The sequence below is a fragment of the Falco cherrug genome, assembly GCF_023634085.1.
Source record: "Falco cherrug isolate bFalChe1 chromosome W unlocalized genomic scaffold, bFalChe1.pri SUPER_W_unloc_1, whole genome shotgun sequence".
Lineage (NCBI taxonomy): Eukaryota > Metazoa > Chordata > Aves > Falconiformes > Falconidae > Falco > Falco cherrug.
Genome location: NW_026599288.1, coordinates 5,767,825 through 5,839,913, shown reverse-complemented (window position 1 = coordinate 5,839,913; position 72,089 = coordinate 5,767,825). Strand labels below are relative to the sequence as shown.

Below are 72,089 nucleotides of genomic sequence, written 5' to 3'. Positions count from 1 at the left end.
GTGGGCACTGGAAGCGAGATTGCCCTAAGCTAAAGAATCAGCAAGGAGTTCTGGTGAACTAGGGACTAGGAAAAATGAGGTGGAATTTTTAGTAAATACAAAACCAACTTATTTGGTGTTAAACTTCAGTGAAAAGGATTTGTTACAGTTGTGGGAGCTGCTGGCCACCAGGAAAACATCCTGAAACCTTTAAAATACAAACTAAGAAAACAAATAAGAATGCCAAATTCACCAAAATTTTTAAGTGGAAAAGAGGACCTCCCTGAAGTAAAAGAAATCTTTAACCAGGTATATCTGGAATGCTTTACCTGTTACAGTAAAAAAGATAGAAAATTAGCCAGGGCAACAGTGGCAAGTTGATTTTTCCAAACTCCCAAGAAAAGGGGGGTACCGATATTTATTAAATGAATGGACACCCCAACGTATCATACAGTATTATGGACCTGCAACTTGGAATCCTAATGAACTCATTAGCGGTGCTCGAGAACCTATCTACAATCTGAATCATATAATTCGTATACAGGCTGTCTTGGAAATTATTACTAACCAAACAGCTAAAGCTCTTGACTTACTGGCAGACCAAGCAACTCAAATGTGAAATGCAATTTATCAACACAGGATGGCTCTCGATTACCTGCTAGCCGAAGAAGGAGGTGTTTGTGGTAAATTAAATGTTTCCAGTTGTTGTTTGAAAATTGATGGCAATGGTGAGGTAGTTAAACAAATCACATCAGAGATAGGGAAGTTAGCCCATGTTCCCATCCGAACTTGGAAAGACTGGAATATTGACCTGTTTTCCTGGCTTCTCGGGAGCCCCTGGGTAAAACGAATCCTATTTTATTTGTTATGTGGATTAGCCACCTTATTGTTTTTGCCATGTGCTGTTCCATGTTTTATAAGATTAATTCAACACGTTATAACTAACATGCAATTTGCTACTAGGATTTCACCCAATGGCGTTAAACAAATTCGAGTAGTACGCCGAAATGTACAGTCGACAATACAGATTATATAGTTAACACAATAACAATTTAATAGCAAACAAGAATCTGGGAATAATTAACTATTAACAATTCATATAACAATGTAGGCTGATTAAGAATACAAATAGAATAGCAAAGAAAACAACCGTCAGGAACGCACAGGCGAGGATGTGGTAACGTCTTTTATACTTTTCCACCTCCGCCATAAGTTCTTGACGTGTGACAGTTGAAAAACGCACCCTCTGCCTAAACAACGAAAAAAAAAAAAAAAAAGGTTTTGATTCCCCTTTATAATGAACCATACAGGTTAGACGTCTAAAAACCACTCACCTTACGGGATGTTCAGAGGGGGAAATGCGCACTCCAGACCCTTCCTCCCTGGCAGGTGACATGGCGGTCTGATGGTGAGAAAACATTGCATTGCAAGCAAGGACCTGTCATTTGGCCATAGTGCCATAAATGTTACCATTAACAAACTTACCGGAGTGGTAAGCTCGGGAAACGGGTCCAGGACTTCATCTGGACACTCAGCAGACATTTTTTAACGTGTATGCCTTTGAACATGCGCATGCACAATTTTAAACCCCACAGAATGTATTGGAAAAATCTGGAAAGACCGCGCATGTGAAATCCCTATAGTCTAGCCATGATAGTGATGCATATAATAAAAAAAAAAAAAAAAAAAGGAATGTTTAACGAAACTATAGTATTTATAGTTCATTTATTACTTAAGTGGAATGTATAGTTATAAGTGTTGGTTTTAGCTTTTGTTTTTGTAGGTTATTATTATATGTATTACCCAACCCTTTGGATTTATTTTGGAAACCATGTGTTTGACGCAAAGTAACTTCGATGAACCATTTGACAACCAGTAAACAACAAAAAACCATTTATTAACAAACATGAACTAGAAGTTGAATAACAGAATAACAGTCCAGCAAAGTCTCATGTGACGTGGAAAACAGGCTTCTTCACTCGTGAGTCCAGCACAGTCCTGAATAATGTCGGGGTGGTAACTCCATCTGTTCCCTCCACGATAGTCTGTCTCTGGTCCTTGGTATTTTTCTTCACGAGGTAACAAAGATGAACAGAAACCAATGACAAGTCACATGGTAACTTTGCTGGAGATCAACAGGTTTCTTTTGTTTATATAACAGTCTCTCGCACTCTGCTTTGGTATCCCATGGGTTCCACTACTTGGGGCGGACTGCGAGGAAGAGATCGCACTCTTCTGTACCGGCGTGACCAAAAACACTCACAAAAGCACATACTGATGGTTACTGTAGTCACGATGAGACAAAGGCTGAACAGCAAAACCATACAGAGTGTGTCGTCTCCTGCTCCCATCTTTTCCAAAATGATAAGGATTGTTTGTGGCGAGACAAACAAATTGGTCCGTGACCCTCCTGGTCAAGATTCAGGCTAATGCCCTGACCAAAACTGCACAATGAAAACACATGCGCGGCCTAACCTTAAAGGGGCATGAAAATTTACCCTTTTAAATGCCCACCTCTTGGCTCTTGATTCTTAACCCCCACAAACAAACCTTATATATGCTAAGAAATGTTTTATTTTGTTTTGTTATGTAATCCTGTTATGATAATGTTTTGAAATTAGTTTATGACATGTTTGAGTTTTGAATTGTTAGCTAACGTTTGTTAGGGATTTATAGTTATTGTTAGTCATTTGTAGTTATTGCCTGTTATTGTTTATTGATAATGGTAAATGGGTTTAATGCTTAGATAAAGATTGTTAACCTCGTTTGTATAGTTGGCAGAATCTTTTCTCTATCTCTATCTATGCCACCCACGGAGCAGCAATGTTGAGCCACGGGGCGGTGTGAAGGACGTTATTGGGACATCGCTATCTGTCTCACCATTGCTGGCTGACCGCAAAACAACACAGAGACGGAGATACCCGAATCACCCAGAAGAGGAGATCTCCGGGGAATACCCAACTTAAAACACCCTACTTCCGGACATTTATGTTAGGTTGTTTGCCGATGTCTAAATTGTAATAGAGATTGGTCCTGTGTTTCATTTAAGAGACAACCTTACTGTATGAAATGTCACAATGATTTGATACGTACCAGGGGACCAGAGGATCAAGTGGAAATTCGTAAATTATTTTGTGGATGGGAACTGTCAGTACCTGAACTTTGGGAAGTATATGAAACAGACTGGTATAGAGTTTTAAGACAGCGTACTATAAGATTCGCCTGGAAACGGGCACAACAAGCAAACAGGTGGAAATATATTTAAGAGATAACTAACTCTTTAGACCTTGGAAATTATTGACAGGATAACAGTAAAATTCCCCTGAAGACTACCTGCTGCTGCCGAGAAGATATTGATATCCCGTTGTTCTCTGCAAAAGAGTAGACGAGGAAAGGCAGAGAGGTACTGAACAGTGGGGAAATGAAAGCTACTATCCTATTAATGGTATTGATTACCATGACTTTAAAAAAAAATGAACATCAACCCTTCAATTGGACCTTAGGTTGATGGGAATATTCAATAGAAGTTCGGTATAACGTGACAGCCGGATCCCCAAAATTCCAAGTTAAATTGGAAGATTTAGTCTTTTCTGAACTAGACCCACCCGGTCGACGAGAAAGAGCAATAAAACCATTTTATCTCTGCCCCAGTTCGAATCCAGGGAAAAGCTATTGCAATTTCCTTAATCACTATTACTGTGCATATTGGGGATGTGAAACCATAGCTTCAAACTGGGACGTAGCCATTAAAAATAGATTCTTAAATATAACATGGGGACCCAGAGGATGCAATCCGCCAGCTCCTAGCTGGGATAGACACGTAGAGGGCCCCCATCTTGGCAACTGTAAGCATGTTATACTAGAAATCCTGCAGCCTAATGACCACGGATGGCTATTAGGACGAACCTGGGGAATAAGATATTGGGAACCTGGAGCTGATAGAAGGGTCTTAATATTTATTCAGAAACATGAACTATAAACGCCACAAGCAGTGGGACCCAACAGAGTTATTAAAGAACAAAAAGGTAAAAAGAAAAAGCTAAAGGTAAAGAATTTTACAACCACAGTCACCCTGGCTGACTACTTTAATTTCTACTTTGGCGGGACCCCTCATAATGTTGTTATTGGTTCTGACTTTCGGACCCTGTATCATTAATAAATTTGTAACTTTTGTGAAAAGCAGGTTGGAAGAAGTGCAGCTAATGGTGATGAAGCAATTGGAACTAGAGATGAAAATCATACCAAATGAAAATCCTGAATTAGATGCAGCTTGTGAGGTATTGTCTAGGTTTGATCAGCAAATTATTTATAAATAAAAGAAGGGGGGAATTGTAATAAGTAACTAAAGGTAATTTGCTGATCAACCAAGTTAAGCAGGAGGAACGAACCCATTGTGGTGGTCTTAAGAACTTCCTGTTTAACAAGAAGAGACATGTCCACAATGTTATCTTGCTGCACCAAACATGGGAACGTCCTGTCTGACAAGAAGCCAGGATAACAGAAGCAGCAGAGGGGCGTACTGAAGATGTCAGAAGCGACCTCGGGGAAGATAAAAAAGAGCTGCTCAGCTTGCTTGAATTTGCGTGCCGTTGGTGGAGCAGGAGACTCCCCGGCCGCCCAGCGCTGTTCTGCTTACTTGTCGCTTGCTTTAATAAATCAAATTTTCTAATCGGCCAGTCTCTGTCATTTAATTGGACAGGTAAACTATAACACCTTCAGTCCCTTCTGGCCACCCTGTCCAGACTGCGCGGCCGGGCTGAGGAGGGGGGCGGCGGCATCAGCGAGGGGGGCGGCTCCCCCATCTCTCCCTCCCTCCCTCCAGCTCCCAGGCAGGACAAGCAAGCCAGCACCAGTGGGAAGCGCGCGCACCATCATGTCAAAAAAAAGAACAATTGACTCCGAGTGCGGGGTGTTCCAAGAAAAGTGGACTTCTGATTATTTTTTCACGGAGTACAAAGAGCGAGCTGTTTGTCTGATATGCCAGAATTCAGTGTCTGTGTCAAAGGAATACAATTTGCGTCGACACTACGAAACTCAACATAAAGGTAAATATGATTCTTTGGTCGGACAAGTGAGAAAAGATAAAATATTAAGACTGAAACATGGATTGACAACTCAGCAAAATACGTTTGTGAAGCAAAAGCAGCTCAATATATCATCACTTTGAGCAAGCTATCAAGTTGCCAAGCTCATAGCGCGCACTGGCAGAGCATTCACAGAGGGAGAATTTGTTAAAGAATGCCTTCTTTCTGTGGCCAAAGAGGTGTGTCCAGAGAGGGCGGATTTATTTAGTACAGTGAGTCTTTCAGGACCTACAATTACATGAAGGACTGAAGAAATGGGGGAAAATTTGAATCTGCAGTTGCAAAACTCCTCAAAAAAACTTTGCTATTTCTCACTGGCACTCGACGAAAGCAATGATGTTCGTGATTCTGCACAACTTCTAATTTTCATTCGTGGGACAAATGATTCTTTCGAAGTCACAGAGGAGCTTGCTGCACTGAAAAGCACCAAAGGAACAACTACAGGAGAGGATATCCATGAGAAAGTTTGCCAAACTATGAACGATTTGGAGCTGGACTGGGGTAAACTATTCAGTGTGACAACTGATGGTGCTCCTAGCGTGGTGGGGTCCGTGAAAGGAGTGGTTGCACACATTAACAAAGAGATGGACAAACACAGCCATTCACATCCAATAGCCATACGCCGCATCATCCACCAGCAAGCCCTGTGTTGTAAATCACTGAAGCTGGACTCTGTCATGAAAATTGTGCTTTCTTGTGTTAACTTCATTAGAGCTCACGCACTAAACCACAGACAGTGTCAGGAATTTCTGTCTGAGCTAGATGTTGCCTATGAAGATATTCTGTACCACACAGAAGTCCGTTGGCTGAGTCGAGGGAGAGTTTTGAAACGATTTTATGACTTGCTTCCACAGGTTTATGATTTTGTGCTTTCTAAAAACAAAGAAGTACCAGAGCTCAAAGGTGCAGAATGGAAATGGCACCTTGCGTTTCTGACAGATGTAACAGAGCTACTCAACAATTTCAATGTCCAACTTCAAGGAAAGGGGAAGCTCATCTGTGATATGTATTCACATGTGAAAGCATTTCAAGTCAAATTAGACCTGCTCATTAACCAAGTAAAGGAGGAAAACTTCTGCCATCTCCCCACAACTCAAAACCTGTCTGCAGAAAAAACAGCAGTTGCATTCCCAAACAAAACATGTATGGATGTACTAGAAACGTTGCAAAAGGAGTTTCAAATTAGATTTAAGGAGCTTCATCTCCACAAACAGGACAGACGGCTTTTCTGGAACCCATTTTCTGTTGACATTGAAACTGTTGATCCGATTTACCAAATGGAATTGGCTGAACTACAGACTTGTGACTCGCTGAAAGATGCATTCCAATCAAGAAGCCTTACTAATTCCTATGCCTCTCTCCCCTCAGAGACATATCATAATCTCAGGAACCATGGACTCAAAATTGCAACCATCTTTGGCAGCACCTATGTCTGTGAGCAGACTTTTTCCCGAATGAAACATCTGAAATTTCCAATCAGATCCAGACTAACTGATGAACACTTGCATCACTTGCTACGACTGGCAGTGACAAATATGGAACCTTGCAGGAGCAGGCTGGAAACTAGGACCATGCGTGGCAATCAGTTAGCTGAGGGGAATGTGCTCGGGCTTGTCTAGACAACAATCAACATGATGAGCTTGTCTAGACAGCAATTAACATGATAAGGCCTGTTTGCAGAGCACAGGGGAGCGGGAAACGGATGGCGCCAAAGTTGGCGCCAAGGAAAGGCAACATCTTGCTGTTAATTAGCCGCCAATCAGGGATTGCCTAGTATGCAAGGCTTAGCCTCAGGAACCAATTGGTTTAAGACGCGCAGCCTTTGAAAGTGTATATAAAGTTGTGCTCCTGTACAATAAACCGACATTTGCTTGCATCAAGCTGCGTCCCGTCTCCTCATTCGCCGCAAATTGGTGACCCCGACGTGATACGTTTAAGGATCTAACGTGAAGGGCTCTCGAATCGCCTATCTGAGCGACACGCAGCGAATCCCACAGAACTTTGAATGATCTGCTGAAAGGAAGCAGGAGCCGGCCAGAAATCCCTCCGGAGGTGAGAGGTGAGCTGTGGGGAATCCGTAATGGGGAATCAGGCTTCGTCCCCAGCAGGAGACGTTTATGAGCTTATGAAAGGTCTTCTTAATAAACATAAGAAAAATATCTCTGGACAAGACCTTAAAGCAATGCTCAGGTGGGTGCAAGTAAATATGCCCGCAGTGACTGCATCTACAATTTTTACGCGTGAACTTTGGGACGACACAGGGGTGAAATTATGGGATTCTGCGACAAAGGGCAATACTGAGTCCCACCGTCTGCTCTCTTCGTGGAGAGCTATTTTTGAGACTATGAAAGCAGAGGAAGGAGAGGAGGAGGAATCGCAAGCTCCTACAGCTCTTTCCTCATCAGCCTCTAAGTCACAGTGCTCTAGACCCCTGGGTGTCAATGCAGTGGGGTATCCGCCAGAAGAAGATCCTTTTGACCCAGGACCGATAGACCGTGAAAAAGAACCTGATTTATACCCTCCTGATCTACGTGATGTGTGGACAAAAATAAAGAAACAAGCCTTAAAGGAGGGGGATTTGGACATGGCTAAAACTATAGTTGCTCCGGTCTTGTATTCTCAGGGTCGGGCAGGGGGAGCACGATGGGAGGCTCTTTCTTTTTCGGTTGTTAAAGAACTGCGCCGCACGGTTACAGAACATGGTATTTCTTCTCCCTATTTTATAAGCCTGTTATCTTCTGTGTTTGATACTTATATCATGACTCCTCATGATTTGAAATCTTTAGCACGATTGTTACTAACCCCGACTCAGTATACGTTGTGGGAGTCGCATTGGAGAGGAGGACTGCAAGCACTCCTGCTCACGTATGTTAATCATAATGATCCTGTATTAGCTGCATTAACAATAGAACATCTTACGGGCACCGGGGCACATGCTGATCCGGTAACACGGGCTCAACACTGCCCCCGTGCGGCTCTCGAGGCAATTAGAGAAGAGGCAAAAAAGGCTTTTTTCCAGGTTCCTGGTGTACAAAAGCCACAAAAAGCTTTTACTAACATCACTCAGGAGTCTCGAGAACCTTATATGCAGTTTATTGATAGACTAAAACAGGCTTTGGAACGTCAAGTAGATAATGCGGAAGCTCGGGATATATTGCTAACAAAACTAGCTGTTGAAAATGCTAATGCTGATTGTAAAAGGCTATTGAAGTCTCTTCCCAACCCAAACCCCACTCTGGTGGAAATGGTGGAAGCATGTAACCGAATCGGTACGGTTGACCATAAGTTTGAAGCTATGGCTGCTGCTTTTGCAACAATGCGTGGTGTGGGGAATTGCTATGGTTGTGGTAAGCCTGGCCATTTAAAGAGAAATTGTCTTGCGCGGGCTGCGGGGAATAAACAACAACCTCCTGGTCCTGGAGTTTGTCCGACATGTCGGAAAGGGCGTCATTATGCTAATCAGTGTCGATCTAAGTATGATTTCCAGGGACAACCGATACAGGGAAACGGACCGCAGAGCGCGGGGCAGCGACGCGCGCAGACACAAATGCCACAGCTGACATTTCAACAAGCTCGGAGAGAAGTACCGACACCTCAAGTCTCTGTCCAGCAACCTCAGGCAGCGCAGGATTGGACCTGGCAACCTCACACACAGCGCTTACTGTCTTTACAGATGGATCAGGCAAATCACATAAATCTGTTCTTCTATGGTGGGATGATCAACGGAGACAATGGGATTCGGATATAGAGACAGTCTCCGGTTCACCTCAAATAGTAGAACTAAATGCAGTTGTTCGTGTTTTCCGGAAATGGAACGTACCACTCAACCTTGTTACTGATTCTGCTTATGTTGCAGGTATTGTTACACGAGCTGAAGCTTCTGTGCTGCGGAATGTTTCACATTCACAACTTTTTACCTTGTTACAGGAACTTATTTTCCTTTTGGACTCTCGATCTGCACCTTATTTTGTTATGCATATTAGGTCTCATACCTCACTACCTGGTTTTCTTGCAGAAGGCAATCGACGAGCTGATCTACTGACATTACCAGTTCAAGTACTGCCAGACCGTATTGCACAAGCTAAACTAAGTCACTCTTTTTTCCATCAAAATGCTGGAGCTCTTAAGCGACAGTTTGACCTTACTTCTCAACAGGCCTCAAGTATTATTGCTGTCTGTCCTGATTGCCAAAAACACTCTTTCCTATCAATTGCTACAGGAGTTAATCCTAGAGGATTACAAAGCCTACAATTATGGCAAACAGATGTCACACATTATTCTGAATTTGGTAACCTTAAATATATCCACTCTTCCATTGATACATTTTCAGGTGCCTTGTTTGCCTCTTGTCACACAGGAGAAAAGGCACGAGATGTTCGTAGACATTTAATGCGTGCTTTTGCTACTTTGGGTATTCCCTTAAAGATAAAGACAGATAATGGTCCAGCTTATGTTTCAACCACTATCAAAACCTTTTTTGCCCTATGGGGTGTAACTCATATTACTGGCATTCCTCATTCCCCCACCGGTCAATCTCTCATTGAACGGTCTCATCAGTCTCTAAAGCGTTTATTACAACAACAAAAAGGGGGAATGGGAATGGCTATTCCGGAGGAACGGTTACAGAAAGCATTGTATGTTTTTAATTTTTTGAATTGTTCTTTAATAGATAACAATCCACCGATAGTTCGACATTTCACTGCAAATACCTCTTTCGAGGCACGGGTTAAACCCCCAGTATTGGTCCGAGATCCAGAAACAGGTAAAATTATGGGACCATATCCTCTTGTTACATGGGGAAAAGGTTATGCTTGTGTCTCTACAGAAAAAGGACCTAGATGGATCCCAGCGAAGAATGTAAGACCTTTCCGTGAACCTTTATTGCAGACAACTGATACTGACACCGACCCTACAGAATGAAATAAAAACTGTGTGAAGATTACTGTTTAGATATAGTTATGTAACTACATGAATGATTTCTGCCCTGAGCCTGGTGGCGCATACAGCTGCGGTTTGTGTCCGGGCTCAGAGATGTAAATAGGGGCTTCTCTGTTATGGTAAAAGTGTCTCTCTTTGCATAAAAAAGAGAGGGAATGAAGGGAATGACCCCAGAGGTATGTTCAGAGAAGGCATGCGATGTTTCGAACTTTTTGATTGAACCAGTTCTTGTTTGGTGTGCCCTTCCATCTATGTATAATGTTAATTTAAAAGAAAGATGATATTGTTTACACTTTGTCGATAATTGTTTTTCTGTAGATGTTAATGTAGTAGGAGGCTATGATAGGAACGTATCGCAGCGGTTCTTATCTTACCCAGAGTAACAGTAGGAAAAGCATTAAAGAGTTAAATCACCTCGTTTGGTAGGCAGTTAAGAATGTGAGTCAAAATTGCTACTGCCTTTGTTGTTGGTTCAGGGACATGGCTGTGAGGATTTTGATGGTATGTGCTGCGTGGATTTTAGGCGCCCCACTGCAGCAACATGTTATCAAAATCTGAGAAAATTTCAGCCTTTGTAGCATTCATTCACTCAATTGGCAGTATTGTTTGTTTGCTATTGCCTTGGTTGCTGTCATGTTTGCAAGGGCCCTGCAGAACATGGCAAACCTGGTACTAGCTGTTCAAAAAGCAAAAAGGGGAAATTGTAAAATTGTACGGAACGAGGACAGTGGGTTATTTTGACATTGATATCATGTCTTAGTTGGTTTTTTATTTGTTCTATTACTTGTGCCTTGGTTTTGCTTGGTTTCAGGGGTTCTTTTTGTGCAACAGGAAGGGGGAGATGCAGGAGCAGGCTGGAAACTAGGACCATGCGTGGCAATCAGTTAGCTGAGGGGAATGTGCTCGGGCTTGTCTAGACAACAATCAACATGATGAGCTTGTCTAGACAGCAATTAACATGATAAGGCCTGTTTGCAGAGCACAGGGGAGCGGGAAACGGATGGCGCCAAAGTTGGCGCCAAGGAAAGGCAACATCTTGCTGTTAATTAGCCGCCAATCAGGGATTGCCTAGTATGCAAGGCTTAGCCTCAGGAACCAATTGGTTTAAGACGCGCAGCCTTTGAAAGTGTATATAAAGTTGTGCTCCTGTACAATAAACCGACATTTGCTTGCATCAAGCTGCGTCCCGTCTCCTCATTCGCCGCAGAACCTAACATTGACCATCTCATTAGCCAAAAGCAGGCCCATAGTTCACATTGAAATATTATTTGGTTTTGTTGATTACAGTTGTTCTTCATTTTAAATATTGCATTCTTTTCCCTGCTTTTTGTGCACTACTACAAATAAAATATGTGCAGTGTGCATAGGAATTTGTTCATTTTTTTCCAAACTATAGTCCGGCCCCTGACAGTGTCTGAGGGACAGTGAACCGGCCCCCTGTTTAAAAAGTTTGAGGACCCCTGTCCTAGACTGTTTCTTCTCTGCTGTACTGTATTTCCAGCAGACATTTGGTAAGCTGAAGTCTCCCATGAGAACAGTGGCTAGCAGTCGTGGGACATCTCCCAGTGTCTTATAGAATGTTTCATCTGCTTCTTCATCCTGGTTAGATGGTCTATAACAGACTCCCACCATATCTGCCTTGTTGGCCTTTCCCCTAATTCTTACCCATAGACATTCAACCCTATCATCAAGCTCCAGTCAAAATACTCCCTAACATACAGGGCTAACCCCCACCACCTCTACTTCCTTGCCTATACCTTCTGAAGAGCTTATAGTCATCTATTGCAGCACTCCAGTTGTGTGAGTCATCCCACCATGTTTCCATGATGGCAACTATATCATAGTTTTCCTTCTGCACAATGGCTTCCAACTCCTCCTGTTTCTTGCCCATGCTGAATACATTGGTGTAAATGCACTTCAGTTGGGCCATTGATCCTATTACCTTTTTTGGGGGAGAAGCCCTAATTCTTATGTGACTTTTCTCAGGTGCATTCATGGTTTCTAATACTTCAACAACCCTTGTGTCTTTGCTGATGCATGGATCTCCATCCCCTATCTCCAATGAGACAGCGGACCAAAAGACCTTGCTAACACACTGTCCCTCAAACATTGGTGTGCAACCCCAAGCTTATCTCTAGCAAGCCTGGTTTTATCCCTTCCACCCTTCAAAACTAGTTTAAAGCTCTTTCAATGAGCCCTGCTAACTCATATAGTATGGTTTAGTCCCTTGGGTCGGCTGTCCTGGCTGTGTCCCCTACCAAGATCTTGCCCATCCCCAGCCTACTGGTGTGTGGGGGGGAAGGTTGGAGAGACAGTGTTGATATTGTGTGAGCACTGCTCAGCAGTAGCCAAAACACTGGTGTGTTATCCACCACTTTTCTAGATATTGATACAAAGTGCAGCACTATGAGGGCTGCTATGGGGCTCAGCCAGTCCTAATACAATCTCCACTCCTTATTCCATACCATTTGCATCATGCTCAGATCCCACATAATTTAATACATATATATATCTTCTAACCATCCCATTGTATTTAATTCTCATTACTGAAATCTTTTCTTACCAACACTTGCAACTTATGCTACTGTCCTGGTTTCAGCTGGGATAGAGGTTTTTTTTCATCTCAGTAGCTAGTACACTGCTGTGTTTTGGATTTAGTATGAGAACAATGTTGATAACACACTGATGTTTTTAGTTGTTGCTGGGTGATGTTTATACTAAGTCAAGGACTTTTCAGCTTTTCAGGCCCTGCCAGCCAGAGGGCTGGAGGGGCACAAGAAATTGGGAGGGGACACAGCCAGGGCAGCTGACCCAAACTAGCCAAAGAGGTATTCCATACCATGGGATGTCATGTTTGGTATATAAACTGGAAGGGTTGGCCAGGGTCTGCTGATCACTGCTCAGGAACTGGCTGGGCATCAGTCAGTAGGTGGTGAGCAATTGTATTATGCATCATTTGGGTTTTGTACCTTTCTCTTTGGATTTTATTCTGTCTCCTTTTCATTACAATTGTTGTTATTATTGTGAAGAGGGTCCCCCGTGGAGAGTCGGCCAAGTCACGACAATCAGACCAATATGGCTACATGCCGTGCTCACTTTATTAAACAAACAGGTCATATTTATAACTTAAACCAACCGCTCACAAGACTCTACACACAGGTGATTGGATAAAAGTCTCTGCCCACGCGGGCGTCCGTGTCGCTCATCAGTGAGCATGCTGCAGGCGCCTGATCAGTGTGCCGATGAGAGTGTGCTGATTTCGGGTTGTCAGAACTTGCTCTGCACCTGGCTTCTTGTTTGTGCATAGCTTGTTTTCTTTCTCACACTGCTTGTTCCCAGGACAATTTAAAGTTGCTCTGCAGCTTCAACTAACAGGCCTGGGTTGTCCAACCCGGACAATGGTAACATATGTCCTCGGTCCTTTAAAAATCCCTCTACGTTATTGTTATTTAATTTTATTTCATTTTGTTTTATTTTATTTCAGTTATTAAATTGTTCTTATCTCACCACTTGAGTTTTACCTTTTCCCAATTCTCCTGCACATCCCTCTGGGGGGCAGGGAATGAGTGAGAGGCTGCATACTTAGTTGCCGGCATTTGTTAAACCATGACAACTACATACTTAAGCCACCTTTATACCAAACATACAGATTTATACATTCTCATTAAATGCTATCCCCTGTTCCTTAACAGATAGCTATTATTCCATGGGCTTCCTCCACTCCTCCAAATGTCTATAAGAACAGACTATGACTTGGGCCCCACCTGTCAAGATGGGTACTCAGGACAGAAGCAGTATGTTCAGTTGTTGGGCACCAGTAACAGCTTGGCTTGGGTCATCGCTGCACTCATCTGGTTCCTTGCAAAACTCACTCTTTGTTGGTTCAGGTCACTCCTGCTATATTACCTCCTACAATGTACAACTCACACAACAGATTATTTTTCCCCCAAGGTTAAATCTCCTTGAGGCACACACCAGGTCTCCCCATCCTTCCGCATTACCCACCAAGTACACCCAGGTCCTTGAGCAAAGACAATCCCGTGAACAGGTTTGCCTTTTCCCATGGGAGGAGCAATCCACACTGCCTTCCCCAGCCACTTCCCTATGTGCACTATGGGGACCTTATCTCCTCCCACAGTATGTATGGGTTTTGTTTGGGCAGGACCAGGACAGCTAGCAGATCCGCTGGTGTTAACCAGCCAAGTGGCTTCTGCAAAATTTGTATCCCAATCCTTCTATGCCCCATTTCCCAACGCTCTCAACAGAGTCTTTAACAGTCCATTATATCTCTCAGTCTTTCCAGAGTCTTGTGGGTGATAAGGGATGTGATACACCCATTCAATGCCATATTTCCTTTTCCCAGGAGTTTATAAGGTTATTTCGGAAATGAGTCCCATTGTCTGATTCAATTCTTTCTGGAGTACCATGCCACCACAAAATTTGCCTTTCAAGGCCTAAGATGATGTTTGGGGCATTGTTTACAGGGTATGTTTCTAGCCACCCAGTAGTTGCTTCCACCATGGTGAGTATGTAGCACTTGCCTTTGCATGTTCGTGGCAGTGGTCCAATATAGTCAATCTGCCAGGCCTTGCCATATTGAAAACCCAGCCACCACCCTCTATTCCAGGGAGATTTTACTCGCGTGGCTCGCTTGATTGCAGCACATGTTTCGCATTCATGAGTGACCTGTGTGATGGCATCCATGGTCAGGTCCACCCCTCGATCACGAGCCCATGTGTATGTTGCATCTTTCCCTAGATGTCCTGATGTTTCACGGGCCCACATAGCTACAAATAGCTCACCCTTACATTCCCAGTCCAGGTCCACCTGAGCTACTTCAATTATGGCAGCCTTGTCTGACGTACGGAATTAGACTCTATAACTCGAAAGTTATAAAGTAGGTATGTTTATTGCGCGCAGATGCACGGGGGATCGCTCCTCCACAAGCGTGCATGCCCGAAGTGACGAACCATCTCACATTTATACAATAAAACAAATGAATATTCAATTAACGCCTATACATATTCGTTACCTAAACCCGCTTACTCTCACTTCCTATGTTAATTAGCTTATCAGTCCTTTGCCTGGAATGTGGTGGTCTTGCAGGTTTGTAGGTGATTCATGTCCTTGTGACCATCTGATCTTCTCCAGCAAGAAGACTTAGCACTCCCTCCCTCTAGATAACATTGGAATGTCTCTCATCCTTTTCTCATCCTTTTTATAAATAGACCCTTTGTCAGAGGAAGAAGGGTAGGTGTCTCCTCAAAGCTGTGTGCCTATGTGACCAGACACCGCACCCATGACTAGTCACCATACCCACATTCCTTGAGCAGACATATACAATCACAATCGATGTCCATTGTCCCCATTTCACACTATTTCTCCATATCATGTCTACCTGTTGATTGTGTTGATGTTCCTCAGTGACATGGCTTTTGGGCATGTGAGCACCTATCATGACATACCTTTAAAGCCATGTTTTCTATCTGAGAAGTGATGTCCTGCCACAATGCAGCAGCCCAGATGGGTTTACCCCTGCTCTGCCAATTGGTCTTCTTCCACTGCTGTAGCCACCCCCATAGGGCATTAGCCACCATCCAGGAGTCAGTATAGAGTACTGGCCACTTTTCTCGTTCAGTAATGTCTAGGGCTAGTTGGATGGCTTTCACTTCTGCAAACTGACTTGATGCATCTTCTCCTTCAGTGGCCTCAACAACTTGTCGTGTGGGACTCCACACAGCAGATCTCCACTTCAGATGCTTTCCTACCACATGATGGGATCCATCAGTAAACAAAGCATAACACTTTTCATCTTCTAACAACTCATTCTATGGTGGTGCCTCTTGGGCACGAGCTACCTCCTCAGGCAATGCTCCAAAATCTCTTCCTTCTGGCCAGTCTATGATTTCTTTCAGGATTCCTGGGCAGTTGGGTTTCCCCAGTCAATCTCGTTGTGTGATCAACACTATCCACTTACTCCGTGTAGCGCTGGTTGCATGATGTGTATAGGGGATGTTTCCTTCAAACATCCAGTGTAGCACAGGCAATCGTGGTGCCAAAAGGAGATGTGCTTCTGTACCAATGTTACCGAAATCTCGGAATGAAGAACTTATCGACACCAATGTGATGTAGATAAGCAGACACTTCTTTATTGACGGCCGGGTGCGTGAGTGAGTTCCCTCACGATCGACGCACACCATGGTTCAAAATCATACACCTTATATAAAACTCATTCATACATATTCATTAAGTATTCATGCATAATCATAAGGTTTCCCATAAATCATTAACATACTCTCCTCCCATATCCGATTCTGCGCAATAAAGGTTAGAAAGGTCCGGAAATGGGTCTGGGGTATGATTTGGGTAGGTGGTATATGAGTCGGTGGTCTCGATCTCCCCCTGCCGGAATTACCTTTCACTTAAGGTAACTGTTTCTTGGCCAGCAACTATGGGTTGCTTCACTCGACTCTTCCCAGTCCACATAAATTCTCATTTTGACATTTTAGTACATCCTCCTAGGTTACATATAAACAATCATCTAAAATCTTAAGTCTGTTATCTAAGTTCTAAACATTCCTACTAGGTGATTCTGACCAATTCCTCCGGCCTTGGTACGGGGCTGTACAGAGGATTTTTTATAGCAGCTTTTTACTATAACAATAAGTTTCATTAAAATATATTTCTTATCCTTCTATATTTCTATTACATGATTGATTTTATAAAATCAAATAATCAATCAAATAAAGTCAATCAATCTTAACTTATTAGGAAATCTATAACACCAACAACTTCCAAAGTAACTCAAACCCCCTCATATGCTGCTAGTATCTCTTTTTCAGTTGGGTTGTAGTGGACTTCTGATCCTCAATACCCTCAGCTCCAAAACCCTAATGGCTGAACTCAATTTTCCCCTGATGTTTTCTGCCAGAGGCTCCAGGTGAGACCATGCTCCCCAGCTGCAGTGTAGAGTACATTTTGCACAGCTGCTCCTGTTCAGACAGGCCCAAGAGCTACCGCACAAGCAATCTCCTGTTTGATCTCTTCTTTTGGGTTACTCAATAGAGAGGGCTCACAGGCTGACTATAACCTGGAATATGCATTCTCCAGAACCCCACAAGGCCTAGGAAAGCTTGTGTTTCCTTCTTGTTGGCTGGTGGAGACATAATTGCTATCTTGTTGACCACATCCATAGGCACATGATGATGTCCATCCTGCCATTTTATTCCCAAGAACTGAATCTCCTGTGCAGGTCCCTTGACCTTGCTTTTCTTTATGGAAAAACCAGCTTTCAGAAGAATCTGAATTACTCTTTTTCCTTTCTCAAATACTTCTTCTGCCTTGTTGCCCCACACGATGATATCATTTATGTATTGCAGATGTTCAGGGGCATCACCCTTTTCCAGTACAGTTTGGATTAGTCTATGACAAATGGTAGGGCTCTGCTTCCACCCCTGGGACAGCTAATTCTGTCATTGAAATCAGGAATAAGAAAACTCCTTAACACCAATGTAGCATTAAGAAGCAGGCATTCTTTATTGTGGTGCTGGATGCATGGGGGATCATTCCACCTAACGTTCATGGCTTCCTTCTCTCAGGTAGTTCTTTTTATGCAGTACATGTATACATATTGAACAAATTTCCCAGAAAAGACATAAGTATTTATTAGATTGCCCCAAACTAATCATAATATTCAACCTCCCCCTCTCACATGCCCAGTTGTCCAGTGTGGGGGTCTTCGGTGGTCTCAAGGGTCTGCAAATCTGCCCACTCCTCTATTCAGTTGGCCAGAGTTCTCCTTTGTAGTCCCCATATATGGTCTTAAACCAGGTCATCTCAGTCTCTTTCTTGGCCTGGAATCACTGGCCTTGGGCTGGTTTTCCTTCATCCTCCAGGGCTACCTCTTTGTTAGAACATGAATTTATTGCTTACAAGTATAGAAATATTAGTTTCAAACAAACAAGGTACCTTCACACTAACTATTCGAACCTGGGATGCATGACTACTTCTAAATTCTTAGGATTAAACCTTAACCCTTCTGTAACAATTCCAGGTGTATTGGACACCCCTCCACATGAAAGCACTCTGTGGGTTGCATTTTGCTACCAAAGGAATTGAAAAAAATGCATTAGCACTATCAATTGTAGCACGCCACTGTGACGGATGCACTCAACCCCTTAACCAAACTATCAGTAGTTTGGTACAGGTTCCAAAGCATATAAAGGCCTAAGCGGTTAATGGGCCAAGAACTCCTCCAGTTTTCATCTGTTCTCTGAAAACCCACAAAGGTGAAAGTCAAAAAACTAGTCAGTCTAGTGGAAAACCATTAAACACCTAGTGCTATGCTAAATTAGTATAATTGCCAGAAATTTAAAGAATATTGTATATATTATTTGATTTTCCTAATCACAGCAACTAAAATATTTCATTTTAATGGTTTAATGTCAAAGGGTACACAATTATTCCCAAAATGCTTGAATCATAACTTCTAGATAAAATGTGTATGTGCCAGTTATTTAAGAAGCTTCCAGAAACAGAATAGAAAAACATGAATACTACAAAAAATTAGAAAGGTAGTAAGAATATAACAATAGTGTCATCCACAAAAAACTTAGAGACCAGAGAAGTATGCTTCTGGATGAAAAATGTTTGTGTATTTGGAATAGTTTATTTCAGTTTCTTAGTCTACATTTTTACATCTTAAAAAGAACTCTGAAAATTATTTAGAGATGTAATAAAGAGCAATGGGTTGAGTTTAAGAATAAAAATGTGCATAGAGTATAAGTCATCTCATATCTACATAACCTAAGTGTCACTACTATTTTTATTTTGTGAAGAAAAAGGAAACATGGATATGCTGTAAAATGTCCCATACCCAGGAAACTTAAAAATACTATCAAATCTGATAAATGAGAAGCAAGCTATTATATCTTACAGTAATTGTGTCATAGCTATGTTGGTCTCAAGATGCATCTTTTATTAGAGTAGTGGACAACTTTTTCAGACCTGATGAAATACCTAAAAGTTTGCCTGTTCCTTTTCCATCTACATTTATTAGTGTAAGAAGATATATTTTCCCTTTTGTTAGAACTTCCAATGTAATAAATTTATTTTATTTGAAAACTTTTTTGTTATTTGCAATTGGTAATTCGGAGTCCCAAAGCACAAATTTAGTGAGTGGCAGATCTGTAAGGTCTTACTCAATGACCTCCTGCCAAGAAATGGGGCCTGAAACTTCCTCAGATGTCAGCAGGAATGAGAGACATTCTTTCTAAACTCAGCAGTCAGAATCTCCAAGGAGAGAATTCTTCACAACAACTTCTTACATGTCAAGCTTGAGCAGTACAGACAAAATTATGCATGAAGTTTCAATAATTTCAAGATGAGACAGATTTCTATTTATATATTTATCACTTTCTCACAATGTGATTGGAAAGAGGCTGAAAGAAAATAGACTGTATCCTTTCCTTTTAGTTCTTATTAGGCACTTTGCAAATGCTGGAGAGATGCAGCCTTTGCCCCAAGAGGTTGCAGTCTGTAGAATAAGACTCATTCTTCCTGTTCTCCATTGGACAAAGTTTAGAAATTAACTTTAATGCAGCAAATATTAATAAAGTCCTCATAAAGTGCTGAGTGGATGAATGCTGTACTTTGATAAAACTGAAACTCAAAAGATACCTTTAAAAGCTTGTCTTGAATATAACAGAAACTGTCGTGACGGAGGGAAGACACAGTCGCTCAATATGAGTGATCAGCAGACTTCGTTTATTGTCTCTTACAGTCACCTTTTATGCCTTGTTATAATTAGCTCATACATATTACAAAAGTTAAGCTCATTATTGGTTAGTTGCCTAAATACCAAGCCCGCCCCTAGTTTCTCTTCTGTAGTTTTCTGTTCCCACCTGCAACATTCTTTTCCCACCAAAATCTTCCTGTTACTGTGTAACAAGGACAGCCAAAGACAGTGTATTTTGCTTTACTTCAGATAAGCTGAGAGCGATGTGCATTTTTGTCCAGCCAGCTGGACTATGTCTATGTGACCCTTTTCAGCTAGTCAGTTATCCACAAGAAACAACAATAACAGTTCAAATGAACTGTAGGTATATTAGCTAATGCTTACTATCAGACACTATTGACATCTGACTTTTTGGAAGAATTTAAGAATTTGTGAGCTAAGTCACAGGGAGAAAAAGAAGAGCAATTTAGAAATAGTAATGTAGGGAGATGGCCTGCAAATATTTTATTTACATGAGAAATACTGCTTTAGTGATTGTGAATACTACTGCACTTGGTTAAATGACTGGTCTGCAAGAACAAGACAATACTTTTAATCCTCACTCCCTGAGAAAGATCTTATTTTAAACCATGTAAGTAGCTGTGCTTTATCCATTTCAGTTCTGTTGAAAGAAATGAGATTACTCAGGATAATGTTAGGAAAACCTTATTCCCTAAATATTGTACCAATTAGTCTTTATAGTATGGAATCGTATGAACTTTCTTAAGAGATATATATATATATTTTACATTGTACACAGAACAGTCATGATTAAGTAAGCATGACTAAAGGACCCCAGGTCATTGCAAGGAGGAGGACAGCCTGAAGAATAAAGGATACCCCTGGACTACCGAAAGTTAATGCCAGCATCCTAGCTCCTCTAACACCTTTGTGAAACTCTCCCATTATCTGGCATCATAAATAAGTAACTGTAGCAAGACTGACTCCAGGGATGTCTAGATCAAGAAAGAAGCAGATGCATGATGATGCCTGTTGTGGTTTAACCCCAGCCAGCAATTAAGCACCACACAGCCACTTGCTCACTTGCCCCTGGTGGGATGGGGGAGAGAATTGAAAGAGTAAACGTGAGAAAAATCATGGATTGAGATAAAGACAGTTTAATAGGTAAAGCTAAAGCTGTGCATGCAAGCAAAGCAAAACAAGAAATTCATTCGCTACTTCCCATGGGCAGGCAGATGTTCAGCCACCTCCAGGAAAGCAGGGATCCATCATGCGTAATGGTTATTTGGGAAGTAACCATCTCCTCTTCCTCCTTCTTCCCCCATGCTGAGCATGATGTCATATGATATGGAGTATCTCTATGGTCAGTTGGGGTCAGCTGTCCCAGCTGTGTCCTCTTCCAACTACTCGCTGGCAGGGTGGTGTGAGAAACAGAGAAGGCCTTGACTCTGTGTAAGTACTGCTGAGCAATAACGAAAAATATCCCTGAATTATCAACACTTGTTCACAAATCCAAAACACAGCACTGTGCTAGCTACCAAGAAGAAAATTATCCCAGCCAAAACCAGCACATGCCATAAAATTATAGTTGCTTTGCAAAACAGCAAGTGTGCATTAAGTAGTGATTGATCAAATCATGTTGTACCTGAACGGTTGAAACATATAAGAACCATATGTAAAACCACATTCAGGGTGCCTTAGTTTGGATGGGACACCTCATGCATGAATAAAGGATACTCTTGTAATTCTATACTTTGTGTCCTAGCCTTTCTCTTCAGTTGGCATTGACCAGTTTCAAAATTTTTGTGACAATAACAACCATGTATAGATGGATGAGATTCCTAAAATACAAATATTTTGGGACACAGACTTTGTGTTTTATGAGAAGGAAGACTTTGCTGGATTTAAACAAAAATGACCAGCCTTATTAAACTGTTTTATCACAGTGACGATTTCAAATCACAGCTACCAGCAAACATCCAGTTTCTCAACTTATCTAGATGCTCTAACAGTACACCTACAGCTGTCTCCTTTCATAGGATGGAGAGGGAAACCAAAAGTTCAGCAATTTGCTTGCAATGATGCACTGTTAATGATGTAACCCAATTGATGGATGAATTTATATCTATAGGTTTGCTCATACCAGGTAAGTCAATCCCAGCCAGGCCCATGCAGGTACACAGCCACCCCAGTGCTTCCATAGAGCCCACCCTGGTCAGGGTCAAAAGGTTGCTCTGCGGGCACACAGCCCCCCGCGACACGGAGCCCGCGTACCCAAGCCCAAGGGCAGGCAGCCTTCGGCGGGCGCGGACACGGGCCAGGTACACGCTAACCCTCTCCCTCTAGTTCTCCGTTCCCATCTTGCCCTACCGGAGGGGGGGGAAAGGAGGCGGGGGAAAATGGACAGACAGCGGACACACACGATCCCAACAATAGGAGAAACTAGCACCACCCCAATCCAACCGCAGTGATACCCGCCCACAGCAGCAGGAAAAAAGGGAGCCACAGAGATGCAGGCGTGCGTACTACCCCTTTTTCCCCCCGCCTCCCTTCCTAGCTCTTCCAATCACGTGGTGCGAGGAGGCGGGGGTCGGGTTGTCACGTGAGAGCAGGAGGCTGGGACTGGTGACCCAGGCTGGAGGGGAAGATGGCGGCGCAGAGAGAGATTCCGCTATTGGTGGAGGTACGTCCCGCCGACTTCGAGGTGCTGGAGGATGGCAAGAACGTCTTTGCTAGCCCCGTATCCACCTTGGAGGTGAGAGCCCGCTTATCTTGCAGTCGCCCTCTCTCTTTCTCCGGCGTAGTCTATTACTGCGGGGCCCAGCCATTGCCTAGACCTCCGCGGTGGAATGTGATGGTGCCGGCGCCCATCAGGCCCTCCTTGACTACTGGGGGTCCATTCCCACCCCCATTTCGGCCTCGGGCTGTGGCCCTCGTCGTTCTCTTTGAGAGCAGCAGCTCCTTGGCTCTTGCCTTTTGGTGAGGAGAGTTGCCTCGCCAGGGGCCCTCCGGGACTCTCAGCCCCGCGTGGACTCGGTCGTTTCCCCTGAAGTCTTTCTCCTGTCAAAAAAACCCACGGAAAAGTCTCTCTCCAGGTATCACACCTGCAATTGTTCAGAGAAATCAAGAATCTGAAAGATCTAAAAATGTGTGGTGAATACATCTATAAACCAGTCTTACTTTCCATGTCAGGAGTCTAATAAAAAAAACCCAACCAATACAACTGAATGTGTAAATACTTCCTAGTTCTGAAAAATGCTCATATATTCGTTAAAGTGGGAGCCTTTTTCTAAGTTGTGGACGTGTTTCACCTGTGCTAATGACTTATGGAAAAATTTTGTTCTTTGTGTATAGTTTTTAAAAAGAAAATTGTGTTCCACATTTCCTGAAGTTTCCTTTCTCTGACCTTTACAGTAATAACATCAGTGTGTATTTCTTTGTTTTGCTCTGACTGTTGCTTGTCCTTAGAAAGGTCAATAAGTAAAGAGGCTCTTAAATGTATTTTTTAAAGACACTTGCCTTCTCTGAAGTAGCTTAAAAATTTTGGGGTTTTTTTTTCTTTTTATAGATAATCTGTGCAATGCTACCAACAAAAAAATCTGTGGAAAAATACTGTGAAGGAATAACAAATTATATGATTTGTGAACCTGCAGTTGTCAGGATCTATTTTAATAGACTTCTTTACATCTCTGTGATACAGTGTGTATTATTGGAGAGTCTAGTTTTATACTTTCAGAAAAACTGCAATAAAACATAAATAATTTCTTTATTGATGTGCTCTTGAATTAAACTCCCAAGAGATGTGATAGAATTAATATCTAATCCACACTATAACAATGAAAATTCCTCATCTTAACAATTAAAAATAGTTACTGAAAACTATAGCTGGAAGAACTGGTGAAGAAATGCCCTTTCTCTGTATTGAGTGGTTTGGTTGACCGTTCTATTGTGCTGCTTTGTTTTTGTAGTCATTTTATTTGGAAGAAAGTAATTAAGTCGCAAAGGGAAGCCTCATTGCTTAAAGAGAAACTTTGAAGACAAAAGCTTTTTTTACTTTTAATCAACTAGAGTGCTTAGGAAAGAACCTTGCTCTTGTGAATTTCTAGCAAATTTGGAAGGAAGAGATCACGAAGATTGAGTCTGAACTTCTCCCTAGCTTAAAGCTAGATTGTTTAACTTAAGTGTACAGGGCACCTTAGTCCAGAGAAGAACGATTATTTCATGGTGTGGCTCTAATTAAATGTATATATTTTAGTATTGTTGTGGTGTTGTAGTCCTATAATATTCACGAACTAGCTGTTTCTAAATGGCAGTAGCAGCTCTATTAAAATAAAACCAGAGCTGACTTAATCCTGACCATATGTATGTTTGCTGATTAACTAGAGAGGAGAGCATGGCAGGTGACAGTGAGGTCCAAAACCAATTTATGTGAAGGTTATGGTGCTTTGAGAGGGTTCCTAACTGTTTTAATCTTGGAGCTGGCTCCTTGCTTTTTGTGTGATTAATTTCTGTTCTTGCCCCCCTCCTTCCCCCCCCCTTCTTTTTGCACTTCACAGAAGATATACTGTTCTGTTTTTACCTATAATTTGGCTAAGCTAAGCAGTGAAAAAGCTGTAACATTGCTAATAATTCTATTAAAATAGCTTCAGTGTTAGCATTTGCTTTATAAGAAATTTTGTTAACTCGCCTAACTTTGTTCCAACAAAATATAAATTTCATATATATTATGAACAGTAAAAATAAATGAAACTTTGAAATTTCTTATGGCTGCAAGCAGCTGTGTATTGTTTGAATGGAGCTAACATGTTCACTTAATCTCTGAAAAACTGGTATGGAGCACTTGGAGACTTTTTTTTAACATAGAAAAAATTACTAAACGTAATCTAAATATAAGCCTTTCCAAAAGGACCTTCATAATGAAACTACATTCAGAATGCTAATATACTTATTCTAGATATTTCTGTAGTAGTTTTTCATGTAAATTATGCTCGAGGAAATGGGTATTTATTATTTTTTCTGACAGAAATGAAAAGAGCTGCTGACTAGTTTGTATCCTTTGTTTATTGTTATCCCACTAAGAATAGGGAATGGAAATAGTTGATTGGGTTTCCTTTCTGTACATCATCTTGCTTTGTTTCTTTGTAATGAAAGAATGTTTACTGCAATACTTATATACTGATATGTGACAACTGGTTCTCTGCTATTTCATTTTTTTTTCCTCTTTTTATAACAGTCAAGTTCTTCATCTCCAGAGCTAGCAAGTCTTCCTGCAGAAGACCTCAGCACAAACTCTAATGGTCCAAAGCCAGCAGAATTCATGCCAGATGATGATAGAGAAGAACTCTTTGCTGGTAACTGCTTTTTTTCTTCTAATGTAGCTTCATAGACTCTTTTCTTTTTGGACTTAAAGGGGTGTGCTTTTGTGAGGAGGAGGAGGAGGAAGAAAACCTTTTTATGCTGTAAAAGGTAATTTCCATGTCTGTAAGGAAATATGAAGCAGTACCCTTGCAATGGAAACTCTGATTTTAAGTTTAAGCAATTTAATATTGTCGTAAATCTTAACCATTGTTCAACCTGTTGAAGATATACTTTCTGGAAAATTCATTAAGTAATGTTTTCCTTTGGATATTAGGAGTATCACTGGTCTTTGTTGATCATTCTTTATTGGATTCGGTGATCACCTATTTAATTGAAGTCCTATGATCTTCTGCAATATACTGTCAAATTTATGAACTTGAAATAATTTGCAAGAAAAGTGACACACTATAAAAGGAAAAACAGCTGAAGTTCTTTGCGTAAAGTTTGTTCTACTGTTAATACAGTTGAATATTATTGTAAAACTGTTTTGAACTGTCACCTTTCTAAACTGCAAGCAGAAGACAATATTGCTTATTAGCAGAGAAGTGATATGTGACTTCTCTTTAGGGGTAGATGAGCTTTTAAAAATTTCAATAGTAAATTAAAACTGGAGATTTTTTTTCACCAAATTTGTGTGTTGTCATCTGAGCAGTAAAAACTTTGCTACGCTCTTGACAATACATATTTTTGTAATGGAACTATTAAGAATTACATACTGAAGGAATGGCACTTTGAGAAGCTTATTTGATAGAAAAGTTAAATGTCTTAAGAACTTGACAATGATGTACAGGATTTTTTCTTGTGAGACTCTAGCTTTAGTTAAGTTTCATTACTAAATATAGGTTTCTCTATGATATATACTGTCACTGCATAGTGTGACAGTGTTAGCTAGTTAATAACTTGTTCTGCTGATGGTAATATAGCATGTCTTGTTATGTAATAATATTCAACTTCATGTGTGTGTAAAAACATGAGCAAGTTAAAGCCTTGTTTTTTACTGTATAACCATTTATAGCTGTCCCAGTCCTTTTTTCCAATTACGAAGACTGATAATTCAGATCATATTGCAAGTTGAAGGGCATTTCTACTTATTAAAAGACTTTTTTATTATAATAAAAAGGTTAAGAACTGACATATGGGATCAGTCCTGGCATTTCACTAGTGTAAGATTTGGTCTCTAATATTTGACAGTACTGGACGTTTTGGAGAGAGATGTATGAAAGTTTTGATAAGTAATCAATTACACTTATTTTTAATCCTTGGTCAGTCACTACTTTGATGTTGGTTTTCTACAGTCTATTTTTTGTAACATGGATTATGGTTGCTGTCACAATTACAGGTGTAGGAGCATTTACTATTCAAGAGATGTAATGTTTAGAATATATTGCATATCAAAGGATGGTTCTAAACATTGCTTCTTAATCTAACACTTTTCCTATTAGTGAGTCAGTTGACAGTCTACTTTGAATACACTCCTAATCTTATCTTTGTTTGTATCCTGATGTAATTATATTTAAATAAAGTTTATAGTATTTAGTTCTGGGCTGCTTTATATAAATAAGTGTATACGTGTGTCCATTACCTTTGTTCTCAATTTATCAAACTTATATTTGCATATATTTGAACTTAGATTCTAACAGTGTCATAGTTTGCAAACTCTCTTAAAACAGTCTTAAATGAAATGGAGAATAATTAAGAATTCAGTGATAATCCTAGTAGTTTTGTATTTATATTGTCTGATCTTATGACCTACAAAGACTAGGAACACTTTGCTAGTACAAGAAAGCTTTATTTTTAATTTGGTTATATAGCTTCAGTATGTAAAGTCAGCTTTTTGTAGCTGTAGGGTCACAGGCCCTTTGCCTTTTAGGAAAGCAGGTTCTCCTTTGGCTGGAAAATATTAAATTAAGAAAAAAGGTGGCTGGACTAAATATTGATGAGATCCAGACAGAAGTAACAGTTTAGCAGCCAGATTGTTGCAAGTGAATGGAACACTGAAAAAAGATAAATCATTTAATGAGTTTGAATTTTACTATGGAAGACATTTCTTCAAATGTAAGCAGCATTCAACTGTGAAAGCATCTGACGTGCTGCATGTCTAATGCAACTAAAAGTGATTTTTAAAAGGTCAATTCATATACAAAGGCTAGTGAAAACTCTCAAATGGGGAAAAAAAGACTTATTTATAGAGCTTAACACAACTTGCAGAAACATGATATTTTTAACAGTAGCCTGTTCTAAACAGGAATTTTGCATAATACAGTTCTGTCCTAGTGATGAACTTCTAAATTTGTATCACTGTCAGCATATGTATTCTCAAAAGCAATGTCTAATTTTTGTTCCAGTGCTGTGTACTCATGAGCACTCTTTAGCACTGTTTTGCTAGACATTGATGGTCATCCAGCCTTTCTGATGCTGATTTGCTATGAACAGGAACCAATGCGAGAAGGCTACGTGAGATATCCATTTCCTTGCTTTTAGCTTGATTGTGTAAGCCTTATTTTCTATGAAAGCAAGGCTCAAGTTTTAAAAGAATAAAAATTGAATGCAACTTTTTTTTTTTCCCAATATGCTGAAATTCCAAAGAAATCTTATCTTGAAAGATTATAGGGACAGTTAACTGGAGGGGAAGAGAATGAAGTTCTACAACTTCCTAGCTTGTGTTGGTCCTTCACGTTGAATTATTAGACACTATAAAACCCAGGTAAAGGAAGTCCTATGAATGGCTCCTGAAAGGAGGGACTGACTTTTGTAGAGCATTAAAAAAACTGTAGTTTTGCAGACTTATTTGTAAAAATGTGATGATTTTCCTCTCTAACTACTGTAGGCTTCATAAATCTTTTTCATTGTTCGCCTAATAATGCAACCTAATGGAAAAGGAGGTGAGAGAGAACAAATTAGAAAATGTCCTGTACTGTCTTAACACAGTTCAGAATCTCGAATTTTTGTAGGCTTTTTTGACTATATTTTTAAAAACTCTTTGCTACTGTGTTTTAAGGACAGCTATAAGGTTACATCTGCAATAAACTGTTTTTAGATATTCCTATTTAAGGGAGGAAAAAAACCTGCTATGCAACAGCAGTCAGAAGAGAGGAGTGAGAATGTGAGACATACAATTATGCAGACACCAAGGCCAGTGAAGAAGCAAGGGGAGGAGGTGCTCCAGGTGCTGGAGCAGAGATTCCCCTGTAGCCTTAGTGAAGACCATGGTGTTATGGTTTAACACCAGCTGGCAACCAAGCTCACTCACTCCTGCCCCGCAGCAGGATGTGGGGGGAAGAGAACTGGAAAGGCAAAAGTGAGAAAACTCATGGGTTGAGATAAGAACAGTTTAATAATTGAAATATAATAATAATAATGATGTAATGAAAAGGAAAATAACAAAAAAACCCCAACAACAAATAAAACCCAAGACAGACAAGTGATGCAAATGAAAAACAGTTGTTCACCACCAACTGACTGATGCCCAGCCAGTCCCCATATAGTGGCCCCCGGCCAAATTTCTCTCTAGTTTATATGCTGAGCATGATGTCATATGGTATGGAATATCCCACTAGTCAGTTGGAGTCATCTGTCCCAGCTGTCTCCTCCCAACTTTTTGTGCACCCCCAGGCTACTTGCTGGTGGGGTGGTATAAGGAGCAGAGAAGGCCTTGACTCTGTGTAAGCACTGCTCAGCAATAACTAAAACATCCCTGAATTATCAACATTGTTTTGGTCACAAATCCAAAATGTAGCCCCATACTAGCTACCGTGAAGAAAATTAACTATCCCAGCCAAAACTAGCACATTCTCCACCCCTTATTCCATACCATATATGTTATGCTCAGGTCCCACACTATCCAATACATTCTCAATAACTACCACGCCCCTTCCTATCCTTTGATATAATACACAGATATCATTTATTCCCTTAGTCTATGGATCACCCCTGTAAAATATCCATAAATGTCTACAAAATGTCCATTGAGTTAATTTAGTCCATGACTTTGGGCTCCATCTGTTATGGCGGTCACTCAGGACAGGAGAGGTGTGTTGCATGGAGTTACTGGACACCAAAGCCAACTCAGGTTGGGTCACTGCTGCACTTGCATTGCTGCTTGTAAGGTTTGTCCTCCAATGGTTCAGGTGGGTTTTGCTATAGTCATTCCTGTAACATGTAGCTCATGGGTTACAACATTTTAAAGGTATATCCATTACAATCTCCACCTCTGTTTTCTTTGGACTAGGTTATAAGGTTTAACATTGCAATGAACTCCTCCCCTTACTCTTAGCTTGGCTAACAAAGTGTTCCTGCTATAGTAATTCCTATAACATGCAACTCCAATCATGGAGTATTTTCACCCAGGATTAAATCACTTTGAGGTACACATTGGACTCCTTCATCTTTCTGCATTACCCACCAAGTGCATCCAGGTTGTTGAGCAAAACCAATACCTTGAGTAGGTTTATCCTTTCCTGAGGAAGAAATAACCCAGACTGTTTTTCCCAACAAGTTCCTTATATGTAATAAGGGGATTTCATCTCCTTCCACAGTTTGCAGGTGTTTTGATTGGGCAGGGCCAGGTTGACTGGCAGATCCTCTGGTGTTAACTAACCAAGTGGTTTCTGCTAAATGTGTATCCCAATGCTTAAATGTCTCAGCACCCATTACTCTCAGTGTAGTTTTTAACAGTCCATTGTATTATTCAGTTTTCCCGGAGGCTGGTGCATGTCAGGGGATGTGATACACCCAGTCAATGCCATGTTCCTTAGCCCAGGTGTTTATGAGGTTGTTTTGGAAATGAGTCACATTGTCTGATTCAATTCTTTCTGCAGTGCCATGTTGCCATAAGGCTTGCTTTTCAAGGCCCAGGATAGTGTTCTGAGCAGTGGCATGGGGCACAGGGTATGTTTCCAACCATCCAGTAGTCACTTCCACCATTATAAGCACATGGTGCTTGCCATGGTGGGTTCATGGTAGTGTGATATAATCAATCTGCCAGGCCTCCCTATATTGATATTTCAGCCATTGTTCTCTATACCAAAAAGGCTTTAGCCGCTTAGCTTGTTTTATTATGGTGCACGTTTGACATTCATGAATATCCTGTGCAATGGCATCAATAATCAAGTCCACCCCTTGATCATGAGCCTATTTGTATGTTGCATCCCTTCCTAGATGTCCTGATGTGGCATGAACCCATCGAGCAATAAATTGCTCTCCCTTATGTTCCCAATTCAGATCCACCTGAGCCACTTCAATTCTAGCAGCTTGCTCCACCTACTCATTGTTTTGATGTTCTTCAGTGGCCCAGCTCTTGGGTACATGAGCATCGATGTGATGTACTTTTACAACCTGGTTCTCCAACCAAGCAGCAATATCTTGCCACAATGCAGAATCCCAGATGGGTTTTCCTCTGTGTTGCCAGTTGCTCTGCTTCCATTGCTGTAGCCATCCCCACAGAGCATTTTCTTGTCCCCACAGACAATTCATGATTCAGTACAGAGGTAAAGTCTTGGCCATTTTCCTCGTCCAGCAATATCTAAAGCCATCTGGATGGCTTTCACCTCTGCAAACTGACTCAATTCTATTTGTCCTTCAGCAATTTCTTCAGCTTGCTGTGTAGGACTTCACAGAGCAGCTTTCCGCCTTCAATGTTTTCCCACAGTACGACAGGTTCCATCTGTAAACAGGGCATATTGCTTCTAATTTTCTGGTAATTTATTATACACTGGGGCCTCTTCAGCATGAGTCACCTCAGGTGACACTGAAGGTTTGACCTTCTGGCCAGTCCATGACCGTTTCCAGGATTCCTGGGCAGTCGGGGTTTCCCATTCAAGCCTGTTGCGTGATCAGTGCGACCAACTTCATGTAGCATCAGTTGCATGATGTGTAGAGGGGACCCTCCCTTTAAACATCCATCCAAGCACAATCTAGGTGCCAAAAGGAACTGTGCTTCAGTATGAATTACTTCTGAATCAGCTCAAATTCCTTCATATGCTGATAATATTTCTTTTTCACTTAGAGTGTAACAGGCTTCAGATCCTTTGTATCCCCAGCTCCAAACCCCTAAAGGTTGACCTCGTGTCTTTCTAGGTGCTTTCTGCCAGAGGCTCCAAGTGAGGCCTTTATCCCTGGATGAAATGTAAAGCATGTTTTTTACATCTTGTCCTGTCTGGATTGGCCCAAGTGGTACTGCATGAACTATTTAATTTGTGCAAAGGCTTGCTGGTGCTCAGGGCCCCATTCAAAATCGTTCTTCTGGGTCACTTGATAGAGAGGGCGTACAATCAGACTGTAACCTGGAATATGCATTCTCCAAAAACCCACAACTCCTAAGAATGCTTGTGTTTCTTTTTTTAGTTGGTGGAGACATAGCTGTTATTTTATTGATCTCACCCGTTGGGATATGACGACTCTCATCTTGCCATTTTATTCTTAAAAACTGAATTTCCTGTATAGGTCCTTTGACCTTTCTTTGGTTTATGGCAAAACCAGCTTCGAAAATAATTTGGATTTTTCTTCTCCCCTTCTCAAACACTTCCTCTGCTGTGTTGCCCCACATGATGGCATCGATATACTGCAGGTGTTCAGGAGTTTCACCTTGTTCCAGTGCAGTCTGTATCAATCCATGACAAATTGTAGGACTGTGTTTCCATCCCTGGTGCAGTTGATTCCAGGTGTACTGGATACCTCCAAGTGAAAGCAAACTGTGGTCTGCACTCTGCTGCCAAAGGGATTGAGAAAAATGGATTTGTAATATCAATTGTTGTATAGCATTTGGCAGCCTTTGACTCCAGTTCATATTGGAGTTCTAGCATGTCTGGTATGGTGGTGCTCAGTGACAGTGTGACTTTGTTCAGGCCTCAATAGTCCACTGTTAGCTTCCACTCTCTGTTAGATTTTTGCACTGGCCATATGACACTTTAAAAAAGTGTGAATGAGACTTACTGATGACTCCTTGACTCTAGTTGACAGATCAGCTTATGGATAGGAACCAGGGAGTCTCAATTGGTGCGATATTGTTGCCACTGCACTGTCATGGTAGCAATTGGAACCTGTTGTTCTTTAACTTGCAGCAACCCCACCACAGACGGATCCTCTGACGGACCAGGCAAGCTAGACATCTCTTTAATCTTCTCCGTACTCAAGGCAGCAATACCAAAAGCCCACTGGTAGCCTTTTGGGTCTTTAAAGTACCTTCTCCTGAGGTAGTCTATGCCAAGGATACATGGAGCCTTTGGACCAGTCACAGTAGGATGCTTTTGCCACTCATTCTCAGTTAGGCTTACCTCAGCCTCCAACACAGACAGTTCTTGGGATCCTCCCATCACTCTGGAAGTACAGATGGATTCTGCCCCTTTGTAATCTGATGGTATTAGAGTACACTATGCACTGGTGTCCACTAGAGCTTTATAATCATGTGGGGCTGATATGCTGAGCCATCAAACCCACACAGTCCAGTAAACCCAGTTGTCCCTTTCCTCTGCCTACCCAAAGGCAGGGCCCCTCTATTCCTGGTTGGAGTCTTCATTACTTGATTTTTGTAACTGCAAAACAGAAGTCCCTTCATCAGGGTCAAAAGTATGATCAGCCCTTCTACTCTGCCCAGCAGACACTGGAGCAGTAATTTTCCTGGATGGATGCATTTTGGCTGTTGTTTCTCCTTGCAGTTCTTGTACCCGAGCTTCTAGTCTCCAGGTAGGTTCACCATCCCACTTCTTCATGTCCTCCCCCTGGTCACGCAGGAAGAACCGCAAAGTGCACATGGTGTGTGCAACCAGTACCCTTTCTCTTGAACAGTAAAAAGGCTGACAATAGCCAAGGCCTTGGTTGGAGTGTGTGAGGAAGACCTGCCCTTCTCAGTTTCCTCAGACATTTTTTGGGTCAGTCTGTACACAGCTGAGACACAGGCCCGCATGGAGGGAGCAAGTTTATCTTTGTATACTTGGAGTTGTCGGCCAGTCTACCCATATTTGCTGCCTCTGTGTCTGTCCAGCTCATTATCACTAGGGTATGGGTGTATGACATCGGTGCATTTCGTACAAACTTTTGCCACATAGACCACATGCACTGCATTTCATCCAGGTCTTGGATGTCAGGTCATTATACATCACCTCCACCATGGCTAGTTCCCTCAGATACTGGATACCTCCCTCAATGGTGGTCCATTTGCTTTGGGAATTTACAGGTTCTTCCTTGAAGGGATACGTATCTTTCACGCTTGACAGGAGTTGTCACCAAAGACTGAGGACTCCTGCTTTTTTTTCCAATCCCTTTGTCAATGGCCTTATCCTTAGCAAGGGATCCCAGCTGCTGGGCTTCCTTACCCTCTAATTCCTGACTACTGCCCCAATATCCCAGCATCAGAGTAACCAGCTGAGAATTAGCTCACCTGGTTGATGGCTAAAATCTTTTTGCATATCTTGCAGCTCACTTAGGGATAGGGATTGAGTGGTTTCTGTCTCATTTATGATTTCAGTCTCTTCCTGTTCTTGTGACTGCTCTGCTGCAGAACAGGCTGCCTCTTCTGATTCTTTCTCCTGCTCCCTCTTAGGAGAAACTTCTTCATCCTTTACTAAATGAGTTGACTTCTGCTTCCATTGTTTTTTAGTTATAGGGGCGAGTGATATAGTATCTGGTTTAGCCATAGTGTCTGTTGGTACGTTTTTCCTCTCTTCTTCCTGAGGATGCTGCATAATATCAAGCAGTGTTTGCTGCATAATATCAAGCAGTGTTTGGTAGATGCTGGCCAGGGCCCAGCACAGCATGATAAGTTGTGCCTCTTTGGAATAGCCACAGCATCTTTTTCTAAGTATTCTATCACTTCATCAAGATCCTGTAGATGTGCAGGAATGAAATTCCAGACCATTGGAGGTGAGTTCTCTAGATACCTGCCCATATTCTCCTACATGCCATGCCACCCATGACCATACTGCCACGGAGCCTTGGTCATATTCCTAAATTGCTTGTTAACCTTAGACAAAACTGAAGCAATATTCCTAAGAAGTACCAATAGAAGTATTTTAACTACCCAAGGATGTTCAAGATACGGAGAAGTTATTGTAACAAGGGAGAAAACATCACAGAAGAAGGTAGCAAAGTTGCTATTCTCTATTTCCTCCACAAAAAACCTCTCAAAGGAAGAAGTATAATTGTTATTTGTCTCCATGAGATGGTACCCGAAGTACAGTAATGGATTCAATACAGAGCCCAAATACCAGATTAAGCTCAAGGCCAGTGTTTAGTAATAAACCTCCCAGGCAAAACATCATTAATCACTACAGAGCATAGCAAACTGCAAAAGCCAACCAATCTTTAACAGGTACAGCAAAAAAAAAAAAAAAAAAAGTATGGTGCAGATCAGATAAACTAATATTGAGAACAGATGAATCAATATTGTGACACACAACTGTTAACAGATATAAATAATTTCTAATATGTTCTGGTCAATCTGTTATTATCTCAAACCCTTTGAGCCCCACCTTAAGTGCCAAAAAGGACTGTTGTGGTTTAACCCCAACCGGCAATTGCGCACCACACAGACACTTGCTCACTCCCCCCTAGCAGGATGGGGAGGAAGAGAATTGCAAGGGTAAAAGTGAGAAAACTTGTGGGTTGAGATAAGAAAAGTTTAATAATTGAAATAAAGTATGACGATGATGATGGTGATAATAGTAATGAAAAGAAAAATAACAAAATAAAAGAAATAAAACTCAAGAAAGACAAGTGATGGAAATTAAAAACTGTCCTGGCTTCAGCTGGGATAGAGTTAATTTTCTTCTTAGTAGCTGGTGCAGTGCTGTGTTTTGGCTCTGATGTGAGAACAATGTTGATAGGACACTGATGGTTTTAGTTGTTGCTGGGTGATGTTTATACTAAGTCAAGGACTTTTCAGTTTCTCAGACCTTGCCAGCAAGAAGGCTGGAGGGGCACAAGAAATTGGGAGGGGACACAGCCAGGGCAGCTGACTTGAACTAGTCAAAGGGATATTCCATATCATGGGACATCATGCTCAGTATATAAACTGGGGGGGAGTTGGTCGGAGCCTGATGATCACTGCTCGGAGACTGGCTGAGCATTGGTCAGTGGGTGGTAAGCAACTGTGCATCATTTGTTTTCTTTTCTCCCTTCCTTTTGGATTTCATTCCTCTCCCCTTCACCCTCTTTTTCATTATATTTTTAATTATTATTATTGTTGTTGTTGTTTTTATTTTATTTCAATTATTATATTGTTCTTATCTTAACCCTTGAGTTTTACATTCCTTCCTGATCCTCCTCCCCATCCCTCTGGGTGGGGTGGGAAGTGAGCGAGCAGCTGTATGGTACTTAGCTGCCAGCTGGCTTTAAACCAGGACAAAAACAATTGCTCACCACCAACCGACCAATGCCCACTAATCCCTAAGCAGTGGCCCCTGGCCAGCTTTCCCCCTAGATTATATGCTGAGCATGATGTCATATGGTATGGAATATCTCTTCGGTCAGTTGGGGTCAGCTGTCCTGGCTGTGTCCCCTCCCAACTTTTTGTGCACCCCCAGGCTACTCGCTGGTGGGGCAGTGTGAGAAACAGAGAAGGCCTTGACTCTGTGTAAGCACTGCTCAACAATAACTAAAACATCCCTGAATCATCAACACTGTTTTGGTCACAAATCCAAAACAGCCCCATACTAGCTACCATGAAGAAAATTAACTCTACCCCAGCTAAAACCAGTACACATGGTGAGGCAGGTTCTCTCCCTGCAGCTCATGGAGGTTAACAGTGGAGTAGATATCCACCTGCAGTCTGTGGAGGACCCCATGCTGGAGCAGGTAGATTCACCCAAAGGAGGCTGTGACCCCATGGAAAGGATCTCCACCTGGAGCAAGCTCCTGGCAGGACCTGGGACCAGGTGGAGAGAGGAGACCATACTGGAGGACGTTTGCTGGCAAGAATTGGGACTCCATGAGGGACCCATGCTGGAGAGTCTGTTCCTGAAGGACTGCACCCCATGGAAAGGACCCACGCTGGAGACATTTGTGGAGGACTGTCTCCTGTGGGAGGGACCCCACGCTAAAGCAGGGGAAGAGTGTGTGGAGGAAGGAGTAGCAGAGACAACATATGATGTACTGACAGCAACTTCCATTCCCTGTCCCCATCACCACTTGGGGGGAGGAGGTAGAGAAAAATTGGCAAAGTTGAGCCCAGGAAGAAGAGAGGGGTGGAGAGAAGGTGTTTTAAGATTTGGTTTAATTTCTCATCACCCTATTCTGATTTTCATTGGTAATAAATTAATTTTAATTTCTTTGAATCTGTTTTGTCCATTACAGTAATTGGGGGATGATCTCTCCCTGTCCTTATCTCAACCCATGAGCCTTTCATTATATTTTTCTCCCCCTGTCCAGCTGAGGAGGGGGAGTGATAGAGCAGTTTGGTGGGCACCTGGTGTCTAGCCAGAGTTAACACACTACAAAAGTATAGTAGCCTTCAGTTTTTATTATAGAGCTATTACAGACTTCTTTTCCCCTTTAGAATCTGAGTCTTGAATGATAATATCCTACTTTTAAAATTTTTATGCTTTGATTCTAAACAAAAAATATAATGAGCTTTTCTGTCTCCCCTGGTTCCTTTCCACTGGCTATTCTGTTTCACTTATCTAGAATTATTTTGTGTGTTGGATGCATGCAAACTTGTGGGTGAGAGGTAAGAGGAGGATGGCATAAATTCCCCTTTCTTTTCTCCTCAAAGAACTGACCTGCTGCTATCAATCAGAAACAGTTAATGTTTCCCTTGCTAGTATAAACTGTCTGTTGTCATTTATCTCCTCTAGTTAGGAAACTGAAAAGGAGGGTTAGTAGGCAGCAGCTTTAAAAATTTGGTAATGCTCAAACAACCTGGGGTCACACAGCTTGAGAAATACTGGTTCAGATGAAGTCTAATGTTATGTCAGTGGTAATCCTGAAGTTGGCATTCCTGCTGAAAGGAAGCCTTCTTCCATTTTCATCTGGTTGTTCCTGCCCCTTTGTCTCTAGCAGAAGTAATGCACCAGCATAGTTTCAGCCATTTGCTGAACAGTGGCAGGTAGCTGATTCTTTTTGGAGTTCATGTCAAAAATCACCTAGATTAGTTTGTTATATTAATCCATGTGTGGATATAGGTCTGAAAAGGAGGAGTGGTGGGAGAAAGTGTGCTACTGTTTCATCTTATAGTGCTAGTTGGTTGTTTTGAATTCATGCTGTTTTTATGAGGTCATACTTTTACAGTAATGGAAATGTTTTGAAGATATTTGAAGATATAGCAAAGTGCTTAATGGTGATTAATGGTTTGTTTCCCAAACATGCATGAAGAAAAATATCTGTGACAGAAAAAAAATATTAATTAGAGTGGCTTTATATGTATTTTTTTCTTTCTGTGAAATAGCTGTATAACTTCTCTCATTTGGTGGCTGACAGCAATAAGGACTACCTCTTTTCCATATCTAGGTGTTGTTCTTCCAAGATCTCAGTCTAACGGCTTCCTTACAACTATTTTGTCATGGCTTCCCACCTGATCTGAAATTGTGAATTAAATATCTTTATTGGTCTAAGATGCAATATCCTTCCTGTGGCTTTTGAGGGTAGGAAGCCATCAGTAGGATCCTTCAAAAAGATGTAGCAGTAAAAGTAAAGCAATGGTAAGAAAATAAATCTTTTTCAGAGAAAGCTTTTGGATAATCATTGATCATATTAAAAACTGAAGAATACAAAAGGTGATTGCTTTTAAGCTGAGTTTGCAAATACTATGGAAATTTCTAATCTGAAATTAGGAAGAGCATTGTCAGCAGGTTGAGGGAGGTCATCCCCTCTACTCAGCCCTGGCAAGACACATCTGTAGCACTGAGTCTAATTTTGGGCTCCCCAGTACAAGAGAAGAGAAAGCTGGGAGGGGGGAAATCTTATCTATTTGTATAAATACCTGATAGGGGTCAGGGGGGTAAAGAAGACTAAGCCAGACTCTTCTCAGTAGTATCCAGTGACAGGATAAGAGGCAATGGACACACACTGAAATACAAGAATTTCCATGTAAACATAAGGGAAAACTTTCTTACAGTGAGGGTGGTCAGGCACTGGCAAAGATTGCCCAGTGAGGTTGTAGAGTCTCCCTCCTTAGAGATACCCAAAACCTGACTGGATATAGTCCTGAGTAACCTGTTCTAGTTGACCTTGCTCGAACATGGGGAGTTGGACTAGATAATCTCAAGAGGCCCCTTCCAACCTCAGCAATTCTGTGGTTTTATGAAATACCCCAAAACAAAGTAGTAACATGCACTGGTTTTTGCTGGGATAGAGTTAATTTTATTCATAGAAGCTCATATGATGCTATGTTTTGAATTTGTGATGAAAACGGTGTTGATAATACATTGATGTTTTAGTTGTTGTTGAACAGTGCTTACACAGAGTCAAGGTCTTTTCTGCTTTTCACACTGCCCTGCCAGCAAGTAGGCTGGGGGTGCACAAAAAGTTGGGAGGGGACACAGCCGGGACAGCTGACCCCAGCTGACCAAAGGGATATTCCATACTGTATGACACCATGCTCAGCAATAAAAACTGCAGGGAGGAAGGGGTAGATGTTTGGATTTATGGCATTTGTCTTTCCAAGTAACCATTTAACTATGATGAATCATCAAATGGTTTGGTTTGGAAGGGACCTTTAAAAATCATCTAGTCCAACCCCCCTGCCATGGACAGGGGCATCTTTCGCTAGATCAGGTTGCTCAAAGCCCTGTTCAACCTGACCTTGAACATTTCTGAAGTCCTGCTTTCCTGGAAATGGCTAAATGTCTGCCTACCAGTGGGAAGTTGCTTGCACACAGAGCTTTGCTTTATCTATTAAACTGTCTTCATCTTAACCCATGAGTTTTCTCACTTTTGCCCTTCTGATTTTCTTCCCCATCCCACTGTAGAGGGAGAGTGAGCAAGCGCTGACGTACGGAATTAGACTCTATAACTCGAAAGTTATAAAGTAGGTATGTTTATTGCGCACAGATGCACGGGGGATCGCTCCTCCACAAGCATGCATGCCCGAAGTGACGAACCATCTCACATTTATACAATAAAACAAATGAATATTCAATTAACGCCTATACATATTCGTTACCTAAACCCCGCTTCGTATGTTAATTAGCTTATCAGTCCGTTTCCTGGAATGTGGTGGTCTTGCAGGTTTGTAGGTGATTCATGTCCTTGTGACCATCCAATCTTCTCCAGCAAGGAGACTTAGCACTCCCTCCCTCTAGATAGCATTGGAATGTCTCTCATCCTTTTCTCATTCTTTTTTAAATAGCCCCTTTGTTAGAGGAAGAAGGGCAGGCGTCTCCTCAAAACTGTAGTCGTCTCCTCAAAGCTGTGTGCCTATGTGACCAGACACCGCACCCATGACTAGTCACCATACCCACATTCCTGAGCAGACACATACAATCACAGTCGGTGTCCATTGTCCCCATTTCACACTATTTCTCCATATCAGCACTGTGTGGTGCTGAGCTGCCTACCAGGGTTAACCCACAACATGACAGTAAGCTTGCAAATGCTTGCAGTCTTTTTCATCCCTGAAGCAGAGAAGGGTGGTTTTGTTCATTTATGAAAAATAATTAAGTATTGGCAAAAAGTGTTAGGGAAGAATGGAAAACAGAATTGACTAGCAGAATGTCTTTTAAGTAGCAGCAGGGGTGAAGTTGAGTTATTTTGATTGATTATGAAAGAACATAATATCACTTTTTTGTGGTAATGATTGGATTCACTTGCTCAGGAGGCTTTATCCAGTTCTGATTTTTAGATTGCTTATAGTGATTCAAAGAATCTATCACCAATATTAGAGTGAGCGGAGGTTATCTTTATTCCGCAGCGCTGGGTGCATGGGGGATCGCTCCACCAAAGTCATGCACACCGAGGGAACCTTTCAGCCCCCTCTTTATACAAGTCACTCATGTCTATTCATTAACTTTCTGGAAACTCATTAACATATCTCCAACCTGGACAATTAGCACATTCCCATTCAAGGACCTAATATATCTTCAAGTTAACAATATTAACATATCTTGTGCCTGGACAATTAGCACACTCCCTATGTCACCCATTCAAGGATTTAGTACATCCTCAAGTCAACAATAAGGGTCTCCTCAGATAAACATGAGCACACCGTTCTTTAAATAAATCATATATGGCCCATTATTCATTCCCCCCTTTTCTAACAACTATTGTAAATTCTTTTACACCTATAAAAAATCACTATGCTCTAGGATCATTATTTGACAGCACCAAACAAGACATTGAAGTAATACACATATTGGTATTCCTAAAATTATAAAATCTGAAACCTGTTCCATATCTTATGGATATCTGTTTCAATTTGATTACTTTGGTCTACATATACATCCAGTAATCATTCCACCCATCAGATTGGGAACAAGTATTTTGCCCTGGGTTTCCAGGAAATGCTCCCCCTTGCGGCGAATGAAGAGACGGGACGCAGCTTGATGCAAGCAAGTTGTCCATTTATTAGTGATTTTCTTACAATTATATATGTTTCTACCTTCTACATATTACACACTGATTGGTTAAATCTTAAGCGTAAAAAACACTGATTGGTTGATATTTAAGGCACACCGTTAGAACAATAGGAACTTACTAGTTTATCTTGACCTAGCAATAATTTCTATTCCAAGGTTAGGGAGTTTCTTTCTACGTGGCTTTCTTGATTACATATTGGCGCCATCCGTTCCCTTATCTGGCTACTTGTTTCTCTGTCCGTCTGGTTGCCTCCTCAACTGTAACGGCTCAGGGGTCTGCAGTTAGCTTGTTCCTTGGTTCCCAGGGCTTGTGCCCTACAAGTTCTAACAAGTCTCTATTCATCAGGCTATCAGTACTTGGACTCTTGTCCTTGAGGCCTTGTCCTACACCCCCTGTCCTGCTTCGAGCTTTCCAATGACAGTTATTATCACATTTCATAAATATTGTGGTTGTTAGGTTTAATATTTGTAAATCAAATCTGGGACCCAACTCATATGTTTTATCATCAAATAGGCAATATCCTCCACCATCGCCTGGCTTTTTCCAAAAGTCTGGCCAGGTAGGCCATTTGTCATCGAGATAATTCCAGTTTTGAGAGGCCACCCCATACAGGGATGTTACCAGGCCTCCTTTAGGAAGAGAGGTACATCTCCAGCATTCCTTGGCTTTCGTAGCATTAGCAACCATTTGCAATATTTAAGACAGGTATTGTTTACCCATGCTTCAGTTTCTAAAATACTGACAACTGTTACAATCAAGATCAGAATAACTTTATACAAATATCCCCGATCCTTTTGACAGTCCATTGTGTCTCCAGAGATTTCTTTACCCGTCAATATCAGGTTCCTCCTTTATCTTGATTGCAGTAAATATGGCCAACAATACTCAATAGGGTCCATTCCACTTGTCTTGTAGAGGATCACCCTATTATGATTACAATCTAAAGAACCTAGTCCCATGGGTCCTGCTGAGGTGACGGCCCATGATTTCTTAGGAGCCTTCTTTATGGCAAGTAGTGAATCCAGGCTGGTTGTTCTCTTATCTTGAAGGCGTGAAGGTTGTCAGCAGCACCTGATAGGGTCCTTCCCACTTTTCTTCCAAAGGTTTCCCTGAAAAAGTCTTTATCACCAGATTTAAAGGAACTGACTGGTTGATCTAATCCTCTGGCCCTTGTTAATTGTCTCTGGAGGGCCTTCACATATTCCCACAAATATCCCTCCCCAAATTGTAACTGGTACGGTCTCCCATATAATATTTCAAAAGGGCTCAAATTCTCCTTTGTTCTCGGTTTAGTTTGTATTCTTAATAACGCCAAGGGAAGAGACTGTGGCCAAGTTAGATTTGTCTCTTGTCCTATTTCCGCTATCTGTTGTTTAATTAAATGGTTCATTTTTTTCACTTGCCCGTCAGGGTCACTAAATGTGGTGACGCAAGTCGAGGTGGACTGAAAAGAAACACTATGTCTGCGTGGCTGGGTTCAGACAAAATGGCCTTTATTGTTTATACAAACTATTTATATATCTTAGACAGTACAGGTGTCAGACCCTGATAGGTTTTTGTGTCCTTCTTGCTCGCTATTTGCTGTTGCTGTAGGTGCCCGTATGCTGCGGTTCTAAGTTCCGGTTCTTCACATCCTGTTTACAGACCTGACAATTTGTGGCTGTCGTAAAGGTACACGGCTAAGTCTTTGAAGTCAGCTAACTTGTCTGCAGACCCGCTGCAGACCCCAACACTTGCCCACTTGCTTGAGGCCTATAAGGAGTATGTCATTGCCAATCTATTCTTTATACTGTACTCACTTGTATTATTTTGGCACAAAAGTGTGAGCCTCTATTGGAAGAGATTGTTGCCAGAACCCCAAAGCAGGGGATAATTTCATTCAACAATCCTTTCGTTACCTCTCTTGCTTTATTTGTTCAACAAGGGAAAGTTTCTGGCCAACCTGAAAATGTATCAGTCATAACTAATAAATATCGGTACCCCCCTTTTCTTGGGAGTTTGGAAAAATCAACTTGCCACTGTTGTCCTGGATAATTTCCTCTATTAATGTTCCCTAGTTTTATTCTATTTGCTACATTGGGATTATTACGTAAACGCATTTTGCATTGCTGAGTCACCTGTTTTATTACAGTATACAAGTTTCGCCCTAACAATTTCTGATTTAGACTTTTATAATGTATCAGCTCCCCAATGAGTCTTATTATGTTCTATTAGGGCTGTGGTCCATATTAAATTGGATGGTACCGCTATACGGCCATTTGCCAAATAAGCCCTCTTATTTAATTTTATTTTACCATTCATGTCCTGAATTAGCTTTAGGTCTTCTTTAGAATAATTTGGCTCCTGATCTGTACTTACAGTTTGGATTTTACCATCTGGTATTAAGGATAAATCCTCCTTTCCCACCTCCTCTGCTACTCGTCAGGCCTCGTGGTCGGCCAGGTGGTTTCCAATTTCCAAATCAGTGCCTCAATGGGCCATCTTATGTTCTTCCTTCCTGGATGACCCTCTTATAACAGCGGGGGCCGTTCCTCACATCAAGGTCTGGCATGGCACATGTTCCCACCGCTCAACGCCTACTGGGTTGCAACCAACAGCGGAGCTCAAGATTCTTCTTGGTGGCAAACACAGAGGCCAACCCAGTCTTGCCCTTGACTATGGTAGGAGGCACCCGACCAACCTTATTTCTTGTACTTTGTTGTCAATGCAGAGTTTCACCTGCGCATCCCATAACAAGTCACTGTCATGGCAAAACACACAGATTTACATGAGTAGAACTACTACAGAGTGTATTTTATTTCAGTTTTTCTGCCAATATCCCCACAGCCTTGCTGACCAAGGGATATTGTTTTACCTGAGCTCGCAGGCCTCCTGCTTATCATTTTACTGTAACAGGTAACACATTTTTCACCTTTCCTGGAATTTATTTTCAGATACACCTGGTTAAAAATTTCTTTTACTTCAGGGAGGTCCTCTTTTCCACTTTTCTGTTGAATTAAAGATAAGCTCAAGATTTCAATTAATTGATCATATTTAACTTTTGGTTTCATTTCACCTTCTTTAAACGTCTAGATGTTCTAATAAATCTCATCCCAACAAAGATTTTGGTGAACTTGGCATTCTTATTTGTTTTCTTAGTTTGTACTTTAAAGGTTTCAGGATGTGTCTTTGGGCATAAGGTGGCAGGACTGCTTGAGAGAGCTTTAAACTGGAATCGAATGGGGAAAGGGATACCAACAGGATTGCCAAAGGAAAACCAAGGGTTGGCATGTCATGTCATCACCAGAGGGTGGCTATGCTAGTGGGAATGTTTACACTGCTCCTGGGAGCATCGAGTGCTCAGGAGTGTATCTGAAATCCTTATACAGCAACACACACAGTATGAGAAACAAACAGGATGTACTGGAAGCATTGTTAACCTCCCAGAACCATGATGTCTTTGGTATTAGTGAGACTTAGTGGAATGAGTCCCACGATAGGAGTGCTGGGATGGAAGACTACAGGCTGTTCAGGAGGGATAGGCAGGGCAGGCAAAGTGGAGTTGTTGCACTGTATGTAAGGGAGAGGTTTGATTGTACAGCCCTTACAGTTAGTGATTATGTGGTTGAGAGCTTCTGGGTGAGGATTAGGGGGATGGAAAACAAAGGAGATGTTGTAGTGGGTGTCTTCTACCAATCGCTCAGCCAGGATGTAAGCACTGATGAGTTATTCTATAGGCAATTAGGAGAAATTTGAGGATTGCCCTTATTGGAGACATCACCCATGAAATGGTTGAGTTTAAAATTTTCAGTGTAATGAGAAAAAAGGACAGAAGAGTTGCTACCCTAGACTTCAGGAGAGCAAACTTTAAGCTATTCAGGAAGCTATTTATCAGAGTTCCCTGGGAATCTGCTTTTGAGGGCTTAGGAGTCCATGAGTGCTGGTCAGTTTTAAGAACCACCTTTTAGAAGCACAGGAACAGGTAATGCCATTGTGCCAAAAGTCAAACAAGCAGGGCAGAAGAGCAGCTTTGCTGAACAGGGAACTCCTTTTGGAGCTCGAGAGGAAAAATAAATTGTATGATCTCTGGAAGCAAGGTCAGGCTTCACAGGAAGATTATAGAGCTGTGGTTTGTACATGCAGGGAGAACACACAAAGCAAGCCAAAGCTCAATTGGAGTTGAAATGGGCCAGTGTTGTGCTGGACAACAAGAAAGTCTTTTTAAAGTATGTTAATAACAAGAGGGGGTCCGAAGAAAACATTGGGCTGATACTTGTTGAAGAATGTCACCTGACTAATAGGGATGAAGAAAAAGCAGAAGCATTCAATGCATTTTTTGCCTCAGTCTTTAATAATATTGATAAACTTGGGCTGCCCAGTCATCTGAGTCAGAGGGCCACAAGTGCAAGAACAGTGACTTTGCATTTGTGGACACAGAATTTGTAAGGGATCAGCTGAATGTTCATAATTCCGTGGGGCCTGATGGAATTCATCCCAGTGTTCTGAAAGAGCTAGCAGATATTATGGCAGGACCCCTCTTGATCATTTACCAAAGGTCATGGGAGACGTCCCCGTTGACTGGAAGCTGGTAAATGTTATTCCACTTTACAAGAAGGGCATGAGGGAAGACCCAGGAAACTACAGACCTGTTAGTGTAACCTCAGTACCTGGGAAAATTATGGAGAAGATTATACTGGGTACTATTAAAAGGCAATTAAAGAATAAGACAATTACCAGGCACAGCCAACATGGGTTCACAAAGGGAAAGTCCTGTTTAACTAATCTGATATCCTTCTACGTTAAGGTTACCCACCTAGTGGATGAAGGGAAGGCAGTGGATGTAGATTTTCTGGATTTTAGTAAGGCTTGTGATACTGTCCCTCACAGCAACCTTCAGGACAACTTGTCCAACTGTGGGATGAGCAGGTTCATGGTGTGCTGGGTGAAGATCTGGCTGAAGGGCAGAGCTCAAAGGGTTGTACTGAATGTGGCTACATCTGGCTGGTGACTGGTCACCAGTGGTGTTCCTCAGGGCTCAATTCTAGGGCCAGCTCTGTTCAATATTTTTATCAGTGATTTGGGTGCAGGAGTTGAATGCACCATTAGCAAGTTTGCTGAGGATACTAAACTGGGAGGTGCTGTTGACTCTCTCTAGGGACAAGATGCCTTGCAGAGGGATCTAGATAGATTGGAGCATTGGGTAATGATTAATGGGATGATATTTAACAAGTCCAAATGCTGGATTCTGCACCTAGGACAGAGTAATGCCGGGCACAAGTATAAATTGGGAGAGGAGTGGCTGGAGAGCAGCCCTGCAGAAAGGGATCTGGGGGTGCTGGTCAACAGCAGGCTCAATAGGAGTCAGCAGTGCCCTGGCAGCCAAGAGGGCAAACTGCACCCTGGGGGGCATTAAGCACAGCATAACCAGCTGGTCTAAAGAGGTGATTATCCCTCTGTATCTAACATTGGTGAGGCCTCACCTTGTGTGTTGTGTGCAGTTCTGGCACCACAACTGAAAAAGGATGTGAAGATCCTTGATTGCATCCAGAGGAGGGCAACAAAGCCTGTGGAAGGGCTGGAAGGCATGTCCTATGAGGTGCAGACAAGGACTTTGGGTTTGTCTAGTTTGGAGAGAAGAGGGCTGAGGGGCGACCTCATTGCTCTCTACAGCTTCCTGAGGAGAGGGAGTGGAGAGGGAGGTGCTGAGCTCTTCTCCCTGGGATCCAGTGACAGAATGTGTGGGAATGGGTCAAAGCTGAGCCAGGGGAGGTTCAGACTTGACATGAGGAAGCATTTCTTTACCAAGAGGGTGGTCAAACACTGGAACAGGCTGCCTAGAGAGGTGGTAGTTGCCCCATGCCTGTCAGTGTTTAAGAGGCATTTGGACAATGCTTTAACTTTTCTGTCAGCCCCTGAATTGGTCAGGCAGTTGGACTAGATGGTCGTTGTAGGTCCCTTCCAACTGAAATAGTCTGTTTTAAATGTATGGTTTGCTGATGGTCAAAATCAATTAGTGGAGGAAAGAAGGCATGAAGGGTTTGCAAAGCAGAGATATACATCCTCTTTAAATATGGATGAACTATTTACAGTCTGAAGAAAGTAAAATTAAGTAGTCTTACTGGTCAGAATACCTCATCTACTGATATTTGTTTTTTATGAGTTGTTGGCTTTTGGTAGGAGGTGTACATACATAACTTCTCTTGGTATGCTCAGTTATTAGCCTATATGACTTAATCAGCTGTTCAGAGTGGAAAAACTACATTTGCCATAGGCGCTGAAAAAGAGTGGTCTGTGGTGGAAAAAAGTCATCAGTTTTCATGATATATCATATAGAATGAATAATTTAGCAGGTTTGTGACTACTTTAAAAGACTTTACCTGGCAGCATATAAAATAAAAAATTGCATAGTTAATTTTACTTTAACCTGTTATTCACTAGAAACTCAGATGTCATCTCTAGTTTTACTGACATATTTAGAGAAGTTATCTGAGAGATAAATGGATGTTATTTATAAATGATCTTATTAAACCTGTGTATTATTACTTTTTAATGTGCATGCTTGGTATCTTTTGTGGTGTACATCTCTCTCTATTGTACAAAAACTTTTGTGAACTCAAAATCTTTATCTAGAAGCCACAGAAGAAGTTTCGTTGGACAGTCCAGTGAGGGATCCAGTACTTTCACCAGAACCTATTCCTGCAAGCACTCGTGTAACACCTATTACATTAGGAGCTCCCAGAATGGAATCGAAAAGTGTAACAGCTCCTGTGATTTTTGATAGATCCAGAGAAGAGGTACCAAGAAATTTTTTAAGTTGTATTTTGATGACTATAGACATGTCTTGTTGGGTGTGTGTGGTGTGTGTTTGATATTTGATGGTTTTGTGGTGGGTTTTTTTGTTGTTTTTTTTTAATGCAGTTCCTAAATTACTCACAGGATCATTCTTTGGTAAAGGGAAGTATGCAAGAGAACAACTATTTTGTTTATTTTGTGTTTAATATGTATTTGACTCAATGTCATGAGTATTCATTGCTTAGATGATGAGAGATCTGTAGTGTGAGGAGTAACACGCTCCATTCGTACAGGATAGGTATTGTAAAAGTGTGTGAATGGAGCTGAGCTAGATGGAGGAGAAATGTTAAAGATGTGTATTAATTCACACTAGCATGTTACAGGTTTTAAGTTGGATTTCTGAAGCTGTTGTTAATGAGGAAATGGAGGAAACAGCTGTTTGCATTATTCTGCATACTAACAAACAGCTGAGACTGGTCATTAGTTGTATCACTTAATTTGCTATTTACATTTGGCATTCCATTCAAAGTCTGTGCATTGGCAACTGCTGTTCATTCTAGAATATGCTCCATCACTGATGAATGAGGTTTGGCATACAAGACTTGCCTGGGACTCAATGATGGCTGCTTCCCCAGATGCCCTAAGCTGATACTTCATTCTGATTTTCTTCCACTTCAACCTTGGCACACTGTCTGTTCTGCCATGGTGTTTCTTAACTACTTCTGTTCTATCAAACTTATGTATATTGCATGAAAGATTAGGAAATTCTGTGATCACACAGCTCAGGCAAGTATCTGAAAATTCTGTAGTTGTTTCTTTCCTCATCCCCAACTCCTGAACTACAGATACCGTTAATAATTAGTAATATATTTGTCTTTTGATTAGAAGCTTATAGAAACATTGCAAGCGAGAGCACTTTTGAACCTTTGTGCCTGCTGGAATTGGAGGAGATAAAATGAGCATTTCCCCAAGATAAATGTTTACTAAAATTCTGAGGCAAACAAGTCTGAAGAAGAGGTTGCCACACTAAAAAAAAAAAATCAGGAAGGTTCAAAATTAAAAACCAAGATGTGAAATTATGTTCACTTAAAATTGTATGGTGGGTCTACAGGAGCTTTTTAGTTACTGAGACATACTGACTCTTCCTTCCCCTATATCCTTATCTTTGTACCAATATGTAGTATGAATGCACATTAACTTGGTAAATATGGCATACATTTTTTTCTAGATTGAAGAGGAAGCAAGTGGAGATTTGCTTGATATAGAAATCAGTGTATCAGACCCAGAGAAAGTTGGTAAGCTACTTGAACCTAGTAAGTCATATGTTAGGCTGTTTTACCTCTTAGAAACTATTCTGAGATTTTAGCATAATTCTTTATTCAGTTATCTTTTGATGGGTTTTAGTATGTAAATAAAAAGCTATTTAATGTGTATTTTGGTGGGAAAAAAAGTGTGTGGAGGGATTAAAGTAACTTGCTTTAGGATAAGTATTTTAATTTTCTTACAGGGGATGGCATGAATGCTTATATGGCATACAGAGTAACAACAAAGGTAACTAGTGCAACAAATATATTTGCAAATAACTTTATATCACAGCTGAGTAGATGCATCAGTAAGTCATAACTAAAATTACTTTTTTTAGACATCCCTTTCCATGTTTCACAAAAATGAATTATCTGTTAAAAGAAGATTCAGTGATTTCCTTGGCTTGCACAGCAAATTAGAAACAAAGTACATGCATATTGGTTACATTGTGCCTCCTGCTCCAGAAAAAAGTATTGTAGGTAAGTCTGTTTTCTGTAAGGTCGGATGTATGCATGTTATTTCAGTACTATAATACAAGTGAAATCTTTTAATACCAATTCTGCTTGTAAAATAAATATACATGGAACTTGGTAAAATGGTGGGACTTACTGTTATGTAAGCAAGCTCTGGGTGTGACTTAAGGTCTTAGTGTGGAGACTTTGTTTGGCTATGATTAAATTGGGAAAACTCCCAGACTCTGTAGGCTCTTTCGCCAAAGAGCACAAAACTCCCACTTTAAACTTGAACTGCCTACCCTTTAGTGCTTGGGTGGTATTTGGTCCCATCTAAAAGTGTATACTCCACATCCTTATAATTTTGGAGAGAATAAGGAAAAATATAGTTTTCTAGGATGATTTAAAATGAGACATCTTAAAGCAGAGAGCTGTCGAAACAGCTGAAAGTAGATGACATGCATTTACACTACACACACATTTATTTTATTTTACTTTTTAAGTCTGAAGTCTTAATATGAAAAGTCCTACTGTTGTGGTTTAACCCTGGTAGGCATCTAAACACCACACAGCTGCTTGCTTGTTCCCCTGCTGAGAGAATTGGAAGGGTAAGAGTGAGAAAACTTGTAAGTTGAGAGGATAAAAACAATAAGAAAAAAAGGAAGGAAAAGAAAAACCAACACATAAATAAAACCAAACCCAAGATAAACAAGTGATGCAAAATCCCAATGCCCAGCCAGTCCCCATGAGCAACAGCAGCCCTGGCAACACAAACTTCCACCCCTGCACCACTTTTTATTGCTGAGCATGACCTTGTATGGTATGGAATATCCCTTTGGTCAGTTGGGGTCAGCTGTCCCAGCTGTGTCCCACTCCCAACTTCTCGTGCATCTCCAGCCTACTCATTGGTGGGGTGGGGTGAGGAGCAGAGAAGGCCTTGACTCCGTATAAGCAATAACGAAAAACATCCCTGTATTATCAACACTGTTTTGGTCACAAATCAAAAACATAGCCCCATACTAGCTACCATACAGAAAATTAACTCTACTCCAGCCAAACCAGCACATTCTCCACACCTTATTCCATACCATTTACATCATGCTCAGGTCCTACACTATCCCATCCATCATTAACTACCACCACCCTTCCCATCCTTTGATATATACACAGATATCATTCCCTCAGTCTATGGGCCATCCCTGTGAAATGTCCATAAAATGCCAATAAAAACGTTCATTGAATTCATTTACTCATGACTTTGGGGTCCATCTGTTATGGTGGTCACTCAGGACAGGAAGGATGGTGTGTTGTGTTGTATTGTTGTCTAACAAATCCAGCTTAGGTTGTATCACCACTGTGCTTGCCTGGTTCCTCATGAGATTCATTCTTCATTGGTTTGGGTGACTCCTGCTGTAATACCTTTGACATATGGCAGCCCCAGCTGTGGCGGCACAACATCATAAAACACTGGCATCATACAGCAAGCCCACAACGGAGGGATCTTCTGAGATGCCAAGCAGGGTAGAGAGCTGTTTAATCTTCTCTGTACTCAAGGCAACTATGTCAATAGCCCACCCTGAAGTAATCTCTCTTGAGGTAGTCTATGCCAAGGATGCATGTACCCTCCTGGCCAGTCACAATAGGATGCTTTTGCCACTCATTCCCAGTTAGGTTTACTTTAGCCTCCAACACAGACAGCTCTTTGGATCCCCCTATCACTCCAGAAATACAGATGGGTTGTACTGCTTTGTAACCTGATGGCATTAGGGTACACTGTGCACTGGTGTCAACCACAGCCTTATACTACTTTGGGTCTGGTGTGCCAGGCCATTGAACCCACACAGTCCAGTAAACCCGGTTATCACTTTCCTCTGCCTGGCCAGAGACAGGGACAGGGCCCATTTATTTCTGGTTGGAGTCTTCATTACTTGATTTTTGTAACTGCAAAACACAAGTCCCTTCATCAGGGTCAAAAGTACAATCAGCCCTTCTACTCTGCCCAGCAGACGCTGCAGTGGTGATTTTCCTGGATGGATGCCTTTTGGATGTTGTGGGCAAAACAGACTTGACTCAATGAATTTGACTTAATTTAAAACATTTAGTTACTTATTTGGGTACTGGGGAAAAGAAAGAAGAAAAACACTGAAGGAAAACACTTTTCCTCCCCCTTTCCCAGGCTCAACTTCAGTCCAGACACCTGTTGTCCCCCCTTCATAGCCTATACTCCCCTTGTTATCAGCGCATCTTACACTCAGTCCCTTCACAGTGAGGCCACAGGTGGTGCAGGAGGCTGGGGTCAGGACATAGTGGTTTCTTTCTTCCACTCCTTGTTCTTTACCTTTATCTTCCACTGCTCGCTCTTTCCACTTGTTTCCTCTGCTCTGGCATGGGTTCCTCCACAGACAGCAGTCCCTTCAGGGGTGTACCTGCTCTGGGATGGAGTTCCCCCTACTGCTCTGGCCTTGTTTCTTTTTTTCCCTTGATATTTACTGCCCTTTCTTAAATATGTTTTCATAGATGCACAAAAAACTTCTCTGGCTCAACTTTGGCCTGTGGTGGGTCCATTGTTAAGCCAGCTGTAACCAGCTGTGACCAGCATAGGGTAGCCTCTGACCTCCTGCCACAGAGATCACCCCTGCACACACACCCCAACCTTGCCATTTATATCCAATACATTAATTTAAAAGAAACCCTAAAAACCAACACAAACAAAAAAAATATCCCACACACTGATTTTTAGAAATTAGAAAGTACTAGAATAAAAGTATTTGTTATGAGCATACCAATCAAGACTTAAAAACTAAGATTTAATTTCTTGTTCTGCTTTATTAGAGTAACTGTTTTCTTCTGAACACAAGACTGATCTGTGTTTAGATTGTCTTCATAAATGCAAATTCAACTAGTTTTTAATAACTTTAATCACAATAAATATATTACAGAAAATTGCATATTTCATAGATCTGTTTTCCTCAAAAGTGTGCAGTATGTGGTATTTGTTCTTTGTATTCTTCTGTGGTGCTTTTCATTGTAATTTGGCTTAAACTTAGCTGAGCTTAATCTTCTAATCATATTAGTTATATTAATGATTTCTTTATGATAATGTAAAATCAATATGATGCAATTTTCTTCAAAGGCATGACCAAAGTTAAAGTAGGCAAGGAAGATTCTTCATCTGCTGAATTCGTAGAAAAAAGAAGAGCAGCCTTAGAAAGGTAATGTATGTATCTAACTAAAACTTGTTTAGAGTCAAAATGAATTTTAATATACTACATGGGCTCTGTAACTGGGATCTGGACTGTCTGTACTTAGGTGGATTCTGGAGTCTGTATGCAGCTGCCCAATTTTGTGTGGAAATGTAATAATTCCCATTAATAATAGGAAATGTAGACTTATTCATAGGGAGAATTATAGTTACCTCTTTTCAAACAGGTCACTTCTTAAAATTGAGGTTGCAGAGATCCAGTAAGCAAAACTTTCTTCATCAGCTTACTTACACATTGTGATTTTAAGGCAATAAACCACTTCAGTGCAACTGTTTCATATAAAATTGACTCTTGGGCAGGGGGAAGGATGAAAGAAACCTTTAGTCAGTTGAAACTATAACAGCCTTCTGATGACTTATAATGCATTAGTGTGACTAGATGTATTTTGATGTAAGAAATAGCAAATCTTTTTCACCCAGCACTGGCATACAACTAGTATTGTTCAAATACCTTTGCTATGGAAGGGTGTCACAAGAGAAGAGTCAGAGATCACTCAGACATATCTGATCTAGTAGTTAATTGAGTTCTAATCAGTAAATTTAAGTATGTAAAATATTTAATAAGTACAGATGGATTGGAAGTCAATATTATTTATAACACTTAAAGTTAGTATGGGATACAAAGATGATTACATAAGCTTACTATACCTATCTAAATGTTACATGCATGCAAAAAATGACACTTACTAACCCACTGATGCCTGGTGTCAGGTAAGGGATCTCAGCCTCGAGGGGTAACCTTGAGAGGTGTCCCTACTCAAGGGACACCTATCAAGCCAGCTGCTATGGAGGGAGAGCTCAATGGACCCTGATGGCTGCAGATATTTATAGGGTAAAGTGGTTGGCTTGTAGTCAGGTTTTCTGTTTTGTTCATGCAGATTCTTCCACTTATTAGCCCAGTCTCCAGCCAGACTGTTTTTGTGGGTTTGGTGCTGGGTTCTCACTGATAGCCTTGCACAATAGGATTAACTTTGGTTAGGCCTACTTGCTGAGCATCTGCCTGGACCAAAGTTCAGTTAGTTCAAACAGAAAGAATGCACCCATCACAAAGGGTACTGTCACTGATGTGCTGCATCATCCCTTCCTGTTGACATAGCTGGTAAAGCCTTTTGAAAACAACTAGTAAAACTTCTATAACTTATGGTCACATACAGCTGAGTCAAGTATACAGACTTAATTTTGGTATGATTTTATAATATGCTTATTGCTGTGATGTAATTCTATGTGATTATTACATCATATGAAAACAATATACCATTTAACAGTTTCAGTTAAACTAGAAAATTAGTAGAAATCAAAGGTTTTTGATTTTATGTCAAAGAGCATATCTAACAGATAACATATGAAGCTTTTGAGCTTTTGGAATTCCAGGAACAATCTGAATTGGAAAAATATCTCTTCAGAATGTTGTTGCTATCATCCTTCCATTTCCTAACTAATAGAAGAGCATCTGAACAGATGTTGACTCTTAAAATACTGATATTGTCCTATCTTACAGCTGTCACTAAAGATTGGTATACAACTTAATGTTTGCTACTTAAAATTGCTCCCTGAAGTTACTGAAGTAGTTCTGTCACTTTGAGCAGAACTCTGAAACACATCCTGGCTATACGACAAGCCTTTTGCTGAAAGAGTGGGATTATAAAATATGAAGACTTGGAATAACAGCTGGGATTAGAGTAATTAGACTTAAGACAACCGAACAACCACTTCCAGACAACTTTAGGTCTCTGTCTCTGATAGAGATGACTGGTTTCCTCCTCGGTTGGTCACTTGAACAACAGAACTCAGATTAGGAAAAGTTTAATTCACAAATTTCTGTGCATGCTTGAAGTATTGCCTTTTCATTTGTTAAACGAGTTAAACTAGTATACCGCTTTCAGTGGATGTTAAGCATTCTTCCCATACAGGGGAAGGGACTCCTCAGTACTTTTGACAGTGTTGGGAAGGCTTCATGGTATATTCAGTTTCTTTTTTCAGGAAGACCATGAAAGTCTTATCTAGCAATGAGCAACTTTTTCATCATGTTCCTAAGCCAATTTTAGCTAGCTTTTCCATTCAGAACCAAAAAGTCTCCTACTGTGATTTTCAAAATGTATTTAGAGGCAGTGGTTATGTTGCTGTTTCTTAAAGCCAAGGAAAATATATTTATGTGTGTGCCCCATAAAAAACAAAGGAATCTGTTCTATATTGCTCTTTCTAGATTGTCCAGAGCTATGGGGAAAATGGGCAGGAAAGCAATGTGCCTTTTTTATTGAATTCACTAAAGTTTATGCCTTAGAATCATGAACTTAAGTACTACAAGTCTGACAGGTGTCTTCAAGCATACCTCTAGTTGTCTCCAGTTAAAATGTTAGTTATCTCCCTTGGAGTAAGTGCTATTCTCTAGCGGCAAAGTTCTACAGAAAAAGCTCTTTGCTGCATCTTGTACTTGCTATTGACTGTCAGAACAAACAAGGAAAAGATGAACAATCTAATATATGAAATAGTTTCACTGCAGCTCTTAGCTTCTTTAGGAAGAAAAATAAGGGTCTGGTGGTGTCGTGGTTTAACCCCGGCCGGCAACCAAGCACCACGCAGCTGCTTGCTCACTCCCCCTCACCCAGAGGGATGGGAAGGAGAATCAGAAAGGAATGTAAAACTCGAGGGTTGAGATAAAAACAATTTAATAGGTAAAGCAAAAGCCGCACATGCAAGCAAAGCAAAGCAAGGAATTCATTCAGCACTTCCCATGGGCAGGCAGGTGCTCAGCCATCCCCAGGAAAGCAGGGCTCCATCAGGCGTAACGGTTACTTGGGAAGACTAATGCCAGATGTCCCCCCCTTCCTTCTTCTTCCTCCAGTTTATATACTCAGCATGATGTCATATGGTATGGAATACCTCTTTGGCTAGCTTGGGTCACCTGTCCTGGCTGTGTCCCCTCCCAATTTCTTGTGCCCCCCCAGCCCTCTGGCTGGCAGGGCCCAAGGAACTGAAAAGTCCTTGATTTATTTTAAACATCACCCAGCAACAACTAAAAAAAAGCCATCAGTGTCCTATCAGCATTGTTCTCACATCAGAGCCAAAACACAGCACTGTACTAAGTACTAAGAAGAAAATTAACTCTATCCCAGCCGAAACCAGGACAGGTGGCCATATCTAACAGAGGATGGAAAAAATACATTGTGTTTACAATATCCATGTACTCAAGCTTTCAGTTAAGTCCCGGTCTATATAACTCTAGGACAGTTTCCAAGTAATTTGTGACTGTAATGGGGTAGTTCTGGTACTTTACAGCTGAGGCTTAAACAAAACTAAAGCTTTGCAAACAGTACAAATATTATTAATGGTGTTCTGTTAGTACATCTTAATTGGCAATATTGCATAGTTTCTTATGCTCCTGTGATCTTTTGAAGTATTAAGTTTCTGTAAAACATTCTTGTAAATATCAGACAGTTTCCATTAACACATAATATTAAAATCAGTTATGACACTTGCAGCAGTTTTTAGTGAATGAACACTGTTGAAATTTCCCTCTTCAAGTCATATTTGTGTAATCAATAGTTTTTAGATCCAATCAGAAGTGCAAAAAATTGTAAAAGGAAGGAGTTGTACTAATTTAACTTCTGGGTTGATGAGTCCTATAGAACTAATATAGATTGAAGGTTGTGTAGCCAGCAAATAGAGAGTTCATACCTGTAGAGGAATTATAGAGGAATGAAGGCAGGTTAATTAGCATTGATAATATACAGCTGTGGGCTGGCTTCAGGGGTGGTGGGTTGGATGACGTGGATAATGTGCAGCTGTGGCTGGTTCCTGCTAAGTAGTTAAATAGCTCTAAGCCAGGGGTCCTCAAACTATGGCCTGGGGGCTGGATACAGCTCACCAGGGGTGGGGGGGGGGGGGAGGGAGGGGGAGAAGACCAAGCAGCCGCAGATGACTGCTTGTCTCTTCATCTGCGCCAGCCCCCCTGGTTAAAATGTTGAGGACCCCTGCTAAGAGGTATGGGAGAGGGGTAGCTAATGAAGAGAGACTTAGAAAAAGAGGAGAGAGGGTGTGTCCTAGAGGTAGGTGAGACAAGAAGAAGGATGCAGCAAAGGCAAAAAGCAGGGTGGACTGGTCTGAAGAGGATGAAGAAACAGCATGGACAGTAGATGAGCTGTTGAAACCTTGTGGGGGATTGGTGGCTGCGCAGGGGCAAGGTGTGGGAACTACTTACTGAAGTTAACCTGGTATGGGATGGTAAAGGCCTTGTTGCAGCCTACTAGTTTGTTTGTGTTGCAACACATACTTGGAACAAGATCAACTTGCTTCTCCAAGACTTCCTTTAATTCTAAAACATGCCAGAATTAGCTGTAACAAAAAGCCTGCTCACTGTGTTGTATGAGAATATGTTTAAACAAGCCCATCTATTTTCTGGCTTAGATTGGTTGTTGTTAGAGCAGGAAGCCTTCACCGAGGTGTTAAAAATATCAAGTATATTATTTTAATACTGTGCAACATAGGTTTATGGCAAATTCTGATGCCTTAAGAAGTTTGATGTAAACAAACTAGGTTAGAAACTATTGCCAACAACTTGTCTTCAAACCCCATTATCTAATGAAGGTTACATGCTGCCTGCATTGTACCAATTTTTTAGCTAAAGAACACTTTCCAATGCTGTCAGGCACATGAAATCTGTTTTGTTATCTAATATTTTAACTTTGTTTTAACTTTGTTAAATCATAGGTATCTACAAAGAACAGTAAAACATCCTACCTTGTTGCAGGATCCAGATTTAAGGCAGTTCTTGGAAAGTTCTGAGGTATTTAGATTCTTTTAAGTTCCTTATTTGTTTCCAGATATGGTAATGTACTCTTTATATTGAGACCTAATCTCCTAAATTTATGTGACATTAAATTGGATTGTACCCTTCATGGGATAAAGTAACAAAAGGCTACTTAGGTGATTGTGTACAAAGTCTATTGCCTCTACCTCTGATAAATCTTAGGTTGTTAGTGACCAAAAGCTATCTGTAGTTCAATGACTTCTGCTAAATGAGTTGATCTGTCCAGTTCTGAGTGAAGCTCATCATACACAGGTGAAAATCCATAATCAGTGCTACTGAGGGTTAATTAAGATCATAAATCAAACTGGCTTGGAAACAGTTCTTGCCTCTAGGAGTCAGGTTTGAAGTTTATTGACATGATAATGTGAACAAGCATGCAGTGCTGGCCATGCTAGATGTTTTGTGGATAGAGGACTTCGGTCACCAATGCTATCAATCTGGTACCTTTCACAAAATGAAATATATTGCAGAACAGATTGTCTGTTATGTCTCTAAAACCATGTCTATAAATGTGCATAGTGGATTTGCTGTAATAGTGGATTGTCTTTTGGCCAATGTCAATATCTTAGCTATGGTAATAAGTCACAGAGGCCTCAATACTGACAAAAGCATCATTGGTAGATAGTGTCAATGCTGCTGACGCAAAGTATCAGATACGAAGGGTAAATGGCCTGACATCAGGGCCACTTTGTACAGCATATTTAGACTAATGTTAACAAAGAATAATATCACTTTAAAGTTTGTTAACTTACTCCTGAGGATTTTTAAGTACCTCACAAATGCACAGCTCTCGCAGTACTCATGAGGCAGGTTTTGAAACCTGGCCTATATTTAAAAGCAAAAAGACATGCAATTTTTATGAGTTGTACACAGTGTGAATCTTGCATTATAATGAAGTGTTTTACAGAATTTCTGTATCTTATTGTAAATCTAAGCTTTTCTGTTTCTGTAGTGGCAGTTTATTCTCTGTAGTATATAGGTGCCAGAAGTTATGAACTAGCCAAGTAGATTGTTTGTTCCATTTAAATGTAAAGGTGTAGGAGAAAAGTAAATAGTCTGTATTGTTATTTTCCTCTGAGAATGTAAAAATAGAAAAACTGAAAAATTAGATTCCACTATACTTTAACACATAGGAGTAAAGAAAATAATTTATCCTTTTCTTTCCCCCTTGTACCTAGTTAAACCTCCAGCCTCTTAACCAGTCTGTTTGCCCTTATTTGTCATTCATTTCCAGCTGCCAAGAGCAGTTAACACCCAGGCTCTGAGTGGAGCAGGAATATTGAGGATGGTAAACAAGGCTGCTGATGCTGTCAACAAAATGACAATCAAGATGAATGAATCAGATGCAGTAAGAGCTGATTTTTTTTTTATTTGAATAATGAGTCTAATCAGGCTCAACAATTGCGTTTTAAAGCTGTAGAAGTAGAAAATGAGATAGTAATTTATTGGCTGGATTCTTAGCTCAGTTGACCATCCTAACGATAAATGGATGATTTGCTGCTTTGAAACAAGAAATGCTGTTGGTAATCTAAATTATAATGCTAGACTCTCCTCTTTGGTCAGTGGTTTGAAGAAAAACAGCAGCAATTTGAGAATCTGGATCAGCAACTTAGGAAACTTCATGCCAGTGTTGAAGCATTAGTCTGCCACAGGAAAGGTAAATTTACTTTTATGTGACTGCATGAGCTTAAGTGCTTAGAGCTTTAGAAAATGTTAATGAAACAGGAACTTAGTATGTCAGAGCTCTTAACAAAGTTTTACAGTAAATTTTGATGCTAAAGTCTTCTAACTACCTTTTAAACTGCTCTAGTATATCTGGTTTTAATCTTAATTTTATCCAGAATATATATAATTCCTTCTGTTGAACCTGAAAGTTACTATATTGATTAGCATTATTTTTTTCTTGCAGAGATTAATGCCATAACTAGCAAGTGATACACTATAGTGGACTGACTATAAATGTATCTAGATCTCATGGTGTCACCTGACACCAAGAGGACAGACAGGTTCTTTTAGGGATCCTTGGCAGAATAATGACAGCACTAAGTTGTAGTTACAAATAAAGCTTTCTTTTTTGTAACAGAATTTTATGGTGGTTATAGCATAGAATTTATAATCAGAATAGCACAGGATTTCTATAAGCAGAATCAGCATAGTACAATTTTATAAGTAGCATAGTACAGAATCTTATAGCACCACTTATGCTTTCTATTCACCTGGACTCTCTGCAGATCGGGTCAAATCTTAATACTTGGTTTGCTGTATCAGCATAACAATCATAAACTAAACTCAAAGAACATATAAAAAAGAGTCACTTAATCTTCAGAGGAAGCAGATGACAGTGGAGGCATCCCTGGCCACTGGGAGGTCATAGGTCTCACTGTCCAGCAGCAGTTCTGGTCCAAGTTCCCACTTAGGACCTGTAACTGCTTGATTTTTATATACAGTGCTCTGTATGCTGTTACACTTCCCTGTTCTGTGATGGGGTCATCACCACCACCTGATTGGCTGGGTGCCTGGGACCTTCAAGGCCAGTAAGGAAGGGAGTAGTCAGCCTGGCACCCAGGAATCTTGAGGCCGACAGGGAGGGGAAGAAGAAATCTGGTTGTTCTACTTGGTTCACAGGACCTTCAGGGCCTGATAATGAGGGAAAAGGGGACTAATGCGTGACCAGCTTGGTCACAGAGAATGGTCATTTGCCTTATAAAATGGTAATAGTTATGCTAACCATATTACCAGGGGTTGGGAGCAGGAGTTACCAGTCACACCTCACCCCCTGACACTGTCACAAACAGGGAAGAACACTTTTGGTGGAACCATCACCTCTTGTCCATGGCCTACAATTTAGTAATGGGGTCATAAGGAGGACTCCATGGCAATAATGGGCTGCTTGCTGTCTGAAGGCTGCTCATCCAAGGAGGGAGGAGAGTATAAAACATTGATTTTTAGTAACTGATATGCATAAAGATTTAAAGCAAGATATAACACAAAATAGCGTAATTCTAACAGCCATAATAAGAGCTAATATTAACAGAATGTGACAGGCCCATGCTCTGAAGTCAGGTAACCAATACCACAGCCAAAACCAGGCAGTTGGTAGACCTTCTGACAAGGGTTGCTCAAGTTACTTGGTGAAAGATATGAACTGGTCTTTGAGTGATGTTTATATGGTATTTGATTTATTTAGATTTTTTAGCATAAAAACAAGTGGTGTTTGACAGTACAAATACACCTCCTTGTGATGCTAGAAGATTATCTATGGCCCAATGGTTTTGAATAGCTAATTGTGAAAGTGATTTCCAATTGCAAACTCTTTAAAGCATCTACAGTAGCATTTTGGACAATGTCAAATGTAGTAGAAATATTTATGACAGCTTTTTCTAACTCAATAATACCTAAACTTGGAAATAATGCACACATAAATTGATGGAATTTCATTGATCTTTTTACCAGGGGATTGGTCACAAAATGCTTATGGCATACATGGTAACGGTTGTGTAAAAAGGTAGTAGTTCAATTTTTGGTTTAAAATGCACAGGGAGCAAAATGTGCTATGGTACAAGTACTTCCCATTGTGGTGGAAGACTTTTATATGCATTTGTGCTACAGAGCTAGAATGGTAGGTCAACAATTTGATTTCATAAGATTTCTAGGGAAATATCCTCATGCCACTGATAAGTTTCTTTTTCACTGTCAGGATGATCAAATTTGAGTAGGAAAGTGTGGCTCATTCAAATAGTGTGAAAAGGATATATGCAGCTGGTCATGCTATGCTAGTTACAGATGGTCCAACTGTTGTTAGTACTTTAACCAACTATTATTCTGTAGAATTAGGAACAGTGAATTTATAGTATCTTTGGCAAAATGTGCCATTAATGTTCTGTGTGAGATTCCAGAGTGGTGAAAGATTTAAAACAGCAATTTTTGTATATTGGGTCTGGCTGAGCCCCATAGCAGCCCTCACATTGCTGTGCTTGAACTGGTAGCTAGAAAGGTGGTGATAATGTACCAGTGTCTTGGCTACTGCTGAGCAGTGCTCACACAGCATCAAGGCTGTCGCACCAACATTCCTCCCTCCTCACCAGTAGGCTGGGGGTGGGCAAGATCTTGGGAGGGGACATAGCCAGGACAGCTGACCCAAAGTGACCAATGGGATATTCCATACCATGTGATGTCTGCTCAGATATAAAAGCTAAGAGAAAGGAGGAGGAAGGGGGGCCTTCACTATTTACAATGTTTGTCTTGCGGAGCAACTGCTATGTGTACTGAAGCCCTGCTTCCTGGGAAGTGGCTGAACATCACCTGCTGATGGGAAGTAGAGAATAACATCTTTTGGTTTCCTTTGCTTCTGCATGTGCAACCTTTGCTAGTTCTTCATTAAACTGCCTTTATCTTGACCCACAAAGTTTTTCTCATCTTATTTTCTCCCCCCTCTTTTGCTGAGGAGGGGAGTAATAGAGTGGCGTGGTAGGCATCTGGCATCCAGCCAAGGTCAACCCACCACAGTTTGTAATCACTGATTTGTTTTTACAGATCCATGTGGTTCTTAAATTGGATTAATTATAAACTCTGGTTTGTGTCTGGTTGTAGACCAGAGTATAGTCACAATGGCTTGTTTCTCCCACCCATGTTGAATTTGTATGTTCAGGCATTGTAATGCACCATGGGCTTTTAACATATGAATGTGCCTTAAAAGGTTGGGTTTGATAAGTTGGAGGGTTGGGAAGTGAGTTTGTCAATTTAGGTTGGTACCAAGGCATTTTAGGAACAGGTTCAGCTAACCACCCAGAATTAGTATCTGAAGACTGAGGATGGTGTAAATAATACCAGCAGTTTGATTCATTACCCATTTGAGAGACTATGCTAATGAACTGAATGACATGATTATTGTTCCAGTCATGAAATAAGGAGAAGCAGGGTACAAATAAGGATAAGTACAGTGGGTGCTATGATCATAATTTTCCTGCAGTTGGAATTTCCACAAAGGTAAAGTGATGATTCCTTAGGTATATTCCAGGTTTATTCAGGCCAAAGAATCCATCCAAGTATAGTTCATTACCTGAAGTGATAAGAAATTATCTGGCCTTGGAAATTATTCAAGCCTCAGTGATAGTTAAAGGGAGTCCCCATTTAGAAATGGTTTTCCATATGCCCTTTTCTCAGGGAGTTAGTAAAATGTCAGATATTTTAACCATTGAAAGGTAGTTAATAAGAACAGTATATCACCCTGAGAAAAGTGACAGGCTTATAGTGGGGGTTTTAAAGGTTTTGTTGGCTGGAGAGCAGAAAAATGAACCCATTCCACCAGGCATCTGGTGGGTGTCTGTTGGTTATTTAAGTGTTGGACAGCTTCAGGTAGGGCTTTACCCCATTTTCCTGTATATAAATTTTACTCTAGAGTTTTAGTAGACCATTCCATTATATTAGGGTCTGTAGGGCAGGTGGAACACCCAGGCAACTCCATTATGTTCATGCCATTCTTGTACAATTTTATTTTTGAAATGAGAGCTGATGTCAGACTGCACAGCAGAAGGCATGGGAGTGTCAACAAACCATCTGTTAAGTCTTGCCACAGTGGTAAGACCATCAGCTTTCCTGCAAGGAAAAACTTTCCCTAAACCTGATATTATTTCAACTCCAGTAATGATATAATGCCACCCCTCAGATGTTTGAGGGAGAGGCCTGACATAATCAATTTGCCAAGTGGACCAGGGGACTTATTTTCTATCCCCTATCCATTTGGTCCTGAAAAAGGTAACCTCCTGACTGGGCCCCTGGCATTGTTTCTTCATCAGTTGTTTACAAAAGCCCATTTAGTGTTGCCCTGTATCCAGCTTTTGCCTAACAGAATATCCATGCACAATATATATATTTAGGTTCCCTAGTAGCATTTAGTATTTGGGGTGGGGTATGGGGGGGTGGCAGGCACAAAAGGGAAGTTCCAATTTTACTTTAACAATTGAATAAGGAACCACTACTCCACTTAATCCGCATACTTATATTTTCTGATGTTTCAGAGGGATGGCTCCAGGACATGATTCTGCTTTAATCATGGATAATTGTGCTCCAGTATCTATGAGAAAATAAGTTTTTAACTTATTTACTATGGCCTCTGTCAGCCCAAGTCCCTGGTCTAGTTTCCCTAATACTGCTTTCTGATAGGAGACAAATCAGGATATTTTTGAAGTTTGAAGGGATTTCCCTGTATGGGAGGAGCACTAGGCAAAGGTGTAGATAACTTTTCCTCCTGTTCTCTTTTGTTTGCTAGCAATTTTAGTTTCTGAGAGAAGAAATGTCCATAAGCTTAATATTTTAATCATCTATGTAGCTGTTTTATCAATACTGCTTTCCATCAGATGATTTACTTTTTTTGTATAAATTAAATACAATTTTGATTTGTAGTACATGAAAGACCATAAATGTACCTTCTGACACAGATGCATTATGTTTAAGTATGGGTTCACCTTTCAACTCTGCCCTTTTAAAAGTACATGAACGTGTCTTAAGTTGCTTTCTTATACCTCTACCAGGAATTACTCTCTGTAGAGGCAGATGTCTCTGAGATCAGATGTCCTCAAGGTTAGAGAGTATTTTAAGAAGTAATGAAAATGGGAATGTATCTGATTACTGCTGATTTGACACCTGCTCTTAGATTTCAAGAAATGCTTTTTTTTAAAGAGTGGTATTTAAATTGTGATAGTTTTAAATATCTGAAGACTTTTCTTCTACAAATTTCTGGTGTTCTGATGATTCTACAAAAGCAGCAGTTATAAACAAATCTGTGCCTTCAATCCTTAACTAAGTTGGATTGAGATTTTGTTCAAAGATCCTTCATAGCAGTCCACATTGTACACGATGACTTAACGTGAGGCTTGATAAGAGAGTTGTGAAAGTTTGTTAATGAATAAGCTCAAAACTTCGGCTTTGTGGATGGCAGCCACACAATCACGTGCTTTTTTTTTTTTTTTCTTCTTAAGGCCTGTCAAAACATTACAATATATTGCAGTATACACAGTTTTGTTAGATACTTTAGCCAATACAACAGTGTAATGGAAGCAAATTCCACTCTGGTGTTGATGTTCTCATTGAATAATATTTTTCTTCTTCCCCCTCCTCTACAACTGCATGGAATAACTTCACTACAGACCAATTAAGATTGCCTTGAATTTGCTGTATAGGTGACTTTTGTTTTGTGGGCTTGGACTTTTTTCTGAACTAAGCAGTTGGATAATACTGTAGTGACAGCTTCTTCCATGTATTTTGCAAGACACAATAGGCATCATGTAACAGGCTGAGAAAATAATTTACTGATGATGGAGAATTTTGGGTGCACTATGTTCTCCTAAATGTGGCTTCATTATGATCTCCTTGTGTATTGTGAGCTTAGGAAGTATAGTTTATATTTTTTGGTTGGTAAAGTTAGGGTTGCTGTAGGGCAGAGGTCTGCTTGGTTGATCTATCTTGAAGAATAACATAACAAATTAACTTTGTTATACTGGATGTCACTCCTGTATTTCAGAGCTTTCAGCCAACACAGCTGCCTTTGCTAAAAGTGCTGCTATGTTAGGTAATTCTGAGGACCACACTGCTCTATCTAGAGCTTTGTCTCAGCTTGCAGAGGTTGAGGAGAAGATAGATCATTTGCATCAAGAACAAGCTTTTTCTGATTTTTATGTGTTCTCAGAACTGCTTGGTGACTACATTCGTCTTATTGCTGCAGTAAAAGTAAGTACTGCTATTGGGGAAAAATACTTAATTTCTGTTTAGGATCACACTTTTCAGGTTGTATATTTAAGGTAAATGGCCAGGTTGGATGGAGTTTTGAGCAATCTGGTCTAGTGGAAGGTGTCCCTGCCCATGGCAGGGGGGTTGGAACTAAATGATCTTTAAGGTCCCTTCCAACCCAAACCATTCTATGATTCTATGAATGTTTATGTGCATTTGCACACTTTATTACACAGTTAAGACTTGCTGAGTTTTTGCCTGAAGTTCCAATAGAGTAAAATGAATGAATCAATGATAAATTGTTGTGACAGAAAATGGGTATGGATTAATAGGATCCAGACAAAATCTGAATGGTGAATATCTTCTAATTAGATCAATATTAATTGTGCAGAGTATTTAGGGACACCATACTAGTTAGTATGATGTACATGTTTCTTTCAGGTAACTGATTTTTACAGTATACTCATAAAATGTGTTCAAGAACATAATTTGGCCATAGTAGATAATCAACAGTAAATAAGTAAATTTCAGTAAATAAGGAACAAATATCACTTGTGGATCTACATCTCATTAAAGAAAGTATTCAAATTTTGGTGTACAGCATGATTTTTGACATGGGGAGGGGTTGTATTGGGTTTATGTGGCAAGGTTTTGGTAGCAGGGGGGCTGCCAGGGGTGGCCTCTGTGAAAAGAGGCCAGGGGCTGCCCTGTGCCAGACACAGCTGGTTCCAGACAGCTCCCCAATGGACTCACCACTGGTCAAAGCTGAGCCAATCAGCAAAGCTGGTGGTACCTCTGCGATAACATATATAAGAACGGACAAATTGCTGCTCAGCAGAGTGTAGGTGTGAGGGGGAAGTGTAAGAAACAATCCTGCAGACACCAAGGTCAGAGGAGAAGAAGGAGGAGGCACTCCGGGTGCTGGAACAGGTGTTTATTTCCCTGCAGCCTGTGGAGAGGACCATGCCTGAGCAAGTAGATATGCTCTGAAGGAAGCTGCAGTCCCGGAGAGCCCACATAGGAGCAGGCTCCTGACAGGAACTGTGGCTTGTGGGGAGGAGTCTGTGCAGGAGCAGTTCTTGAAGGACTGCAGGTCCAGGGGAAGGACTCCTGCTGGAGCAGGGGAAAAGTGTGAGGAGGAAGAAGTGGCATGGAGAAACTGTTATGAACTGACTGCACACACACACACCCATCCCTCCTGTGGTGCTCAAGCAGGGGGGAGGTAGAGGAGTTGAGAATGAAGGAGTGAAGTTGAGCCTGGGAAGGAGTGAGTGGGGGGTTTAGGTTTTGTCTTTCTCACCATCCTACTCTGTTTTTAATTGTCAATAAAATAATCTTCCCCAAATTGAGTCAGTTTTGCCTGTGATAATTGGTAAGTAATCTCCCTGTCTTTATCCTGATCCACAAGCTTTTCTCATTTCATTTTTCCCCCTGTCCTGTTGAGGAGGGGGAATGAGAGAACAGCTGTGGGTGGGGGTCTGGCAGCCAGACAAGGGTCAACCCATCACAGGGGTATCTAAGAATTTTATCCAGAAATATCTTTGAACTTGTCAGGCTGGGAATATATTTTTACATACATATATATACACATAATATATATAGTTATAGTCTATATGTTATTATATATAATATATATAATACATACTGTATGAAAATGTATACTTTAATTCTACTACCTACATCCATTACTAACAAAAATTACTGCCAGTTATGTGTATAGTCAATGAAAAAATTTACTAGAATCTGTATTTAGAGAAGTACTTGTGCATTATAGTGCTTTGCAGTGGTCACTTTGGTAGTATTGTGATGGGACAAGGAACACAAAATAATTTGGAGCACCAAGATGTCTGCTCTAAAGAGGCTTCTTGAATGCCCTCTGTTAGTTTTAGATGGTATTTAGCTGTGCAAGCATACTGCCAAATAAGTCCAAGACAGTGAAGTTTCTTTTGAGTACACTTGTTCCAGTTTTGTCTAGAAATATCTTTTCCTAATAGGAATTTAGGTAGCTTTAACAATTTAAATTGCTTAACAAATACCCATACTTACAGGGTGTGTTTGATCATCGAATGAAATGCTGGCAGAAATGGCAAGATGCTCAGATCATTTTACAAAAAAAATGTGAAGCTGAAGCAAAGCTCCAACTTGCCAACAGACTTGATAAACTGCAACAAGCTAAAGATGATATAAAAGAGGTAACGTTGTCAAGTCTTTATATTATTCTGGAGGCCAGGCTTTTTGTACAGATTCATTCAGTTTCCATTAATGCACTATTTTATACAATTTTTGTTTATAAATCATGTATTTGCTATTTTCCATATTTACTGAAATTGCTAAAAGGAATTTATTTAAAATGAGATGTGCACAATTGTTACCCATTATGAGATATGTAAGGCAGTCAAATATTGTCTCTAGAGTCTAGGAGATGGGAGGAGGGGGACATGAAAAAGTTTAAAAATGCTTTAACTGTTGCAGATTACTTGGGTAGTCAGAAGAACATCTCTTGGCTTCTAAAGCTAAAATCTAGCTAAAAAGACTGAGGAGCGTTGTCATGTTTTGCTTAATAATCTAGCATATCTACTTACTTTTTTTAAAAAACCAACATATTAGATTTTTATTGAAAATATGTTTAAGTTGCATAAATTATATACTTTTTCTAACATGCTTCACTAAGGAAATAGAAGAGGTAGGACAGATTAATTATTTAACATTAATGCATTCTAGTTATGCACCACTATTTTCTCATGAAATAATGGAGAACGTTGCAGATTTCAATTTCTTATGTACTTTATTTCATTTGGCTGCTTCACTGGTCCCTAACCCAAGCTGCTTTGATCTTTCTGCACTTCAATATATTTTTACATACAGTGTTGAAGTTGCTCATTAACATGGCTTTCTTTTTTTCTTTAAAAAGGCCCTTGTTGACTGGGGAAAAAAGCGTCACACTTGTGACCACACTCTTGCTGGTTGGCTCTCTTGATGTCATCCATTCACCATGCAACAAGTGAGCTGGAACTCATTGACAAAACTAATTCCTGAGTGTTTGGAGTAGTAGGAAATCCTCAATAACCCTTTTTCATTCTTAATATAAAAATAATTAATGATGTTGTTCCTGAAGGATTTATTTTTCCTGCTTTATCATGTGTTTAGAGAAGGTTGTTAGTAAACCCAGAGTTTGAATATGCTGGCAGAAGATTATTGCTTCCACTGAAATATATTCAGAATCACTGAATTCTTTAATAGTAGTCCTTTTGACAGAGAGATCAAAAAGTGGAAGCTTATGTAGCTTGAACTTCATCTATGACTCTGTTCCTTTGTGCAGATAAAATGTAAAAGAGTAGTCCTCAAAACAGCATATTAAACAAGGGGAAGATTTTTTTCCTTGTCAGAAACTGTAAGATGGCAAACTTATCCAGTGATAATTCCTATGAACCCTGGTGTTTAGATATGATGAAACTGGGATGTAAGTCCATAGGCCTATAGAGGCTTTTTCTGAAGTTTCGGGCATGTCTTGGCTGTTGTAATAGGAAGGCATAAGTTATTTCAAAGCAGTCTTAATCTTTTTTCCTGGACTGAATTTTATATTGTTTTAATTATTGGCTAATTTTCCAGGCTGTGCACATATATTAGTGTTTCCCTGAAGCACATCTGGTTATGACTTATTGCATATCTCCATAAGCGTACATCTAAAAAGACAGTAAGGGAACTTTGAATAAATACAGACTAAATCCATAAATATCTCAAGATATTTATTTGAATAGATGTTCATTACATATCATGACAGTAAGATGACACTGCACCACAAAATGCTCTTGGGATTAAATAGCACCACTAGATTGCTAGCAAGAATATACTATATTAATGTATGTTGCTTCCTGGCTGCTTTTTTCTGAGGAAGATAACTGTTACCAGATCTATTGGCTCCCATAATTCAGTTATTATGTTGGGATTAACAGATATAGTTGCATTTTAGAATGTCTGTTAGCATGCATATTCCTGAAGTGTCAGGATGATAGCTTTTTTCATAATATACTTACACAGATGGTTTAAATTTAGCAATATAATAGTTGCATAAAAGCAGGTGCAAAGGAAAGTCTAGTAATGATAAGGTAACATAGCTGGTGATGCTTTCTTAATTGTGTAGCTGGATGTCTTTTGACATAAAATAAGGATAAATATGACCAAGTGTTTTGTAGTATTGATATTAATGTCTTGTTCCCAGTATGACAAAACCCTTCAAGCACCTTTACTTCCTCTCAGTTTTTCTTCTGTTCTTACCTGCATTTTTTTATTTTCATTATTCTTCCTGCTGTCTTTTAAAACGGTCCCCACTGAGCAAGAGAGCTTGTGCTTTGGCTTGCCTAAATAACATACATTCTGACCAATAAACACATCCTTGTTAGCTTGTCATCTGCAGCAGAAATATGACAAAGATAAGCATTTACTTGACCATAGGCAGATATGAAGATTTAATAATCTCTTCTGTGAATAGGAAAGTACAGGCAACTATTTTTTAAGACTTTTTCACATTTGAACAGGTAAGAAAACTTAAAGGTTTAAGTTCCTTTTATAGCAGTGTTTGTAAAGGAAATAACTAATAAAGCTTTAGAGGTACTTTTCTTTGCTAAAAATCTTTAAATTTTTTGTTACTAAATATTCATTAATAACAATGTAAAGATATTTTTATATGTGGTATACAGATAACATTACCTTAGATATATCATTGTTTTAACTGACCTGATTACATCCTTCTCTATAAATTGTTGTTTTGAAATTACTGAGACTTCCCTTTATGTCAAAAAACAAATAGGTGCTTTTCAACTCTTGATGACTATCACTAATATACAAAAAAAAGTTCAGATACCAATAGACTGAACAGAGAATGCAGTTTTAGCTCTGCATGTTTTTCCTTTGCCAGTGGAAGACAAAAGTTCAGCAAGGGGAAAAAGATTTTGAACATATCTCCAAAACCATCCGTGAGGAAGTGCAAAGATTTGAGGCACGTATAATTTTGTCCAAATAAATGACAGTTTTGCTTTAGATATATTGATGTTCCAAGCAAACTTGGTTAAGAGGTTAATCTGCCATAATTATTTACTTTATTAACAGAGGGAACGAGTGAAAGACTTTAAAACTGTTATTATCAAGTACTTAGAATCATTAGTGCAAACACAACAGCAGGTAAGAAACTTTAAATTTTTTTGTACAAGTTTATATGTTCCATATTATGTTAGTTTAAAAAGGCAGTTTCTAAAACAGAGAACTAACTCTAGTCTGTAATATATTGCAGGAGAACATAGTCATTCCTGTTTTCCAGCTATTAATGTTCTCACTTGCATAGCCCTAATTCAGGGGAGCAAGAGAGAAGCTTTGTCAGGGAAGTGGGAGGGGAGTGGAGGGTCTTGTCTATTCAGGTAATACTTTTACTTGTAGATTGGAGTAAAATGCATTAAATACGTGCTTAGGCTTACTGAAGAGACTTGAATACCCAAATGCTTATCTGCTTTAAAAAAAAATTATTTAATATTATACAGCAGTAAAACAGCTTTCAGTGACTCAGAAGTAGGCCTGGTTCATAGAATCATTTACGTTGGAAAAGACCTTTAAGATCATCCAGTCCAATTGTTAAACCCCAAATGAGTGTCTGGAATCTTTCCTTTTTTCAATCTGGGGATATAACCATCCAGCTTTTGTTTTAAATAAAAATAAAATAATTTAAAAACAAAACACCTTTAGAGGTAAGAATGGCAAATTCACTGTGCAAACAAATTCTGTATAACTATATCCTGCGGCAATGTGCTCAGTGTGTTAAAAATAACTGTTTGCGTGAGCAAATTTGTGTATTTATTACTTGTTGGGTTTTTTGCATCATGTAACAATGTGGGTGGATAATTAATGAATGGATAATGTGAATGGCAGCATCTGTGTTCTTACTTTGTCCAGTGGAGACAAATTGAGTACAAGAGAAGGAAAGTGTATGTGTGTTCTTTTCCGTTGTTCTGTACTTAAAGTAAGGTGTGGGGTTTTTTTTTCCTTCTCTGCAAGCTAATAAAATATTGGGAGGCATTCCTACCTGAAGCCAAATCAATCGCCTAAAAGAAGACTATTCCAAATAACAAGAGACTCTGGATGTTTGTCCTGGATAAAAACTAAATTCCACACTGAAATCACTTCAAAATCATCCAAATAAGCCAATATATATTTTATGAATTAACACGTAGTAGGTTTATATATCACATTTTATTAACAAGCTGCATGTCATGACCCTCTTTGAAGTGGACTGTGGCATGATATTCTGCAATACATTGCTGAATTGAGCACTATTGTGTCTTAATACTTGTGCCAATATGTGCACTGTAAGGCCAGAAAGAAGATATTTTTGGTTTTTGCAATAGTGTTCTGTAGTATATTTACCTGATCTTTGAAACTAATCTGATTCCACTGATTATTGTTCACTTACACATTTCTGTACAAAATCATGTTTCTGTGATCATGATAATAAAGAAATGTATCTTGTGAAACATTAAACTCTTATTTTTGTTTCTCTAGATATTTACTGGTGTTCTTAAAAGTAGCATTTATAACAGATTGAGATTATATCAAAGACAGTAACAGACAGAATCATAGAATGGTTTGGGTTGGAAGGGATCTTTTAGAGATTATCTACTCCAGCTTCCTTGTAGTGCATCAGTTATCATGTGTTGAGTATGCCAGTTTCACACAATATCATTTGCTTGCAAATGGGCCTGGCCTCTGTACCCTGAGGCATGTTCTTTGGTATCTGACTCTTGGCCTGTGATTTGTCCTGTCTCTAGTGCTATCAGCATAAGGTAATTTTAATAGATTCTGATAGCTTGCGTTGCACAACAGATTGTGTCAGGTAGCTTTCTATGGCATGTAACATGGTATGGACCCTCATCATGTTGACAGCCAAACAAAGAGTATGGAAAAATAAGAACCCTGTTTAGAGTGGTATTTAATTGCCCCCCCCCCCCCCCCCCCCCTTCTTGACACCCTGCTGTGGAGAACTTTGCTAACTCAACAGGTTCAAAAACTTAGCTGTTTAACAAAGCAATGTTATATGTGCTTAATAATTGTTCACAGGTAGAATATATAGTAAAAAAAAAAAAAGCCAGGGGCATTGTTTATCCCTATTCAAAAAGAAAAATGC

At 40.4% G+C, this 72,089-nt stretch overlaps 1 protein-coding gene across 5 annotated transcripts; it reads left to right on the top strand.

The window, feature by feature from the left end:
* Window positions 1-22,135: 22,135 nt before the first annotated feature.
* On the top strand, window positions 22,136-71,468 carry LOC129734864 (sorting nexin-2-like). 5 transcript variants are annotated; one of them, XM_055700210.1, is made up of 15 exons: window positions 22,136-22,420; window positions 24,971-25,088; window positions 47,209-47,372; window positions 48,599-48,665; window positions 48,878-48,921; window positions 49,013-49,154; window positions 52,261-52,339; window positions 57,097-57,172; window positions 58,431-58,544; window positions 58,760-58,853; window positions 64,716-64,921; window positions 66,970-67,113; window positions 69,837-69,917; window positions 70,028-70,099; window positions 70,964-71,468. In XM_055700210.1, the coding sequence occupies exons 1-15, from the start codon at window positions 22,385-22,387 to the stop codon at window positions 71,012-71,014; spliced, it is 1,488 nt and encodes a 495-aa protein (XP_055556185.1). In that variant the 5' UTR covers window positions 22,136-22,384; the 3' UTR covers window positions 71,015-71,468. The 5 variants fall into 5 exon arrangements, with proteins under 5 accessions (XP_055556185.1, XP_055556186.1, XP_055556188.1 ...); XM_055700209.1 differs by having other exon boundaries at window positions 22,145-22,492; XM_055700211.1 differs by lacking the exon at window positions 58,431-58,544 and having other exon boundaries at window positions 22,141-22,492.
* The last annotated feature ends 621 nt before the right edge of the window (window positions 71,469-72,089 follow it).

Excerpts from the sequence above, each read along its gene's own strand:
- LOC129734864 (XM_055700209.1), top strand. The coding sequence starts at position 22,385 with ATGGCGGCGCAGAGAGAGATTCCGCTATTGGTGGAGGTACGTCCCGCC. Across the intron at positions 57,173-58,430 it reads AGTTCTTGGAAAGTTCTGAG|CTGCCAAGAGCAGTTAACAC; the intron begins GTATTTAGATTC and ends ATTCATTTCCAG. Across the intron at positions 64,922-66,969 it reads GTCTTATTGCTGCAGTAAAA|GGTGTGTTTGATCATCGAAT; the intron begins GTAAGTACTGCT and ends CCATACTTACAG.